Consider the following 72089-nt stretch of genomic DNA (forward strand, 5'->3'; position numbering starts at 1 on the left):
CTCTTTTGTTGGATGCCCATAGCTCTTTTTATGAGCTTTGATTTCACATGCCCCTGCTCTCCCACACGATTCAACTCCCTCTCATTCTTCTTTTTTTCTTCCTCCTCACACAATACTCTTAAAACAAGCCGCAACCCATACTCCATTCATTTTGCTACTTTGACTACTTTATTTCATTTCTAATTTCCTAGCCTCCTACTATGTGGGACATGACAAACCCCTTCTACAATTTTTCTCTATTTCCTACTTCAAGAATATTTTAAATAGGAGTTTTTTCAACAATTAAAATATCTTCCCACTTAAAGTATTTTCATTAACATGTTTTTTTTCAAACATTTAACAAATTATCTTTGCACCAAATATAAACTAGTTTAAAACACTGGAGTTAACTTAATTAAGATTTTCTCATGCTAATAATCCAATAAGGTAATACAACATAATTCATTTAACTTTGATATTTTTGTAGTGATCACATGAGATTGAAACAAATTAAATTAAATTTTCAATTATAGCAATTCTATTTTCCACAAATATTTTGATTTCTAAAGAATGAGTTAATACACGTTAATTTCTTTCATTGGAAATAAAATATCTAGCAAACATATTATCTTTCTACTGAAAACATTAAAAAATTAAAAAATTCATAAATATGATGAATATGTAACTGATATAACCTAAAAATGCAGGACAACAAAAAAATCAACCACACATAAAGGACTCACTCACTTTAAAAGTTCAAACAAAACATATATATTTTGGAATTATCATTGACATAGATCTAGATTTACCTAGGGATTCACAAGACTTATTCCACATTCAATTGAGTGGGATGGAGCTTATCAAGCATGTTTTCTCTAAATTGACCATTAACGGGGAAAGAAAGTATCATACTTGCACATTCAAGTGAAATATCACATTTACCAACACCATTAAAGAATAGCCAAGCAAATGCAACAAACACCCAACATAACATAATATCCAAATAAATCCTTAAATCATCACATTTTACTAGAAATCATTTATGATAAGCATGACTTGGACATAAAGGTGTAGAAATAACTAATAATCTAGAATGTTGCATCAATTATGATGAACACATATATATTATATATGTAATGGAAACAATAAAATGAAATTAATCCAATAATCTGAACATATTAAAGACACAACAAATACATCTATAATACATAGTCAACAATCCAGACACTAATACAAAACCTCATCAAAAAACACATTAATAATAATACAAAACATTATCACTACAAGGTAAAAACATAGCCGAATAAAACCAAAATAAAAACACTCTTGGGCATGAATGGAGTTGGCTCAAAGCAAATGGAATCTTCGAGGTTATTCCTCAAGACCTCAAGATTTTTCCTCAAGAGATCAGAGAACTCAGAGAAATCAGAACTTTCAGAAATCAGTGCGGTTCCAAAATCAATACTCTAACCAGGGCCCCTTTAGGCGACAGAACACCCAGACAGATTTCCAGAAACCCTCAAGCTACTAGAAGAATCATAAATTTCAACGGCTTCATAAGAACCAGAACTATCAAAGTCATTCCTGGTTGGGTCCTCAGGCAAGCCTCCCACTAGAGAGAACAATCTTTCCTCATCGGTCTGGCATTGCTCAGCGAGCAAGTAATTAAAAACATTGGTTTAACGATGCTGCGAAGCACCAAAGCTTAGACTCTTGGGCTAAGATAGTAGCAACAGGCCCAAATAGCATCCCTATTTCAGCTAGGGATCAAAGATTTGCTCCTCCAAAGCAAACCCTGTCATATAACCAACATCCTCATCACCAAAATTTGTAAGCTCGCCCTTTAGCCGCATCCACCTTGTCCTACAGGGGTTCGAGGGCCTCGGGTTTCAAAAAACCTTTTTCCCCGTGGCCAACTCCTAACTTTGAACGCAAGGATCAGAAATGGAATAGGAAGTCCATGGGAAGCAAACTGTTTGTTCTACCTTCAGACTCTTTGAATCCTATGATTGCTCGATTCACAGAAAATACTTTCTTTGCACAATGGTGCGGTAGTGGCGAGAATAGAAAAGATATAATCGCCTGGTGGAAGTCTTCCTTTCTAGGTCTGATTTCAGCCAGACAACTTCAAAATAATTTTTTCTTCTTAGAATGCATTGACTCATCTTTGAAGAAAGCAATCACGAAAGGCAGTCCATTGTTTTTTCAAGGCTCGACCTTTCATTTTCTAGATTGGAAACCAGGCTTCGACCCAGTGCATCATAGATTTGAGAAAACTGTAGTATGGCTTTCATTAGTAGGCCTCCCATATGAGTTTTGGTGTCTAGAGGCTCTGTTGAAGATCGACGACGCTTTAGGATCTTTAGTGGGGATTGAGGCGGATTTCCTGAATGGCCTCAAAGGGGATGTAGCTAACATTTATGTTGAGATTGACCTTAAGAAAGGCTTTTATAGTGATTTAGAAATTATTTTAGAAATGGGTAGATGGAATCAGAAAGTTATGAGAATGGGAAAGGAAATCCCTGGCAAATGTATTCTTTGTAACCAAATAGTTAAAAATAGCTCATTGGTAGCTTCTATGGGAGGTCCCAATCTACCTCATTCGCCTTCAGAGCTAACCACTACTGGTCAAGACTTTCAGAAGATGGTCAAGGGATTGGAAAACCTATCGGACCCACCTACTTTGGATGCAGCCCAGACAAGCAAGAATGCTTCTCGGTAGTCTCAAGATAGAGCTTTAACTACTCCACCTGTCTCTCCAGCTCCTTCAGACTCACAGTTCCTTCATACTCCTAGAATAAATCGGTTTTCAAGAGACAAGCCAGGTGAGCTGAATCAATCTAATCTAGGTTAGGTTCCTCAGATCTCTTTGCCTTCTCCTTTAAGTTGTCCTCCTCTCATTCTATCCTCGATTGTTAAGATCCAATCTCAAAAGGCTGTTAGGAGTTTGTTTGGTCAATAAAAAACTCCTTCCCTAAGTAGAGAAGCTTTCAATACATTCTCCCAACCTCCTGCTAAGGTTTCAAAAAGGAAGAATAGTTTAAGGTGAAAGAGACTAAGGGGAACCCATCAGCTAATAAAATCTAGTAAAAGTAAACCTATGCATCTTGCAAAAATCCTACAGGAAGATGATGTCATTGAAAAGGACCTTAAAGCTGATCTGGAGGAGGAATATGAACCACACCTATCTGAAGGAGGAATATGAACCACACCTATCTAAAGGAGAGATTTCTCCTTCTTCAAATCCACCCCCATCAAACCAACATATTAATCTCTCGGTGGAAATCCCTTACCCAGTTATGTTTTCTTCGCCTTTAGTGCCTCACGGTCTGGATTTGTCTATGGATCAAAATGCCTAGAAACTTCTTTAGGATTTTATTATAGAGAATGAAGACCCGGACTCAATCTTAGATACTCCTCTAGCAATATTGTACTCTCAGATTAAGGAAAAAAGGAAACTAGGGCTGCATCAGAATCAAGAGGGATTGGAGAAACCAGACTTTGGATCTTCCCCTCCTAAGAAGGGTCGCAAATCCCTCATTGGAGCTAGAACTCAAGATGGGGCTACGGAGAATCAATCAAAACTATTAGATCTCTAGAAAGTAGGGAAGGGAAATCCCCTTCTTGAACAACAATGAAAATCCTATCATGGAATGTTAGGGGTCTCAATGCCCCTAACAAACAGAGGGTGATCAAAAGAAGGATTCTTTTGGTCAGTGCAAACATCATCCTCTTGCAAGAAACTAAATTGGAGTGTAAGCAAGCAATCTCATTTGGAAGTGGAATTAGTCCCTTGTTTTAGGTATCTCTACAATTGATAGTGGCTTCAGAAGGGGCCTCTGGAGGCTTAATGATAATTTGGAAGCCTTCCCAAGTCAAAGCTGAGGGTATCGCTTCTAACAGAAATTGGCTTCTTGCCAAAATTACTCATCTTCAATCAAATACTTCCTTTTTGTTATAAACACTTATGGTCCAATGTCCCCACACAAAAAATGTCTCTTATGGTCCTCTTTAGATGGAGTCTTGTCTTTTTTGACTGAGGATCAACTTTTCATAGGCGTCTGACAAAAGGGGAGGAATCACCCGTTTAGGTGGATCCCAACAGGACTTCAACAATTGGATTGAAAGGAATGGTCTATTAGAAATAGATTCAGGGGACACCTTCACATGGACAAATAGAAGGAAAGGTTTCAGCAATATAGCAAAAAAAATAGATAGATTCTTCTGGAAAGGTGACTTCGGGCTCTTTCCCTTTACTTTCTCCTGCGTCGTTCTCTTTTGCTCAGGATCAGATCATTACCCCATTTTGCTTTCTCTGCTAGGCAATTAGGAAATTTCTAGAGCTCCATTTAGGTTTGAGAATATGTGGATGAAAGATCCAAACTTTCTAACTCTAATAGAGAATTGGTGGAATGAAGAATTATTTGAAGGATCAAAACTCTTTTGCTTTATTGCAAAGCTAAAATTAGTAAAGCAAAAATTGCTCCAATGGAATTCTCAGCACTACAAAAACATTTTTTCAACAAAAAGATCACTAGAAGAGAGATTGGAAGCTCTAAATGACAAGATCATTTTGGTGGGAATGGATCAAGAATCCTTTCATCAAGAAAAGAACCTCCTTTTGGAGTATGAGGATATTCTTTCAAAAGAAGAAATTTTCTAGAAACAAAAGTCTAGAGAGAACTGGCTTAGAATGGGGGATAAAAATACCAAGTTTTTCCATAATTTTACAAAGCTCAAAAGGAGCAAGAATTGGATATCAAAATTGGAGACAAAGCATAACCAAATCTCAGAGGACCCTGATGAGATAAAGAAAGAGATCACCACCTTTTATTTTAATCTCTTAAATAACACAGAATGATCTCAATTGCCTGAACAAAAAAAGTTTCTGGAAGTGATCCCTAAGATCATAACAGACGAGCAAAACTAGAAACTAAATGAGAGAATCAAGTTGGAGGAAGTATTTCAAGCCCTTAATCAACTTCCCTCTGGTAAGGCTCCTGGCCCGGATGGCTTCCCTGCGGATTTTTTCAAGAAGTGCTGACATATATTAGGTCAGGACCTTACAGAAGCTCTAGAATGCTCAAGGAGATCAGGGAGAATTCTCAAAGAAGTAAATAATACATTTATAGCACTCATTCCAAAGAAGGAGAAAGCAACAAATCTAGGTGATTTTAGACCCATTTCCCTATGCAATACAATCTACAAAATCCTCTCAAAAGTTACGACGAACAAAATGAAGCCCCTCATGGAAAGTATTATATCAGAAGAACAGACAGGGTTTGTCCCAGGCCACTCAATTCTTGATGGGGTAATACTAGCACAAGAAGTAATCCACACCCTTCAAAGTACAAATAGACCAGGTATGATAATAAAATTAGACATATCAAAAGCTTATGATAGTGTACATTGGCGTTTTCTCTGCAAAATCATGCAAGCTTTTGGCTTTGCCAAACAATGGATCAACTAGGTGTTTGAATGCATCTCAACACCTAAATTTTCAGTTCTGATAAATGGAAAGCCAACAAGCTTCTTTTCTTCCACAAGGGGCATCAGACAAGGAGATCCTATATCTCCTTTCCTCTATATTATAATGGGGGAGGCTTTGGGAAGAGAAATCAAAGCAAGTCACATTAATAACCTTTTAGAGGGAATCAAAGTAACCAAAAATTTTGCAGTTACCCACCAGTAGTTTGTAGATGATAATATCCTCTTGGGGGCAGCAAAAGCTAAGGAAGCAACCCACCTAAACCAGCTATTAGAATCTTATGGAAAGGCCTCAGGTCAAATAAGAAATAAGGATAAAACTAAAGTTTATTTTTTCTCCACCTCAAATCTACTACAGGCCAAGATCCTTAGAATTCTAGATTGCAGAGAAGGATCTCTCTCATGCATACATTTGGGCATCCCAATAGACCGAGGTCTAAGGAACACTAAATTTTGGGATCCCTTAAAGTTAAAAGTGGAACAAAATTCAAACTCTTCGAAGGGAAAGTGGCTCTCTTGGGTTGGAAGCCTAGCGATGATTCAAGCAGTGGTCTCGGCCCTACCTATTTATCTATTATCCATCTTATCCCTATCAGCTAGTGCTAACTCCTTTATAATTAAGAAGATGAGAAATTTCTTTTGGCAAAACACTAAGGAAAAGCGCAAAATTGCCTTAATTGCTTGGGATAAAATAATCAAGCCCAAGACAATGGGGGGCTTAGGCATCAAGGATCTTAAATTGCAAAACAAAGCCCTAGGGGCCAAACTAGTTTAAAAGTTCATAAATAATCCTAATATCACATGGGTCAGAATGTTGGCAACCAAGTATTTACCAGATCAGGATCCTCTCAACCTTCTTAGAACAGACAATTTGCTCAAGGGATATAGAACCTGGAACTTTATCATCTCTTGTAGAAAATTGGTTTCAGAATTGATCACATGGGATATTCATGATGGATCATCTAGTCTCTTCTGGGAGGACTCTTGGGGTGGTTATCCACCTGTTGCAAACTCCCTCAATATTCCTATAACAGAGCACTGGTTTAAACAACATTGGGGTGTTCGAGTTAGAGACTATTTGGTAGAGGATGGCACGTTGAATATTCAAAGTTGGCGGTGGAAATCAATGGAAGGATTGCCAATCCCAGGGGAAGATCTAGACCAACTCTTAGAACAACTAAAAGCAAGAAATATCAATCCTAGAAGAGGAGCAGACACTTTAATTTGGGCATCCTCCAAAACAGGGCAATATAACTCTAAAGATGGCTACAAAGTTCTAGTCAGTAATTCAAATCAGGACAAGTAGGATATTCTGATTAAGCTGTTTTGGAGTTCCAAGATCATTCCAAAAGCAGGGATTTTCGCGTGGCTAGCCTATAAAAAAAAATCCTAACTGCAGAAAAGTTTACAAAAATGGGATATGAAGGACCATCAAGGTGCATTATGTGTAAAGCCCAGACAGAGATAGTGGACCACCTCCTACTGAATTGCCCCTTTGCTTCCAAATGTTGGCATTGGCTTTGTGCTAAACTGAGGTGGATCACAGCCCTGCCGAATGACATAAAATCCCTATTTCAAAGCTGGCCCTTCCCAGTTAAGGAGAGCACCTTGAATCAAATCATGGAGGTGTCGCCATCATGCTTAGTCTGGGAAATTTGGAAAGAAAGGAGCCGCAGACTATTTGAAGACAAAGCCAAAAGGCCAGAATCAATCCTAAACTCAATTGAATCGACAATAGTGGACACAATAAATTGCAAAATGGCTTTCTCTTTGGAACCGCCCAAAGTTTTCTCTTCATGGGATGAAAGCATTAGGAAAAAATGGCAAGGAATCAGGATTCCTCCATCTTTTGGGCAAAAAACCAACTCCAAAAAAGGATGCTACCTAGACCCTTCCGAAGCTTGGCTGACTAAAATTAAATTTTGATGGTGTCAATTTTGATGGTGCCTCTAGAGGCAACCTAGGCCCCTCGAGCATAGGATATGTAATCAAAGATCACTCAGGATCAATCATAGGGAAAATGGCAAAGCCGATTCCACTTGACACTAACAATATAGCATAATTCAAAGCATTACAACTAGGATTGATGGATTGCATCAAGCATGGTTTAAGAAACGTTACAGTGGAGGGAGACTTAGAGATAATAATAAATGCAATTAAGAGGAAAAAAACCCCAAATTGGAGGCTACAGGCAATTCTAGATAATATAATAGAAAATTTGGCTAGAATAGAGCATTATGAAGCTAAGCATATCTATAGAGAAGCAGATTTAGTGGCAGATGCCCTCTCAAAATTAGCAGCTCAGGGAACCTTCATTCATTGGTGGGATCAGGGAGCCCAGTATCTTGGTCTAGCAGATCAGGTTAATCAGTAGGAATATGCCCCTTGAGTCTATTGAGTGTAAGAGACGAATTTCAGAGAGGTGAGGAAAAACCAGTAAAAATCGCCTCCAAATTCAAAGCAAATGTCTAATGTCTATCTTTGGCGGTCTAGTGGGAAACGACTATTTCTTTTTTGAATTCAAACTTCACTTTTCTTCGGGTAAACAGCAGGCCCGGACTTAGTGATGTCATCTAAAGGCATCCTCAAATTAAGCCTTTTCTTTTATCCGCTTCTCGAGATCCAGCTGGCAAGAGCCGTCATTTCGGACTCAAGGTATGCGTTGTCCATAGGATAGCCATCTTAACTGAGCCAGGGATATTTGGCTTGTCCGGGACAAATATACTCCGCCACCTTAGCTGGCGAATTTAATGCAAAGCTACTTCTCATAATTAGGCGTTAAAGAGCCCGCTCGACAATCTTTCCTTGGTGTATTCTGCAAGTCGTTATCATTCATATCCTGCCAAAATCATCCCAAAGTTCAATCTGCTTCATTCCTTTTCTTGTCTGAATTCACTGCAATTGCCAACCATGTTGACAGAGGCTCCGTATGGGTTTATTATGAGCATCTATCCAACGCCTACTTCCTGCTTTGGAGCAGACACCCCCATTTCCCTCTCGGCTTCAACGCATCAAGTATCCTTCAAAAGAATTACAGACTTGAGACTGAAGCACCTCCTTCTCCACTTGGAGTCTCCTGTTATCTTGGCAGTAAAAATGATTTTGGGAAGTGGGCATTTGAATAGGGAGGAGTATCCTGGAGACAATACTAGTATATCATCCAGGTTCATTGCTTCTCTGATGGACTTAAAATTAGCCAAGCAAGTTGTATGGAGCTTCATTAAGAAGCTATTTCCAGATGAAATCCTTCAAGAATTCCAATAAATTTTGAACAAGGCACTCCATGAATCAGGGGCTCCTCGGCCAAGCGGGAGGATTCTGTTCAATGCCCATGGCGAGCTCATTAAGTATTACCCCTTCTTGTTAGACCTGAAAGGGAAGGACCTGGACAGACATAGGGTTTTTGCTGGAGTAGGTCTCAGATATCTCAAGTGGCGATTCTTAGGGGAAAATCCGAAAGACCAGGGTAGAGAGGAAGACCTCTTTCAATTTGCAAGACTAAATGGAATCCTGCCTTTGAAAGCCGAAGATGAGAAGCTCCAAGCTGAACAGGATTGTCGGGGTGGTGCCAGAAGGGGTCGTTGTGGGTCTGGTCGTGGCCACGGCCGTCCTCCGGGTAGAGGTTGTGGGAGAGAGAGAAATTCTTCTTCTCAAACCGAACCCTTGAACGAAATTGCAAGCTAGGTTTCTTAATTTGGTTATGTTTAAAGACATTTTCGTTGCTTATCTCTAGACTCTCGTAATAGTTAATTTTTGGCTACATAATCATGGTTAAAATCTCTGTTATTTTGGCAGTTGAGAATTTGCTATTCAAACTTTCTATAGTTTATATGATCCTACTCTACATATCTTGTTAGATTTTGGAATGATAGATCATGATGCTTATGGTTTTCTGTTTGCCTGGAAACCCTCTTTCTCGAAAGTGCTGAGAATGGTTTCAGAAGCATTCAATAAGCTTTTTTGATCCTTCATCAATCAGCTATGTTAATACTGTAATTATGCATAATTAATATAAAACTCGGCTCTGCCTTTACTAATCAAAAAAATAAACCAAAATAAAAACCCCCGAGACATTACAAAAGACTTCTCAATGAAAATAATGATGCATAACAGCACATTCGAGAAGAAGATTACAATGGTCCTTGTGGAACATCGATCATAATTTGATCAGTTTTTCTTATCACCAATCTCCGACAATGAAGCCGCTCTTTCCAGCACTATTAAATAAATTAAGGAAATGTCTGATTTAATAATGGCATTGACTTTACAGCTAGAGTACCCTGACACATTTTAGAGCTGAAGGCAGCCAAAAATCAACTTTGTTCTTTAAGAGCTTGAAAATTGGTTACAAAGCTTATCAGCATCAAGGTTGATACTTTTTATCATCCTGTTTTTTTCATGACAATAAGTTATGCATCAATTGATTTTCCCAGTATTTAATCAGCTTAAAAACATCAAAGCATTTTTCTTTAGATACGTTTTCCCATGTCTTTTATCTCATAGTTTTTCATTCATAATTTAATAGGAATTTCACGAAATTCAGCCTTCTCTTAAAAACAGAATAAAAAGTTCATACCTTTATTATATCATCAGTAACTATGGGTAATGATGATGCATATACTCTGTCTCTTGCATTTCTTGCCTACCCATAAGACAACCAATGTTTATGTGAGTAAACAATATTACTACATTCATGGATATTATTCAGCTAGATTCGAAGCAAGCATTCATTTTCATGTCAAATTCAATAGACTGTAAAGAGGAAGATAGTAGATTTAGTATCTGAGAACAAATTTTTTTGTTGGTCTAGATGCTATGTGCATGTGGACATAAGTCTTCCATTAATGTATGTAATGTGCATCAAATGAAAATGTTCAAATCATGTAGATACATTTCAACCTCAAATGAAATTTGAAATCAGTCTGATATAAATAAGATTCATTATAGGCTGCTATGGGTCATCGATATTCATTCTTCTAGTTCTGCCTCATATAATTTACATTGCAGGAAAAATAAATGCATACAATCCATGTCTTCTTTTCTCATATAAAACAGTAATTGCTGCACTTTTCTCTTTAGAATACTAAAATTGGAGCTACTTACTTGTTCTTCCCAGCCTATACGTGTTGTTACTAGGAATAGTGAAAATGATTGTACAAAAAGGCCACAGATAATTCCGAGCCAGAGTCCCTGAAACATCCAAGAAAATTTGGTATAATTAACAAATCAAAATGTTAAAAAGTAGTATTGTGTTTTCTTATTTGTAAACACCACCATTTCCCCGCAGCCTACATTTACAGAGAGTTGTGTGCTTTCTCTACTATTACTAAGAGGAAAGGAACTAGGAAAATTCTGAACAAGTCTCTTCCACATTTATTACTTTGTCAATTGCTTTATGGTTTATGTTATAATACAACTAGTCAAGCTTGTGATGCAAAATAGTTTGCATTTACCTAGCAGTTAGGATTCAGATGAAGAAGGATTGGAAATGTAGCAAAGAAATATAGAGAATGAGATATAATATTAAGTTAGCTTCATGCCTACACAGTACACTCAGTTAATTTGTAGAAGTGTCTCAATAACAATTTCTAGTTTCTGGCATCCTATTCTGAATGAACAATTTTGAAATGAGCATATTGCCTGTCTCACCTTTACATATGGAGGCTTCATAGCATGCCTTATGACAGTGAAAATAATTTATATTCTCAGACTGCTGCTGGGAATGGTCTAGCCAGTTGAACATCAGAGTTATGATTTCCATAACAGTTCTATTTTGAGGATTATCATTTATCAGTCAAAAATCTAACAGGTAAGATAAACTTTAATTTTCTTTTCCAAAATTCTCTTCTAGCAATGAAAACATAAATTTCAGAGCTTTGTAAATCATATCAGTGGGGAAAGGGTAACTGACCCTGCCACCAATATGCAGCACAAAGGCCAAAAAGAAAGCTGCAGGAATGCCAACCATGCAGCATGCCCCAAGATTAACGTAAGCACCCACTTTTTGCCACCCACATCCTCTAGCAATGCCTGAAATATTATTTTCAAAAAAACCATTACTTAAACAGAAAGCGTTGTTATGCTAACATGACTTCATGATGAATTTGTTTATAGCTCCAAATATGACTATAAAAGGTATCTGAACCTGAAAGAATGCATTGAATTCCATCCAAAAATGATGAGGCTGTTAGCAATGGGATCATGCTTGCAATATAATCAATGACTTCCTTTTCATTGCTGTAAGCATAGCCCCAGACATTTCGTATAGAGAATAAAAGACATCCTATCATGACTGCCTCTGTTAGTGCTATAAAAAACACCGCATACACTGCTAAGCGGGCAGCATTTGGACGTCCAGCTCCCAGTTCATTTGAAACTCGTGTACTGCAACGTGAGGATTGTGAAATTTTTTGATTGAAAATGATTTTGATTAAATCCTTGATAGGTAAATGATTCTTTGTTGACTAGGATAAATTACTAACAGAAATAGTAGAAATTTACTAGTTAGCTGCAAAAATGAACTTACCTTACAGCAGCACTAAAACCAAAGGGAATCATATATGCTATAGAAGAAGTGTTAAGGCTGCAAAATATCAAAACTAGCTCAGACAAAAATGAAGCAGATGCAATTAAATACCCTAATCAAGATTCATTTATAATTAAACTTCTTATATCACATCTCATAACCAGAATTCTCACGTTAGACATACATACCAGATTGCAAGAACTGATGTCTCAAGTTTTGGATTGGGCAACAGACCTGAAAAGATGGTAAGTATTTCAAAGGACCACCACTCCAAGCTGTTGACACCCATAGAATAATGACCTAAAAAAATAAGTTATAAAAAACATTCTAAAATAATCTACTATTCATCATTAGCAACTTGTGGTATGATCTGAAGAACAAAAATGGATCTGATCTTTTTAAAAAAAAATTCATCAAGTACCATGAACATTGAATATTGGAAAGAGTTAAAATGAATGGATGGAAGATTTTAATGAAGTAGTATGTAGATAACTTGTACCAAATTTTGCATCTAAGAGATTGAAGTAGTATACCAGATCATGAATGAAGATGGAATGGCAAGCTGGAGAAAATGTTTAATATCATGCAAAGCCTCCCTTGTAAAGGATGTCCATGTCCTCTTGCATGCAGGCGAAATTTTAATATACAGTAAAAGAAGTGTCACATTGACCCAGCAGGAAATACTGTTTGCTAAGGCAACCCCTTTATTTCCTAATCCACTTCTAAATACCAGAACCCAGCACATTGGAACATGGAAACACAAAGTAATTGCAGAGCATAGCATCATGGGAAAGACAATGCTTTGTGACTGGAGAAATCTTACGATAGGTTGAAGGGCTGCATAACCAAACAGACCGGGAATCATCCATCTGGCATATTTCCCTCCTTCAAAGGATATTAGAGGGTCCTGCCCAAATGCAATTAGAATGTTGCCCATGTAAGCCCACATCACAGCAATCGGTATGCTTACACAAAAAAGAGCTATTAAAGCTCTCTGCACGTGAATCCCAAGCTGATGGTATTGCTTTGCCCCATAGGCCTGTCCACATAGTGTTTCCAATGTACTTCCCATTCCCATCTGTACAGATAGAAGAGAAAACAGTTGGCATTCCATGCAACATTGCATTCCTGGTTTTTCAATAGACTTAAATCTTCACTTCTGTGAATATACTTACTGCAGACTTCAAAACTCTCCGAAAAGAAGTGAACCATAAAAACTGCTAAAATTATTTTTAGGGTCAATTCGGTGTTGCAGGTATGCAGACCGAATCAAGTTACATTTTTTATTAGGTTTCCGCAAAAACATTTTAAAAAATTCATCATGTAAGGAAAAGGTAGACTGCTGTTCATTCATAGGATGATAGAGGAAAAATTAGTTTGGATTTATTCAATTTGCGTTATAGCATCATACTACATTCATCGAAGTAGATTATCAATCTCAAAATAACTTCTGTTCCGAGATCAAATTTAAAATTTTGTTTTGTAAAACTTGGAACTCAGGTTCAAAGGTCCAATACAGGATCAAAAATAGTAACGACATTTGTATCTGCTGAGCAACTCTAGTTGAATTGAAGGTTAACTTAATGAACCATAGACGAGGTATGGATAGATTTCTCAGTACCTGCTGCAAAAACTATTGAAAACATCAAAAGCCTGCCATATGGTTTGAGTCTGTACTTGGGATTTTATAAAAAAAATTTAAGCACGTAATGTTCCAACAGTGCATCATTATCAAAATAGTATTTCGGGGATCAAGTATAATAACTCCTGTTTCATAAGTAGTAATATATGGTTTTCACCCATCTAATTGGAACTCGAATGGCCCATTTACACTCGACTCAAACCATTAACCATATTCCCAAGCAATTCGGTCGCCCATTTTCCCAAGTCCACTTAATTTGCAACCCATTTCAAAACCTTTAAGCAAATATTGTGCCTGATTAACTGCTTATCATTAGAGCAATCTGCTTCTGCAGTGCATCGGTATGAAATATTTGAACCAAAAAAGTTATCAAATATAGGTTGCAGGGGATGCCTTTTCTATAAAACAGAGCAATTTGATGTCTTATGATGCTACCCTTTACAATGGCCATTTGTTAGCTCTAGATCTATGGAATCATATACATAGGTATAAGTGAACTAATCATTTAAGGACACCAGTCATCCTGGAATTGAAGGAGTCCAGATTCTGAGGTAATGTTTTAATTTTTCAACATTTCTAAAGCTTTTTCGTTTTGGGGAATTTAAGAAGGTAAAGAATATCAGGAAGTATTCAAACTATAAACTCTTACAACAAAAGGAAACAAAGCAAAGCAAAGTTTTTAAATTATACCAGCACACGGAAGCCAGAGAAACTTGCAAAGGAAGTAGCAATAGCTGCGCTAGAGAGCGCAAGTTCCCCTAAATGCCCTACCACCATAACAGACATCACCTGCATGCTGAACTGTACCAAGTTCACTAACACCATGGGCCCTGCTATCCAGCATTGTTTCTTTACTTCCTCCCATATTAGAGCTGCACTACACTTCATTTCATCCTCGAATACATCTTTGCCCTCCTTGGCGAGAAGTGGGTTTAACATATCATTCTGGTGTTCATGGCTCTGAATTGAATCACGTCTATCCATGGTTGATCGAATGGAGAAAGTAAATTCAACCAGCTAATAAGCCTGTTTGTATGTTTATAACATAAGAATACTGAATCGCCTCTGCAGAAGACCTGAAAAAAACATAACAAAAAACAATCTTTCACTTTATCATAGTTTTAAAATTCTGTATTGGTAAGAGAATCAAAATTATGTTGACGGCTCACCACAACCATTTGTCTGCATCTGTGCCTCATAATACAATTTCTAACAGGCCACCATGTAAGTTCTGATCATGAGACGACAGTTGGTGACTCTAAATATACGAGTCTGAGGTGACTTGTTTTGGTCTCTCCTAGAAGCACCTTTTTATTTTAGTACTAGTTCTGACCATGATAAAACACTAGCAATTGGACCCATATGTTAATAGTATGCCAATAGTTTTTTAATCTTCAATCAGTCGCATCTACAATATTCAATTCTTTATTAGTTCGAAATAATAAGCTCCATAGATTAATAATATGTCAGGTGTTTTTAATCTTTTGGTCGTTTATTTAATCATCAAATATATCACATTTCTTGACAATAAAGAGGGGTAAAAATTTATTCAAAATAAAAAGAGAGATACAACAAAAGAAGGCGCACCGCCCAGCCAAGAGAACTACAGAGAGTTATCCAAATCAACAAGTTGATCCAGCATATGAGACAACTCGGGAGATAATTGAGCCCTATTCTCAATAGACCAACCCTCCCTAAATTCAGAGGCCCATTTGGCAAGACAACCAGTCACCCCATTCCATTCTCTGCGAATATGAAGGAAAGTGACTGACTCAAAAGAATCACAAAACAAAAGAATATGTTGGATAACCAACTGCAACTGCTGACTAACATCATCAAAGTATTGCCAATTCAACAAAGACACCACTACTTGGGAGTCGGGTTCAACAACAATCTACTGCCAGGGAAGATAACAACTATGTTCCAACGCAACCAAAATAGAAAGGGCCTCCATATAGTTATTTGTATGGACACCTTTTTAGATAGAAAAAAGAAACTGAACCTACGCAAAAATATCACGCCCCACTCCACCAATACCAACATTCCAAGATTGCCCCTAGAAGACCCATCCATATTAATTTTCAAAACACCAAGAGGAGGAGGGTTCCAATGAACCGATCTAGAAATCCTTCGTAAAGGATGACGACATCTATTCCTCATAAGTTGTCGAGCCACCTACATACCAGGGTCAGGAGCATCCCCTTGAAGAGAAAAATTAAACCGATTACATATATCAATCTTTCTAGGAACCACATCCCCAGCAAGGTCACACTTAGCCGAAACAATCTCCCAAAGAGAATGCAAAATTTTTCGACCACGTGTATTGAACATCAAAACTGACATCTTGGAAAATCCAATGATTTTGTTCTAATCAAATGTGCCAAATAATAAAAGTGGGGTCCTAAAGACCAGGTAACTTGAAGAAAAGGAGTGTGCACAGAAGCCTAGCTCCAACGGTCTGAAAACTCAACAAGAGAAGAAACATGCCAACAAGTATGGTTCCAACAATCCCACCAGGAGTGCCAAATCTGCCTAGCAAAGGAGCACTGGAAGAAAATATGGGAAGTAGTCTCCTCACTATTACTGCACAAAACACACCTAGAAGGCCCATAGAAACCCCGCTTACACAAATTATCCCAAGTGAGATAGCGGTTCTGAACCATCAACCACATAAAAAATTTACATTTTGGCCAAGAAAATTTGTTCGAGACATATTTTCACCAAAGCACCTCTTCACCACCAAGAATTTGATGAACAAGCTTCATGTAGCCCGTAGCAATTGAATATTTCCCAGAAGAATCACTACCCCAAGCCAAAATATTTGGTCCCTCCAAGGAGTTACACTCCCTAGAAGCAAGAATATGAGGCAACTCTTGCCAAGAGTCCTCTGAACCCCCAAGTGGCCACTCACCAGGACCCTTCCATCTATAACCAACAACCAACCCCAAATTGTGAGTAATCTTGTAATGACCAACCATAGTCCAACCAACATCAACAAATATATCATAAAGAGGTTGTAAATGAGGATACATAGAAAAAATAAGAGGATTACCATCTCAAGAATCTAACTAGAAATGAGCCTTCAGGCCCTTATTACAAATCTAAAAGAGCTCATCCTTAATAAGTTGTGCTCCAATTTTCAAATTATACCAGATCCCCAAGCCCTTGCCCTCTAGTAGGCAACGAGGAAGATTCCAACCATTGATGGAACCCAAATATTTTTGAGTGAGAAGACAAGCCCATACCTGGTGCTAGTTGGTACACCGTCGCCAGTATAACTTAGCTACAAGAACCTGACTATTCAAGGTTGCAGATTGAAGGCCAAGGCCACCTTCAATTTTAGGCTGACAAACTAAGTCCCATTTAACCAAACTTCACTTAGAAGATCCAAAGGAATTGGCAAGACAAAACATCAAATTCCTCAAGGAAATACCTTGGAGCAGCCTGAACAAATCCCCTGTAAATAGGAAGAGCCTGAATCACAGATTGAAGAAGACTAACTCGAGCAGCAGTAGAAAGAGACCTATGAGTCTAATGGTTGACCTTTCTGACATAGTTTATCCAATAGATCCTACTAGAAAGGCCTAAGTTTCCAACTAACAACGAGAGGAATACCCAAATAGATGAAAGGGAGAGTACCTATTTGGAACCTCAAAATATTGGCAATTCTTCTCTAAATAGCTTAAGGGGAATTAAAGAAATAAATAGAGAACTTGTGCTCATTCACCCATTGTCATGACACTACTAAATAGACATCCAATGTATTCCTGAAGGATTCAGCCTCATGAAGGTGAGCTAACCCAATAAGAGCGTTATCATCCACAAATTGGAGATGTGAAAGCTTAGGTAATTTGGCACCCCAATTCCACTCGCAAATCACACCCTAAGAAACCTGGGACTTAATGAAGCAACACAGGCCCTCAGCCATAATAATAAACAAGGAGAAAGAGGGTCTCCTTGTCGTAGACCTCTGGAATCTCCAAATAACTGAGAAGGTTCGCCATTGGTAAGGACAAAGAAAGAAGTAGAGGTCACACAACTCATTACCCAACTGACCCACTCTAAGTTGAAGCCAAAGGCCAAGAAAATATTAGGCATAAAACCCCACTTAACCCTATCATAAGCTTTAGCCATGTCCAATTTGATAAACATAGATCTCTCCTTAGACATGACCATGGAATGAATAGCTTCAGAAGCAATAACAACCCCACTCAAAATTTGCCTGCTAGCCACAAAACTCCCTTGCTCATTAGAGATCAATGAAGCAAGCCAAATTTTAAGTCTTTCTACAATGAATTTAGTGATAATTTTATACACAACATTACACAAGGCAATGGGTCTAAAGAAATCTAGGGGTAAGTGCACCAAGATGGTGAACAAAAAGGGGGGTATAAGTGGCCACATTTTTTTTGAAAACAGATAAACCTGAACTTCAAAGAGCTATTTGAAGGTCATGCACTCAAAACTAGGAGTTGAGAAAAGAATAATAATTGTAGTACTCTGAATCTAGTTTCTAAACTACTAATTTTTTATAAAATTGGATAATAAGAGGGTCAAACCTTTCACACACGAAAAACTGTTCCTGATTTTTTCAGAAAAATATAACATAGCTATTTTCGTGCGCTGCACAAAATATATAGTTACATTTATTATTTTGCAAAAACCTTTGGTAGGATGATAGGTAAGAGTGATATCTAGAAGTTGTGTATTTTTTTGTAATTTTGCCGTTGAGTATTTTATTTTTTATGATTTTCGGAAGTGACCGCATCCTGAAAATTTGGTACTTGTTCGTGCGCTGGGCATAACTTGCATCAAAATAATAAAAAATGCAATTTTTTTAAAAAAAGTGTATAAAATCTAGTGTAGAACAATAATATATAGTTTATTTTGAATTTGGTCAAGTATATCAAAAGTTATTAAAAAAATGGTAGACATATGTCTGTGAGGACTGTCAAGGCACTGATAAAGAAAATTAAAGTTTACTATACTAATGTTGTCCAAAAATTAAAAAAATTATATGGTCAGAAAACTAAGAAGATGTGTGAGATTATGGTGGTAATTTTAGAGATACCCACTTGATCATTTGTAAACCTGATGACGATGAAGTCAAGAAATCATGGTGGAGGATGGAAAAATGTGTAAAGGAACAAAAAAGGGGGGAAAATGGGCTTGCAAGCCTTAGGGTCGTTTTCCAACCCTCTTACCAAGCCAAAACCCACACGGGTTTTGAAGAACCAAAAGTACTATTCGTAGTTCTAAATAACCCGTACGGGTTATGAAGAACTAGAAATATATTTTTTTGTTTCACAAAACCCATACGGGTTATGAAGAACTAAAAACATTTTTTTTGTTTCACAAAACCCATACGGGTTATGAAGACATAATAATGTATGCTTGTAAACTTAGCATTTACTACACATGTTTTAGACATACCTAGATAATATGTGTTTATGTATGTATATATGCATATCTATAGTTATATATACATATATTTATATAGATATATGTATATATGTTTGTGTGCATGCATGTATCTCTTCTTTTCCCCTCTCTCTCGTCTTACTTCCCCCATCATTGTCTTTGTCTATTCTAAGCCCTAATTATCTTCCTTGAGTTCTATCTCATCTCTCTCCCCCTCACACTTCTCTATTTTTCGATTCTCTCACCCTTTTCTCCTTCTTGTTCTCTCTACCTCATGTCTCTCACCCTCTCCTCCTCCTCCTACTCTCTCTCTCTCTCTCTCTCTCTCTCTCTCTCTCTCTCTCTCTCTCTCACTCAGACACACACACACACACACACACATTATCCTATCCTATTATCACCCTCTCCCCCTTCTCTCTCTTTCTCTCCCTCTCCCTCTCCCTCTCCCTCTCCCCCCTCTCCCTCCCCCTTTCGTTATCTTAAATCTCTCTTTCTCTCCCTCTCCCTCTCTTTATCCTATTCTCCCCATCTCCGCCCTCCCTCTCCCTTCCTCTCTCCCTCTCCCTCTCTCCTTTTCCAAATCTCCCTCTCTCTCCCTCTCCCCCTCTCCTTTCCCTAATCTCCCTCTCTCTCCCTCTCTCTCTCCCCCTCTCCTTTTCCCAATCTCGCTCTCTCTCCTTCTCTCTCTCTGCCCCTCTCCTTTTCCCAATCTCCCTCTCTCCCCCTCTCCCCCTCTCCTTTTCTGAATCTCCCTCTCTCTCCCTCTCCCCCTCTCCTTTCCCCAATCTCCCTCTCTCCCTCCCCCTCTCCTTCTCTCCCTCTCTCCCTCTCCATTTCCCAATCTCCCTCTCTCCCTCCCCCTCTCCTTCTCTCCCTCTCTCCCTCTCCATTTCCCAATCTCCCTCTCTCCCCCTCTCCCTCTCCCTTCCTCTCTCCCTCTCCCCCTCTCCTTTTCCCTCCCTCTCCCTCCCTCTCTCCATCTCCCCCTCTCCTTTTCCCAATCTCACATTCTCTCCCTCTCCCACTCTCCTTTCCCCAATCTCCCTCTCTCTCCCTCTCCCTCTCCCCCTCTCCTTTTCCCAATCTCGCTCTCTCCCTTTCTCCCTCTCCCTCCCTCTCTCCCTCTCCCCCTCTCCTTTTCCCGATCTCCCTCTCTCTCCCTCTCCCCCTCTCCTTTCCCCAATCTCCCTCTCTCCCTCCCCCTCTCCTTCTCTCCCTCTCTCCCTCTCCCCATCTCCTTTCCGCAATCTACCTCTCTCCCTCCCCCTCTCCTTCTCTCCCTCTCTCCCTCTCCTCCTCTCCTCCTCTCCTTTCCCCAATCTCTCCTTTTCCCAATCCCTCTCTCTCCCTCTGCCCCTCTCCTTTCCCCAATCTCCCTCTCTCCCTCCCCCTCTCCCTCTCCTTTCCCCAATCTCCCTCTCTCCCTCTCCCCCTCTCCTTTTCCCAATCTTCCTCTCTCTCCCTCTCCCCCTCTCCTTTCCCCAATCTCCCTCTCTCCCTTCCCCTCTCCTTCTCTCCCTCTCTCCCTCCCCCTCTCCTTCTCTCCCTCTCTCCCTCTCCTTTCCTCAATCTCCCTCTCTCCCTCCCCCTCACCTTCTCTCCCTCTCTCCCTCTCTCCCTCTCCTTTCCCCAATCTCCCTCTCTCCCTCCCCCTCTCCCTCTCTCCCTCTCCCCTCTCCTTTCCCCAATCTCCCTCTCTCCTCTCCCCCTCTCCTTTCCCCAATCTCCCTCTCTTTCCCCTCCCTCCCTCTCTCCCTCTCTCTCCCTCTCCCCCTCTCCTTTTCCCAATCTTCCTCTCTCAACCTCTCCTCCTCTCCTTTCCCCAATCTCCCTCTCTCCCTCCCCCTATCCTTCTCTCCCTCTCTCCCTCTCCTTTTTCCAATCTTCCTCTCTCTCCCTCTCCCTCTCCCTTCCTCTCTCCCTCTCCCCCTCTCCTTTTCCCTCCCTCTCCCTCCCTCTCTCTCTCCCTCTCCCCCTCTCCTTTTCCCTCTCTCCCTCTCCCTCTCCCCCTCTCCTTTCCCCAATCTCCCTCTCTCCCTCCCCCTCTCCTTCTCTCCCTCTCTCCCTCTCTCCCTCTCCCCCTCTCTTTTCCCCAATCTCTCCTTTTCCCAATCTCCCTCTCTCTGTTAGGCCCAATATGGAAAGCTAATGTATTGAGAGGAGAGGGGTGAATCAGTACTCCAAAACTTTTCTTTAATAATAACCTTACTGTTATGCATAAACAGAATAGTGCAGTAACATAAAATAAAGTTAAAACAAACAGATAATAATCATACATGATTCACTCCATAACACATATATTTTGGTTACGCAGAAACTCTTGGTTATAGAGAAAAACTGCGGTGGGGATGGCACCCACAACTTCACTACTGCAATAATAAAGATTGCTCGGTTAGAGCTACATTTAGCTATTTCTGATAGCTTACCCTGTTAGGAGTAACAAGATCTATTAGATCTACCTTGCTAAAGGATTTTACAACATTAATTTGAATGCTGCACCTGGTTAGAGGCTTTACAATTTATAGACTTGGTTAGAGTCTTTTACCCTGTTAAAGGTTTCTCTTTCAATCTCACAATATTACAATAAAATCATTACAAATATCTGCAACTTTACATCTGAAATGTTATAGTAGATTCTATGTGCTCAGAATAAGATTACCTTGCTTATAGCATACCTCGGTAACCCATATAGTAACTCGGTAAACCTTTTTGTTTACTTTGTTTTTTGACTGTTCTCTGATAATCTTCTTGGTGACCTCTATGTCTCTGTAACAGTCTTCCTTCATACATATATGCACACACCTTGTTCTTAATTCATGGTGTATAAATAGATCTCTTAAAAATGGTGATCTAATTCATTGCTTCGATCTTACAAACAAGATTCCTCGAATGAATAACTAAACAAAATATTTCATTGGTTAGATTGACCTCGTAATCATACACAATCTTCTAGTGCAATTTCCAATGTAATAACAGTTAGATGTGCTTCAATCTTGTAACACGTTTTCATATGCATGTCCAGGTTCAATGTATCTGGTAACACATTTCACTCGGTGAATATCAACTTGGTGTGTTAACTTTACTGCTCGGTAGCCATAAAAAGATACTTGGTAGATAGCTCGGTGAATACTGCATTGTGTGACTGCTTTCTTCTGTAACCGACTAGACTGTGCATACCGACTTCTCTGTTTATACCGACTGCATGATTCGGTAGTGCTAACCGACTAGAATAGATAGTATGACTTTGAATATAAAAACTAATGGCAACTTGATAAGTAGTAACAATCTCCCCTTTTGACATTAGTTGAGATGTTTGACAAAAACTACTTTCAAAGTCATAACTCAAAAATCTATATACTTTGCAAAATGACTATACTTGACAATATATACAATAGTCAATGAAATAGTATATGCAGATATACTCCCCTTATCATTATTCTGTCAGTTCTGTTATGTGCTTGTGTGCTCTGCTTGCTCTATATATTCTGCTCGGTATACTCCCCTTGTATACAATACTCAAAACTATATTACCAAAACTGTATCACTCTCCAAATATCGTATTACTCCCCCTTTGTCTGGTATTACTCCCCCTATATAGTATTATAGTATTACTCCCCCTTTTTGACAAACATCAAAAACTTAATTTCCATCCGGGGGCGGTAACTTCAAAAATAGATTTATACTTGTTCCGGGCGTCGGTGAGGCGACTGAGAGTGCATCCTTTACACTTTCCATTAATGAATTTTGAGCTTGAATATCAGCTAATAGTGATATTAGGCCATCAAGAGTGCTTCCCTCTTGTGTAGTTGATAGGCGTGTAGCTCTGTTGATTTGTTCCTGTACTAATGAGAGATGAGGAAGGAATAATGTCTGAAGGGTCATTATATCCATCCTGATCTTATGCTCTTCATTTCTAAGTTCTAACTGTTGAGCCATGAGCTGTTGAAGCTTGGTATAAAAATTCTGAACTGAATTAGGCTCGGTGGTCAACTTAGTTGAGAGATCGGTGATCTCTTTCTCAATTGCATCAATTTTGTTCTTGATATCTTTAATGAATAAGGAAAATGTACAAAGTTTCTGGAATAAATAAAGAATATGCTTGAGTTGAGGGGACAACTCAGCAATGAATTTGACAAGCTTTACTTTTCCTATAGCTAGAGCTTTTTGTACCTCTTCAATCATCTTTGTTGTAAGCTCTTTATCTTTTAGCTTGCTTAAGTACTCAGATGCATCAACTCCAGATGTTTCTATTTGAGTAAGGAATTCATCCAGTTGAATGTGGATGGCGGCATCGGTTGACACTGTTGCTTAAGGTAGCATATCTGTCAGCAGTGTCTTCACCTTCTGAAGTACTTTATTCTTCTTTTGAATAGCCAATTGTTTTTCTTGTTTGGCCTTGGCCTTGCATAGTTCACCAAAATCAATAAGTGCTTGCCCTTTTAATTTTGAGATATCCACATTGGGCAACACTATCGGTTTAGTTAAATCAACTTTGAAACTATGCTTTCTCACCTTTTTCTCTTTTCCTTTGATCAGTTGCACTAAGACAAGTGCTTGTGAGGCTTGTTGATTCTCGGTAGGTTGCTCGGTAGATGCAACACTTTGGTCGGTTCCTGTAGCCGTTGTAGTGTCCTTGGGTGTCTCGGTACTAGGGGTCTCAGCTGTAACATTTTCAGTGCTTGACGGTGCTTGAGACGTCTGATCTTTAGTTGAATCTTCTGTTGCTTCAGACTTGTGACCTTTAGTGCCTTGTTCTGTATCCTTAGGAGCTTCGGTAGAGACAGGTGGCTTGACTGGCGGATAAGGCTGAACTTGTTCTAAGATAGATTCACTAGATACAAGTTTTGCATAGGTAGTGCCTTCAATCATTTCCTGCTTCGGTGCTTCTTCATCCATGACATCTTCATCAATTTGAATAGTGTCAGCCGGGTCTTGCTTGGTAGCATCAGAACGTTGCTCGGTGACATCAGGATCTTGCTCAGTGACATCAACAATTTCAACTTGAGATTGTTCACCTACATCCTTTAGTTTGAAGATTTCCTGCTACTTGGCTTTTGTCTCATTTTCCACATCAATGTATAGCCCATTCATCAATTTTAAGGCTCTCTGTTTGACAAGAAATTTAGAATTGTATGTTGTCAAATGCTCCTTGATTTCTACTATAGACATATCAGGGAATAGATGGATTAAACTTCTTTCTCTTATTTGTCTCTCTGAGTCCATTGCATATTTCCATCTGTTATCAATATGTAAGTATAATTCACTCGGAAGTGACTTTACTAGTTCTAATGGAGCTAGCCGAAACTTTAGAAGTGTGCAGATGACAACTTCTTCAATTTGTCGCTTCTCATCATTATTCCTAGTCTCATACTTAACATATCTAAATCCTGCAAATCCACCATATTCTTTAAGATTGGCACAAAAATTTTCAACACTATGAGTGTTTACCTTCTTGCTTTTTACAATCTGAAATTTGTTTGCATCATCAGATTCTGTATCACTAGACTCTTTTGCCAAAATGAGTCTCTGTGTAGATTTCTTGTAGGTCTTGGTTACCTTGGGTGCAGTAACACTCTTTTGTTTCTTACTCAGTGATGCAGCTTATGCTCTAGTGTTAGGTCTCGTTGTTGGTGGAGTCGGTAGGGTCTTTGAAATGTCCTGTTTCTTTCTTTTCAAAACTTTACCCTTAGGCAACTCGGTACTTAATGTTATTGCTACCTCTTGAGCTTCAGATTCCTCTTCAGTAATGGCAAGAGTGCCTTTGACAGGTGTAGAGGAGGATTCTTCTATGAATTTCTCAGATAAAACCTTTATCAATTTTGTAGCTTTTCTTGTAGCCTTGGGTACTACAATGCTCATTTTTACTTTTTCTTTCACCTCTTCATATGTTCCATATCTTAGTTCGGTAGCATGCCTTGGCAATGATAGATAGGCATCAATTTGCTGTTGTGTTATATCATAGTCAATCTCATAACCCATTGGTGGCAAATATTGAGTCGTTGTTTCAACAACATTCATATAACAGTAATCGGTGTCTACCTCAAAACATATATCATCCTTATATTTCTCTACTAGCTGTGGTGGAAACTGGTACCTATTGTGCATCTTCTCTTGAAATTTGCTGAAATAGTCATCCATGATATCATTAAAGTTATCTCCCAATTTCTTGATAAAATCATTGATTTGATGGGTGATAGGTCGGTGTAGCTCCCAAACTACTTTACTGACTAAGGGAAAGAACTTCTCAAAGTAGAAAAACATGCATACAAGAAGTGAACCCAACTTCAATGTGTTTGCCGAGTTGTTCTTCTTCGGCTTCCTTATTGTGTTCAGGTTCTCAAACAAGTTCTTCAGTAGCACTTCACATAAATCTACTTTCATTCCCTTTTTCACTATTTTGTAGGCTAAGTCAACTGTTGCACATGGTACACTGTTTTCCCTTGCAGATTGGAAGAAACAGTAACCAATTACTCTAATTGCAAACTTAAGTTCTGCATCAGTGACATTGTTCAATTTCAGTCCTCGGTAATCAGTTTCTACTCCAGTTAGGCTGATTAGCTCCTTCTGTGATATCATTTTCTGTGCTTGTGCATGATCATAGATAGGATACCCGGTGATCACATGGATGATTTCCTTAGTGATTTTGAATGGTTGCTCCTCTAGCCACATAAAATCATCATGTACTCTGCTCAAGACAAACTTAACCCACTGGGGTTTGAACACACAGGGATAGGTTAGGGCTTCAGTTAATCCCTTGATTTTGATATGCTCAAATTTGCTATCCATTTTGCCATCGGTACAAAGTTCATCATATGTGTCACTAATCTCAACATGACCGAGTTCTTCATCACGGCATTTGGTGAAGAATCTAACATCTTCGACTAACAAGACTCGATCAGGAATGAGTGAAAATGCAATTTTGTCATCAGGTTCAGAGGCGACTTTGGGAGTCAAAGAGTACTTCAGCGAGGGCTTCTCCATGTTTTTGACAACTACGGGATCTTGGATCTTGGGCGCCATTGGAGGTTTCAGGTAAAAATTTGCAAACTATCCTTAGGGTTTACAAATGACTGATGCTTCACACTCGGTAGATAATCGCAATTTGACAAGATCGGAAACCAGCTTAACAATGTGAATAGATTTGATGTAAATACCTTGAAATTCGCTCTGAATGAAGTTTGATTGCCTTGATTCACTCTGCTCTATTCTCTTGAAAACTTGGTGAATGAAAATGACTGCGAAAATACCTTTAAGTACTCAAAAATACCTTATCGGGCTCTGTGCAAGTTAGGTCAAAACATTAAATGCACTCAGTTCACCTTTAACCGATTTACTCCCTTTTTTCGTTTTAACCGAGTAACCAAATTTCCTTCATTAACCGACTTGACAGGCTTCTTGTATACACCGACTTGACAGGTTTCTTGTAAAGTACTTTGATAGAATTTCAAACTTACTAATGCATCTTAACTATGCAGATTTTGAATTTTGTACATAATAGAATAGGAACTGTTATGATTTAACCTTTAGAGAATGCAGTCCCTTCATACCTTTTCTGATTAATTTGGAATAGGTGCACCTAACTCGATAGGTAAGGTGCTCTCTTCATCTGACATGATTTCCTTCTTTTTCCAAATCATCTTGAATTTTTCTTTTATCTCTTTAGTGTCTCTTCTAGGTTGATCTCTGTAATCTCCAGCTAAATGTCCAACTTTGTGACAATGAAAACATGCCATACCAGGATTTCTCCATGATCTTCAGTTGTTCATTCCAAACCTTATAAAATAGTTGGCACTAATATGTCCATATCTTCCACAAAATTCACACCATATCCTTGTAACGTAATCCCATGGTACTGCTGCATATTGTCGGTAAGGATCTGTGTGAGTTCGGTAACCTCTAGTGTTTGCTCGATGTGGATACCGCATGTAGTTATTTTGCTTAGACTAGCACTTCTCGGTACTATGTCCATATCTATTGCAATTTCTACAAAACCCTTTGAATTTTGCCTTATGATAGTTGTTAATAGACTTTGTCCTACATTGATTAGATGTGTGACCATATTTATTGCAATTGTAACAATATCCATTGGACTTAGTGATATTCGGTTGCTTACCTTTTCTAATCTGGCATATGTCGGTAGTATGACCTTAATTTCCACAGTAGTAGCAAATAGGCTTCTTCCTTTTGATGTTATTCCTGTTTCCAGCTTGCTTTGATGATTCTCCTCTCTCGGTAGTATGAATTCCGTTCTCGGTTGATCCTTTTCCTTTGTAACCGAGTCCTGCATCTTTGTTGGGTCTTCTTGTATTCAGTTGCTCATCCAACATTTTTGATGCTTCATAACTCTTCTTCAATGTTTCTTTGGATTTCTTCTCTGTTTCAAGTTCATCAGTCAACCTTGATACTTCAAGTTTCAATGCTTGATTTTCATCATTCTTTAGAATTGCTTCATGATGTGCATAACCTAGTTGATCTATCATATTTTGTTGAATCCCAGTTAACCTTATGATTTCATCATTCTTATCAGATACTAAGACTTCAAGTTGTTGTTTCTCTCTTTGTAGATCTCTTGCTTCATCCTCTGCTGTCCTCAATGCATCTAGATTTTCAGTCATCTGTGTACTGAAATGTTCATGTTCTCTTTTCATTGCTTTTAGTTGATCAACCAATGCTTTGTTCTTTTCTTTCAATACTCCAATCATTTCTTCGGTCTCTTCAGATATACTGTTCTCAGATGATGTCTCGATTTGTTCCACTAACTCTTGAGAATCTTGCAAGTCATCAGATAATCTTCTTCTTACTTTCAGAGATTTTTGCGTTTGCCTTTGCATGTCTGCAATCACTTGATTTGCATGATCCAGCTCTTCTTGCAGATACACAATCCTCCGAGATTGTTTATAGCCTTCCATTGATAAGATCTTTCTCTTTAGGTAGTTAAACCCTTTTCCAAGATTCAAGCTCTGATACCAATTGTTAGGCCCAATATGGAAAGCTAATATACTGAGAGAGGAGGGGTGAATTAGTACTCCAAAACTTTTCTTTAATAATAACCTTACTGTTATGCATAAACAGAATAGTGCAGTAACATAAAATAAAGTTAAAACAAACAGATAACAATCATACATGATTCACTCCATAACACATATATTTTGGTTACGCAGAAACTCTTGGTTATAGAGAAAAACTGCGGTGGGGATGGCACCCACAACTTCACTACTGCAATAATAAAGATTGCTCGGTTAGAGCTAGATTTATCTATTTCTGATAGCTTACCCTGTTAGGAGTAACAAGATCTATTAGATCTACCTTGCTAAAGGATTTTACAACATTAATCTGAATGCTGCACCTAGTTAGAGGCTTTACAATTTATAGACTTGGTTAGAGTCTTTTACCCTGTGTAAGGTTTCTCTTTCAATCTCACAATATTACAATAAAATCATTACAAATATCTGCAACTTTACATCTGAAATGTTATAGCAGATTCTATGTGCTCAGAATAAGATTACCTTGCTTATAGCATACCTCGGTAGCCCATATAGTAGCTCGGTAAACCTTTCTGTTTACTCTGTTCTTCGACTGTTCTCTAATAATCTTCTCAGTGACCTCTGTGTCTCTGTAACAGTCTTCCTTCATACATATATGCACACACCTTGTTCTTAATTCATAGTGTATAAATAGATCTCTTAAAAACGGTGATCTAATTCATTGCTTCGATCTTACAAACAAGATTGCTCGAATGAATAACTAAACAAAATATTTCATTGGTTAGATTGACCTCATAATCATACACAATCTTCTAGTGCAATTTCCAATGTAATAACGGTTAGATGTGCCTCGATCTTGTAACACATTTTCATATGCATGTCTAGGTTCAATGTATCTGGTAACACGTTTCATTAGGTGAATATCAACTCGGTGTGTTAACTTTACTGCTCGGTAGCCATAAAAAGATACTCGGTAGATAGCTCGGTGAATACTGCGTTGTGTGACTGCTTTCTTCTGTAACCGACTAGACTGTGCATACTGACTTCTCTGTTTATACCGACTACATGATTCGGTAGTGGTAACTGACTAGAATAGATAGTATGACTTTGAATATAAAAACTAATGGCAACTTGATAAGTAGTAGCACTCTCTCCCTTTACCCCTCTCCTTTCATCAATCTCCCTCTCTCCCTCCCCCTCTCCTTCTCTCCCTCTCCCTCTCTCCTTTCCCCAATCTCCCTCTCTCTCCCCTCCCTCCCTCCCCCTCCCTCCCTCCTTTTCCCAATCTCCCTCTCTCTCCCTCTCCACCTCTCCTTTCCCCAATATCCCTCTCTCCCTCCCCCTATCCTTCTCTCCCTCTCTCCCTCTCCTTTTCCCAATCTCCCTCTCTCTCCCTCTCCCTCTCTCTTCCTCTCTCCCTCTCCCTCTCTCTCCCTCTCTCCCTCTCCCCCTCTCCTTTTCCCTCCCTCTCCCTCCCCCTCTCCTTTTCCCTCTCCCTCTCCCCCTCTCCTTTTCCCAATCTCTCTCTCCCTCTCCCTCTCCCTCCCCCCTCCCTCTTTCCCTCTCCCCTCCCTCTTTCCCTCTCCCCCTCTCCTTTTCCTAGTTCAACATAGCCTGTATGGGTTATGTAGAACTACGGCCACAAATTCTAGTTCTACATAACGTGTATAGGTTATGAGAAATTGTGAACGTTGACATATAAGGTTTCCATAACCCGTACGAGTTATGGGAAAATCTTTATATATTTTAGTCCCAACGGCCTAAAAACCAGCATTGCAAGTTGTTTGAAGGCCCCACTGCTTTTGTACATGATTTTCTGGGATAGTAACGGTCAGGTTTTCATATTCTTTTGTCACTTTTGCTTTGGAATGATTGATTTTGAAGTTATTTTATAATTGTTACTTTAGGTAATAACAAAATCATGATCATTTGTTATTTTTTTGCTTTGATTATGATTTATTTGTCTTGTATTTTGGTTTTTTTTGAAGTTATTTTAGTATTGTTACTTTAGATTATAACAAAACGATGATCATTTGTTGTTTTTTTTCTATTTGATTGTGGATTGTCATCATGATGTTATGTGTAGGACAATGGGAAAGAATAAGAGAGGAACAAATGAACAAAGAGAGGCAACAAAGGAAAGACAAAGGGAGAGTATGAAGAGATTACATGAAGGTACGCCATCTAATGCACCTAATGAAAGTGATGAACATTCAACAATTGAAATTGATATGATTAATGCACCAAATCAAAATGATCAACATACACCAATTCAAATACATATGATGAATGCACCTAATGAATGCAATGAACATACACCATTTGAAAATGATTCGGTGAATGCACATGTTAATGAAATTGAATAAGATATACCATTTGAATTTGATGTGATCAATGCACATAATGCACCTAATGAAAATGAAGAACATGCACCAATCTTAACACCTCTTAGAATAATTCATAGAAAACCAAAGTTCCTAATAGATATTGATGAAAATATTGTGAAGCCAATGCATGATAAAATTTCTGAAAGAACTTGTAGAAGAACGGTTAGAAGAATTTGGAATAACTATTTTGAAAACTTAAATCAAAGTGGAAGATGCCAATTAGTTGTTGAAATGATTAAAAATCTGAAATTTAGAGAGACAATGAAAATTTTGGGGTTAAGAACATTCGAAAATAATAGTGAAAGAACCATTGTGAGAAATATTTTTTATGCATACCAAGCCATTGGTTCGAAATCATGCACTAAAGATGCTAATGTTACTCGTTGTGTCCTCACATCAACCATAATGGGAAAGGAAATGAAAAAATATCATTTAATAAGAAAACAAGCAAGTCATTAAGGATAAGTAGAACCACATTACACTATGCCTTAGAGAGGCGAGAGAAAATCGAGGATCCTAACAATAATTCTCTTTGGGCATTCTCGGGTAGACTCCCACGCAAGGACAAGGTTGTTGTTGATGCACTAAGAATGTTAATTGAGAGATATTGGCATGAAAACACAAGGGTTTCACCCAACCAAAGAGATGTTGTTAGAAGGCGAATTGGAATTAGTAATCGTGAGCCACATCCAAAACACTATTTAGATACAACTCAAACACAATTTTATGAAAGGTTTCTTCAAAGCTTTCCTTAGATCAAAATTAGTCAAAGATTTTTTGAGATGACAAAACCATTTTATGTTAAGATTAATCATGCACGTACTACATGTTGTTGTAGGGTCCATGTTGAATTTTCCATGCATTATGATATTTATCGCTATATCTGTTGTACTTTGCACACTAATGATGTTTTGCAGGAATGTGGTCTACAAACACCTCCTAAGTCACTGAGAGAATTTATTTCAAGTGTACTATGTAGACAAGATGATGTGTTTGAGAGGTTTTTGTCCTACATGTGGTGGTTTGCAACAGTTGCATAGATGCCTACATCTAGATAGCACACATGAAATTGGTAAGGAACTAGTTTCTATTGGAAAATATAAGTCAGTCACATATGGTGTTAAAGATGGAAAAGAATTAAAGAGGTGTGAGTTAGTGAAAAGGGATATATGCGTAGCTGATTTTATGAAGATGTGTCAAGAGAAACTAGTATATGAGTACATAGGTCACACACATAGAGCTAGGTGGTTAGATGAGCAATTCAAGTTGTGTAAGGACACTTCCCCCCTCGGCACTATTATCTCTGTCATTGATTTTGCTGAGAATTATACACTAAAGCCACAAAATGAAGTACAATCTATGTATTACCACTCTACACAAGTTACAATTTTTGTACACATAGCATTCATGCATGCACATGATAGCACCGAGGAGGACAGAAAGGATAAAAGAGAATATCACTTCTATATCAACGATGATCGTACTCATTCTTCAGAGTTTGTGCAAGGATGCTTTACAATCTTCTATAATAGTTTAAGGGAAAGAGATATAAGATACAATCAACACTTAATATGGTCGGACAATTGCACCACACAATTCAAGAATGCAAGGATGTTCTACTAGCTGACTAGGATGCATGTGACAAGTGGTGTGCAAAATTTTTGGAATTTCATTGAGGCAGGGCATGGAAAGGGAGAGCATGATGGTGCAGGAGCATGTGTGAAAAGAGCTCTTACCAGAGAGGAATTGAAGTATGAAGGTGGTGCAATGTTAATAGATGCAATAACAATTATGCAATGGTGTAGCTCTACGATGGGACTAGGTAATGCAGATAAGTTTATGGTTTCTAGATATTTTTGGTTAATAAGTGAATTTAACACTGAATACTATCTAGATTGTTGTACACTTACTGGATCAAGTGACATGCATTCATTTAGAAGTTCAAATGCAACATCACTAGTTATTTATACTAGACATATTGCATGCTTTTGCTCTTCGTGTATGCATTTTTTGTGGGATGAATGTGAATCAAAAGAGTGGGTTGACCAATGGTCTTCTAGACCTTTGCAAACCCTAGATACATATCAACTTCCTAGAGCACTACAAATGAACTGGATTGAAGCATCAATGGATTTTGACCATGTATCATACATAGTTGAACCAGGTAAAGGGTTGCAATTTGCTATAATTTTTAGCTTAATTTATTAGTATTAACTTATGCTGATTTTGGTATTAACTTATATCCTTCTATTAAATGCAGGTCATGTATATGCAGTTATTGCGGATGAGAACAATGAAGAATGAACATATTACTTTTTGTGTCGTTGTATTGAGGCCAAAAAGAAATTGACTTCTACAGTGGTTGATGGAGAGGGTATTGAGTACCCAATAGGATCCGTTGTTGTGACAGGGACGTGGCTTAGAAGGTACCGTTGTTGTGTCGAGTTGTATTGAGAGCTCTTAAACTCATTTATTTAACAGTCATTCTATTGTTTTGGCATTATCCTTCTATAAAATGCAGGTACCCTATCAAAAATTCTAATGCTTGGTTGTTTGGGGACTTTGAGACACATAGACATATTCTTCATTACTCAAACCTTCTTGTTGGAACAAATATTCATTTGATTAAATATCGTGGTAGACCTCTTAACAAGGATTTGTGGAATGTTCATGAATCAGACCACGAGGCAATACTTGAAACACTAAGGGTTAGAGTTGATCCAAAAGGTTCACTTGATTGATTTTGGGCCATCTAGAAGAATAATTCTACAATATGGTAGAATAATTTTGACAATTTTGTATATATCTTTTGCGAAACATTGTAACTTCGCTCTTTTGGATGTGCTCTACATGCATATGAGTTGTAGTATGCATATGAGCTATAATGTGCATATGTAGATGCCAAATTTTGTATATAAAAACATCAATGAGTTGTAATGTGCATATCTAGATGCTAAATTTTGTATAAAAAACAACAATGAGTTGTAATGTGCATATCTAGATGCCAAGTTTTGTATAAAAAAACAACAACGAGTTGTAATTTGCATATTTAGATGCAAAATTTTGTAAATATAAACAATAATGAGCTTGATCGTTTATATAAGATGCCAAATTTTATATATGAAAGTGTCCATGGGGCTGATTTGCAAATTTTGAGAGCCCAAATTTGTACCATTTGATTATAAATACATTTGTAATAAACTTGTACCATTTGATTATAAATAACTGAGTCTGATTCTGACATATGTTAAATAACTTGCAAATGGGTATTTGAATATGCAATTTTTTTTCCAAGTGTTTTGGGAAAGTTTTGAGTTATTATTGAATTACCCGATTTGAAGGGCTAGTAGGAATAGTCCAAATCCGAGATAGGATTTTTGCAGGCAGCAACAACACGACCCCATAGGTTCAAACGGATTGTCCATAAGTGCCACGGTCTCCGAGTTACGCTATGTCAAAGTTTGACCCTTTTTTCCACTTTGAGCGCTCAAGGGAAAACGTCGCTACAAGGTGGCTCGTAATGATCAGACGTCTTGGGGAGCGAGACAAGGGCACAACTAGCGTAAACCCGACCACCTAGACGTGCTTGTGCTGACGGTTCGTTCCCATGACAAGCAGAACGAAAGATGCACTATTTTGCCACCTCTCACTGACGGTTTTTTATGCGACAGAAAAAATCTCACCACAAGAAAACGGAATCGAGTTGCCCAAAACCGAGATAGGATTTTGTAGGAAGTGACAACACGACCCCATAGGTTCAAACAAATCATCCATAAGTGCCATGGTCTCTGAGTTACGCTATGTCAAAGTTTGACCTTTTTTCCACTTTGAGCGCTCAAGGGAAAACGTCGCTATGAGGTGGCTCGTAATGATTAGATGTCTTGGGGAGTGAGACAAGGGAACACATAGCATAAAAATGACCACCCAGATGTGCTCGTGCTGACGGTTTATTCCCACGACAAGAAGAACGAAAGATGCACTATTTTGCCACCTCTCATTGACGGTTTTTGACAGTTTTTGATGTGACAGAAAAAATCTCACCACAAGAAAATGGAATCGAGTTGCCCAAAATTGAGAGAGAGTTTTTTAGGCAGCAATAACATGACCCCATAGGTTCAAATGGATCATCCATAAGTGCCACGGTCTCCGAGTTACGCTACGTCAAAGTTTGACCGTTTTTCTGCTTCAAGAGCTCAAGGGAAAACGTCACTACGAGGTGGCTCGTAACGATCAGACATATTGGCGAGCAATACAAGGGCACACCTAGCATAAACTCGACCACCCAGACATGCTCACGCTGACGGTTTGTTCCCACGTCAAGCAGAACGAAAGATGCACTATTTTGCCACCTCTCATTGACGGTTTTTTACAGTTTTTGATGTGACAGAAAAAATATCACCACAAGAAAATGGAATTGAGTTTCCCAAAACTGAGATAGGATTTTTTAGGCAGTGACAACATGACCCCATAGGTTCAAACAGATTGTCCATAAGTGCCACGGTCTCCGAGTTATGAGATTTCAAAGTTTGACCATTTTTTTCGCTTTGAGCGCTCAAGGGAAAACGTCGCTACGAGGCGGCTCGTAACGATCAGACGCCTTGGGGAGTGAGACAATGACACACCTAGCATAAAACTGGCCACATGGATGCGCTCGCGCTGACGGTTTGTTCCCACGACAAGAAGAACAAAAGATGCACTAGTTTGCCACCTCTCATTGACAGTTTTTGATGGTTTTTGATGCAACAGAAAAAATATTACCACAAGAAAACAGAATCGAGTTGCCTGAAACTGAGATAGGATTTTGTAGGCAGTGAAAAAATTACCCGACAGGTTCAAATGGATCGTCCATAAGTGCCATGGTCTCCAAGTTACGGGACATCAAAGTTTGACCCTTTTTTTCGATTTGAGTGCTCAAGGGAAAACATCGCTATGAGGTGGCTCGTAACGATCAAACATCTTGGGGAGTGAGACAAGAGAACACCTAGCGTAAACCTGACCACCTAGATGTGCTCACACTGATAGTTCATTCCCACGACAAGGAGAATGAAAGAGGCACTATTTTGCCACCTCTCATTGATGGTTTTTGACAGTTTTTGATGCGACAAAAAAAATCTCACCACAAGAAAACGAAATCGAGTTGCCCAAAATTGAGAGAGGATTTTTTAGGAAGAAACAACACAACCCCATAGGTTTAAACGGATCATCCATAAGTGCCACGGTCTCCGAGTTAGGGGACGTCAAAGTTTGACCATTTTTTCCACTTTGAGTGCTCAAGGGAAAACGTCGCTACGAGGTGGCTTGTAACGATTGGATGCCTTGGGGAGTGAGACAAGGGAACACCTAGCATAAAACTAACCACCTAGACACACTCCCGCTGATGGTTCATTCCCACAACAAGCAAAATGAAATATGCACTATTTTGCCACCTCTCACTGACAGTTTTTGACGGTTTTTGATGCGACAGAAAAAATCTAACCACTAGAAAATGGAATCAAGTTGCTCGAAACTGAAGAGGATTTTTTAGGCAGTGACAACATGACCCCATTGGTTCACACGGATTGTCCATAAGTGCTTCAACTCTTCTTTTATAGGTGATTTGGATGAATAGGTGTGTCTCTTACCCTAAGGTCGACTTGTTATGGAATAAAATTTAAATGAAAACCTTACCTAAGCCGACTCAACCTTAGATAAATTTCAAATCTACTTTGTGTGCTCAAATCTTGTCTTAATTGGTTCTTGAAATGATGAACTTCACTCCATAAGCACGAGTTTATGAAATAATAACTTCACTCCAATCTCTTCATGAACGAAGGACTCAAAGCAAATTCACTCAATCAAAATACACAATATCAACATTACCGGTATCAGTACTTGGGTATACACAATATGAGCAATAGATAGTTTAAAAGTATACGCCATATGAGTTACAAGTAATGAACAAATTGGATCACATTTCAAGACATATACACAACTAACAAATTTGATCACATTTCAATAGCAAATAACTAAGTTTCAGGAATATAATGTTTCATATATATCAATGAACAAATTGGATCGAATATCAAGTTTCATATATATCAAAATGAACAATAATCATGTACATATATCAAAAAATGGCATAAATGCCAAATCAATAATAGTTACAAAAATGTGGCATGTGGCATGTGTGTCAAAGTTAATATATACATATACAAATGTCGAATATATAAAAAATTGGTCCTTCAAATACCACAACTATAACTATATGTCTCTATCAGTATCTATGACTATGGCAGATCATCAAAATCGAGCCTCTTCGAAGCAGTACTTGGCTCTGCAGGTGGCTGCACAAGGACAATTCAAATGTCGAATCAGATATATTTTCTCAATATAACATCAAAATAACTAAATACTGAACTCTAAATTGTTTGAAGTTGAAATGTTGATTACCTCATCTCTGTCTTCTGCAATTCGGTGAGGCTGAGTATCTGTGGGATGTCCTGAAGGAGGTTGTAACTGGTAAAACAACATTAATACATGTTAATGACATATATGTCAAATAACACATAATAACTAAAAATGAATAGACTAAAAAACTAAAGCATATCGGAGCCTCAGATGGATGTGCTGTGGTCGTAGGAGGCAAAGTCACAGATGAATCAGTTACAACCATTTCCTATATCCATGGTAAGTGATCCAAAAGGAGTTAACTAGACGGTTTCAAATCCGTTGTGCACTTAGTGAAAAGGAGTTGATCTAAGACAAACATACCTTTTGCCTTGGTCGTGTTGGATCCAATAATATCCGTGTAGGACTTCTACTGAAATGGAATGGTAGAATAACAGTAGGAAGTTTGGAAGGGGCATGTAATAGTTTAAAGACAATCATTCAAGTTAATAACCCAAAGTTGTTGACAAACTAGATAAGACAAATATTTTTAACATATGTAGAAAAAATGCACACTGAAGCCTCGCATAGTTCTCCTGTAACCTTAGGAGGCCTAGTTGAATCTGATGCAGCTATTACCATTTCCTGTATGAAAAATGATAACATATGATATAGACATAAAAGGATTTAGTTATTTCGAACAAGCAAGAATGCAATCCAAAGTGAATATGAAGATATCACCTCTTCCCTCTACTGAATCTCATCGACATCGGGTGCATTCATTAATTCTGTAAACCCCATATGTTTCTGTATATAGAACAAATAGATTAAGTGCATTTATCAATATCTACATATACATGTTTAATCATAATACATTTCAACAATTGAATTTAAATTGTAGTGAATTACCTTCTGTCGTTTGGGTGTCCGAGAGGATATCTTTTTCTGCCTCGGAGTGCTAGAGGATGGCTTTCTCACACGAGATGTCCTCGAGGCAGGTGGGGTAAACTAATGGAAAAAAACTAACATAAGGGAAAAGAGCATGTATTTAATATATCACTTAAGTCAAAAATATATAAATCTAAATGGTACCGCATAGCTATCTTGGCCAAGTCAATGGCTGAAAGCGTGATATCATCAAGTTGGGACATCTCAGCCACTGATAAGCCCTACAAAATATCAAGTAATGATACATATAATTAACAAAATATATTTTGAATCCAATGTATTATTATATTTTTAACAAATTTACAAATCTTTACCTCTGGTGGCGAAACTACTCGTGACCGTGGAGTTGACTGAATAGTATGTGGTGTACTCCCACCACTTGTTGCACCCTGCAATGCATTTTATTTATATGTCACTTTAAATTGTTCTAAAAATACAAATTCATTTCTTTTTATAAGATTTAGTCACTTAATTGATAACATGTCATAAAAAAAATTAAACGCACCTGTGTCTGATAGAGAGGGTACAACATATTGAGCAGTTCGTCGGTGAGGGCCACATCCTCTATAGTGGAAACATGGCATATACTCCCACAACATGTACACGAATGAGATGTCCCACCATCCTCATCCGCGTCAGTGTCTACCCCAGAACATACACCCTGGCAGGTGGGGCACATATGCTGAATGGGCTGGCTTGTGCCAAATGATGCATGAGGTGGTGCTGATGAAGGAGGTGCCATTGAGGAAGGATGTGCTGCTGATGAAGGAGGTTTCGCTAATGAAGGAGGTGCTGCAGGTGCTGGTAAATCCTCTGCTCCGACCAGTTGTGTGCCATGCTGAACAATGACATCAATCAATGATGCAACTGCCTGAAGAGTCTGTAATTCCATAGACTCCTTCAAGGATATAGGGACAGTGACATGAACCATGGCTTTAGTAGCTCTACACCTCCTATGTTGTGTATCTACCACCCTATGGGTCCCAGGTCTATCCTGTGCAGAGCCTCTCCCTCACCCTAAAATTATTGGATGTCAAAGTAATTCAGCTTCTCGCCGAGGATAAACTCACAATACAACTTTCTCAAAAAATATAGAGGCACCTCCCAATTATTACAAGGTGGTTGGTCAAAGACCATATACCACCTATCCCAAAAAGCTTCTTTCAACCTAGCATGAACACACCAATGTATAGGAAATCGAGTTGTATTTAGTTCTAGGTTGTTACTGGTAACAAGATCGGTGAAAAGAGCACATATGTCAGCTTTAATTATGCCCTTTTTCTTCACTTGATCATATGACAACCCATCCACATAAAATGTTCGACATCTATCCCTCCATGAACCCCATTTCGTAACCTCCCTAGATACCTCATTTGCACTATTAGCCATTGTTTCTAGTGTTCTGGCAAGGGTTGAGTGGTGCTCAAGCCTAGAGGTCCTCAACCTATTCACCAATATAGAAATTTGGGCACTATTTTGTGTAAGGCGATTGATGAGATCCTCTTGTGTGGCATCTACATGATCTAATGGAGGACGTGGAGAGTTTCAGGGTGGTGGTGGTTGTTGAGGAGCACATTTTCAGGATTTTGAGGGTTTTCTTGTTGCTCTTGTGCAATGTTAACAGGGTTTTCTTGTGTTGCTTGTGCGGGAGGAGGTCTTTGTTGTCTATTTCATTTTTGGGGATTGCTTGAAGAATCTGACATCAAATTAATAAAAACAAAACTTAAATCAATTAAAAAACCCTAATTAAATTAAAATGCAAAGAAAAATAATCAAACAAATCAAATCTTACTTGTTCGATGGGGTACCATTTTTGAAAATTGCTCTCGATGTTGGGAAAATAAAAAATAGTTGCAAACCCGTGCGGGTTTGATGCTTTTTTGGCTTCTCCTTGCTGCTGTTCCACGGGTTTTGGAGTTGAAAATGGCCAAAACCCGTGGCCTACACAAAAGAAATATGTTTCTCAAAACCTGTAATTTAAATTTTTTTATTTAAAAAAAATGTTCCTCAAAACCCATACGGGTTTTGAGGAACTTTTGGTTTTTTTTATTGTTTTTTGTCTAGGCTTGGTGTTACCAAGCCTAACACATTTTTGAAAATTTAGAACCCGCACGGGTTATCAATTTTTATTTTATTTTTTGGCATGTGGCCACTTTTCTGTTCACCATCTTGGTGCACTTACCCCCAGTTGAGTTGCACCCTCCTTTTTGGGTATAAGAACTTGGAAGGTAGCATTCAAGACCCGAAGCATTTTCTTGCTATTATGAGATTCCTAAACAACTGTAAGCAAATCCAACTTGATAGTATCCCAAAATTCTTGAAAAAATTTAGTTGGAAAACCATCAGGTCCAAGAGCTTTTCCTTTGGCCATTATGAAAACTACCTCTTCAAGTTCAGACAAAGTCACTAGACGAAGGAGAGATTCATTCATCATATTAGTGACTAAAGGAGGGATGCATGCCAAAATCTGGTTCTCTTGCATAGGAGCAGGGGGTACATCATCAGAGAAAAGGGTGGAATAAAACTGAATCGCCTCATATGTCATCGCCTGAAAAGAGGTCAGCTGAATGCCTTACAATTAACCAAAGAAGAAATAAATATATCACATTTCTATTAAATAGTCATATACATAATAATTTTTTTTAAAAAATGAATATAATCAATTTTAAATAGAATGAATTAGGTGCCACTGTTTATAATTGACATAATAATTGAGTAGGCTAATTAAACATCTAATAAGCATTGTAATATGGACTCGAAAACAAGTACACTAATATAAAAGAAAAATCACATAATAAAAAGTGAATGTCACATCTTTTTTCTAGTCGTGATGAATTTTTTAGCAAAACATGTTAAGTATATGAAAGCTTTGTAGAAATGGATAGAACTTTTAACAAAACAAAACATGTATTAGATAAAGTCAACAAAAACATGAATAGATAAAATCAAGCTTAAAATTCAATAAGTGATTCAAACTATTTAAACAATAATTTTATACATTGTAACGTTATTAAACCCACATATTTTTCCTAATACAACATAAATAATACAAAGTGTCAAGATCAAAAACATCACAAAACCTAATATCATTAAGTGTCTCCAAAGTGTCCCAACACCTAGTTGGTCTATGAAGAACCTCATTCTTGACTCCTCACCCTCATTTCTCATCTTGCACATGTGGAGATACAACACCTACATAAATAATGTAATAGTTTGGTAGACCTCTTTGTAAACAAAAGTGTAATTATTGAAAGGTAAATGATCTCACATTGATTTATTTCCTTATGAGGTGGTAGTGATTACACAACTTGTCAATGTTGATCCCTTATGACAATAGGACATACCCCACTTTTACAATAATGATGAGCCTAATTACTATTAGGCATGGTCAAAACCAAGAATATTTTGAGAGGATTATGTATCAGAGTTAGGGATTTTATTCTTTCTTCATTCTCTTTTGGTGGAGAGTTATCGAATTTCATTACAATATTGAAGAGTAGTTGCAAGTGAGAGAGACAAATCAAAAGAGGGTAATCATGGGAGGAGATTGTAACAATATTGAATCTTTATCTTACAAATTAGTGAAGAAGAAACATATATAGAGAAATATTCAAAGGCTAGCCTTACTCCCTTTATGGAGTATTTGAATGACCTTAATAACACTTTTGTTATCACATAGGTTTGCACCCTTGTTGAGCTCTCAACTCAGCAACCTAGTAAAACATGGGATAGCCTCACAAATTGTGGGCTCTAATAGTTGAAACCAATCTCTAGAGAGGATTGGTTCCCTTGCTACATTCCTCGTAATTAAACTAAACTACTAGCATATTAGGAAAATGATAGAAATGATTGTTACAAATGAAACTAAGTGTGGAGGGGAAAAAGCGAGACCGGGTGAATAGGACCTAATCCCACTTCTGCCAACACATTGGGAATATGAAAGAGCCTAGGGAGATAGCTCACTTTGGATACTTCTTGTGAGAAAGAGAGAGCCAAGGATTATCTCTTAGGGTCTCTATTCCTCTTGTTGTATATGAAGAGAAGATGTGAAAAATAGGGTGTGATTGATCAACTAGACTAGGCGATGAACAATGAAGCATACATGAACTGAAATTGTAGAAACTTGTAGGACTAAAACTGAGATACTAAAAGAAGAGAAGGGGGAGGAATTTGAATGTGTACCTGGCACCAAAAATTGAGTCAAAATACTCAGGATAGGGGTGCCACGTCCTTGTCCTGATTCGGCACACAGGAAGCTGCAACTGAGAGACTGCAATCTTGATGTTCTGAGCCCTCAACCTGCCAAATTTCACTTGAAAGTGGGGGGACAAGGGTGCCATGCCCCTATCCCTGATTATTTTGGGATAGATCTGAGGCCTCAAGACAATCCTTGTGCCTTTTAATAGTCTTGAAAGTCTTTTGGGTACCTGTACATGCACCTGCAACTGAAAAAGGGGGTTTGGGTGGCTATATAGGGCTTTGCCTTGGTCGAAACCTTTGTTTTGGTGATTTCCACCTCCACAAATAGCCGATAATGTATTGAAAATGTGTGTGCTAGAACCTTGTGTCTATGCAAGATCCTAAATGAGAAAGATAAGAAACTAGAGCCACCCTACGCTTTGGAGAGTAAACCCTAAATTCATGTAAATGCAAATGAGAATTCTCTAAGTAAAATGTGCTAAATGATCTAAAGCATGAATGTTAATGTGTAAAGAAGCTCATACAAAGACATGAAAATAAACATGATACCATACCAATCCCCAAGGGAGAGATATAAGCCACTTGATCTCCTATTATTCATCAATGTCTTCAAGGCTCCTAATTGATGATGAATGCTTGATGAGTACTTGATGAATGTTGTTGAAGACTCTACATAAGCTTCTCTTTCACTACATAGAAGGCTCCTTCAAAATTTCTCCAGCTTGATTGATTCAACTCATGATCTTCCTTATTTTTCACTTGCCTTCAAATGAAGAAAGAGAAGTTCTCATATATGGAACCCTAGACCTTAATTTTGACTTTAGGCCGACTTAGAGATTGAATTTTCCACCAATTTCTTGGGGTTAAGCATTATAATATCATAGAACTATGCTCCCGAAATTTTGAGAAAAATGTCGGGAACCGTGCATAACTTATGCACAATCCAACCAACTTTTCACCAAGTTTTCAGGGCTATTAGATATGATGATATTAGAGTGAATCCCAAAGTTACAACTAATTTCGAGATGTTTTGATATGCGAAATCGGGCCTTAAAGGTTGAAATAAGACATAATTAAGGTTTATGAGTTAGTGATTTATTGGAGGAATAAAATAAAAAAAGGGCACACTTAGGGTAAAGGGCCCAATTTTATGATGTGGGGAGTGATGAAATATGACTTTAGATTTAATTAAATTCTTAAAAGGGAAATTACAATGTAAGATGCAAACACACTAAGGCGGGTGCTAAACTAAGCGTAGAATTGTATGACCCTAGCAAGGGTGTACAATTTACGACGCTTCAATAAGACTAAAGAGATGATGCACCAAACTGATTTCAAACCTATACCATTGTTTGAGGTACACAATATGATCAATAACTTGAAGCCAGTGATTTTTTTTGTGTCTAATATTCGCTAATTGGCTATTTTTTAAAATTTGGAAATCAAAATTTGGCTAATAGTTCAAGTTTTAAGGTGACCTAGATCGCTACATTTTTACAAAAAAAATATTTCAGTCCTATTTAAATCGCCGGAGAATTTATTTTATTAAATTCGTGAACTCAAAGATTTGCCAAAATTCTATAATTTAGTGTAAAAAATTGAATTAATTCACCAATAACACATCATAATTATTAGTTGCTTTAGGGTTTTATCAACAATCTTTAGTTGCCACCATCGATTCAAAATATAATTTAATGACCATGGAAATCAATGGTATAAAAACAATTTTGGGCCCCTTGAGTATTACAAATTTTAAGTACATTTTATCTGACAAAATACAAAGAGGGCTATTAGATTAATTTAAATTAATGGTAGTAACTAAATAAAGTAGTGTTTACCCTTTAAACTCATTAATGATTTCCACCTTAAGCCTCTACTTTTCTATAAGAATTTATATTTTTAAATGAAATTATCTATAATAGTAATTAATGCATACTTGTATTATTTTCCAAGCCTCACCAAGATTTTCTACCAAAAAAAATTGACGTAAAAAACTTCGCCAATAAAATCAATATTTTTCTTGTAAAAAATGAAAGATTCGCTAATAAAAATTATTATTTTTATCCAAATTAAAAAAAAAATCGCCTAGATTTTATATCTTTTTTTGAGGGGGACTTTCTTAAAGTTATATTCAATGCTTGAAGCATGGCATACACAACTCTACATTTCATACATCTTTGCAACAATGTTTCACAACTAGGTTCAATATGTCTAGGACAACATTCAGAAGGAAGTAGAAATTTTATTGCAACTTAAACCCTCTCCTTAACTAGTTAAACACAAGTTATGACCTGCAATAGTACATATTTTCTACAAAAAGGCAAAGAGAAATAGGATAGGAATCAAAGAGAAATAACTTCACCATAAGATTTGCATCAACTATCTTAAGTGATTGGCATAATATACAACGATGAGAAGTTAAAATAGCTTATTTTTATTGATCAAAAGATACAAAATAGTGAGTACAAGTCTACTTTACAATGTTAATTTATAAATGAGTTACAAAAACTTAGTTGTAAATAGAAAAGTACTCATTTTTCGCGTTACAATGAATAATGAAAATTAGAAAGAATTGCTGCTCTAGTTACAACACCTAGTATAATATTTCCAAAACTAATTTTGAGTTATAATCTCCTTCCAAATATTAGCCAAAAACTAATTGAAAAAATGGCTCCTAGGTGTTGATTTTAAGCCTTGACTAACTACTTCATAGAATTTAGGATTATTCTTTGAAGGTAAAGTGACAAGTGTTTGTCTTGGTTGTTGGGTCAAACCTTCCTTCTTGTGCACTAGAAAAAGTCTTTGTCTTCACTTGATTTCTAAATATCCTCTTATGTTGTATGGAAAAGATAAATATTGACCTTTTCTACCTCCTTCCCTCCATCACACACCTACAAAGTCTCCAACTATTTCTACAAGTGGCATTGATTGGTCATATTGTTGATTACTTTTCTCAACTACCTCTTTGACATCTTAAATTGCCTTGAAGTTGTTGTAACCTCCCTTTGTGCGAGTTATAGGACATGTGTGAATGGAAGGAAATCATATGAGTTCTTCTAGGGGAAATACTTGGCCATGTGTCACTTCATCAAAGTCTTTTTCTGTCATGTTTTCGCCATTTATTGAACTATGGTCTATATGCCTATCATATCTTGGCTCCATAATTAGATCCATGTCATGTTTCCAAATAATTGTTACATACCATAAATTGGACTCAAAAGATTTGATGAAGTTTCAACAAGGCTCTACACAAATAGATTTAAAGCTACCTCTTACAATCAATGTGGTCCTAGATCCATTTTATAGTTGATTGTGTTTGGGTATTGTCTTACCCATTTTTCTTCATGTACACTGCCAGTACTCTTCAATGTCAATATGTATTCATTAGACTATCATACATCAATGAAATTTATCAAAACACTTCATTGAATATTCCTTTGTCATTTTCTTAGTACATTGGGTCTACTACCTTTTCAAAACTTGTCCTCTCTTTTTCCCATGATTGTCACCTTGAAGCTTATGACTAGACTATCACCCCTTTCCTTGTTCCTCATGACAACCGCTCTTCTTCATGCTCTGATTTTGTTGTCTTCTTTTGTTATCATTTCATGGTTTCTTCTTGCTCCTTTATTAAGTTTATTGCTATTATCACACTTTTGACCTATCAATCAAGAGTAGCCACCACGGTGATGTTCCCTTGTGCAAGGAGTCTCCTTTTATTCTTATCATTATTGAAGATTGCTAATGTCTATTCTCTATAGTATCATTTGTACTTATTCATTTGGAAATTGTTTTAGGGTCTAAAATCAATGGCATGGAGCTCTAACAAAGAAGCACTAACAAGTGATCACGTTGGATTTGTCTTTAATCACGTCTATGCTCCTAACAAAATCTTGTGTCCATTCTACTTAGCAATGTAAGATTGAAGCTCAACCACACAAAATTCATAGTCTATAACTAATATATGCATCTTCATCATATGACATTTGAAGAGTGACAAGCCTCCCAATCAACATGAATGATAATTAAGTAAAAAATAAATTAAATGACTTGATAAGTCCTTGCCAATTCAAAAGAGAATTTTCATTCCTAAGCATGATTAAGTTGAGCAAAAGATGTAAGCTCTTATCTTTTTACAAGGATGAGATGCATTAAAACAAGAGAAATTTAGAGAAAGAAAACCTCAAACTATAAAGCATATCGCATTATTCTCTATTCAACTTTCTCAAAGTCTCTACCTTATGTGTGCATACCATAATCAAATTCCTCTTTTGTTGGATGTCCATAGCTCTTTTATAAGCTCTGATTTCACATGCCCCCTCACCCTCTCCAATTTAATACGCTCACAACAAATTGCGGCCCATACTCCATTCATTTGGCTACTTTGACTATTTTATTTCATTTCTAATTTCCTAGTCTCCTACTCTGTGGACATGACTAACCCCTTCTACAATTTTCCTCTATTTCCTACTTCAAGAATATTTTAAATAAGAGCTTTTTCAACAATTAAAATATCTTCCCACTTTAAGCATTTTCATTGATATGTTTTTTTTCAAACATTTAACAAATTATCTTTGCACCAAATATAAACTAGTTTAATACATTGGAGTTAACTTATCATTAATATTTTTTAATGCTAATAATCTAATAAGGCAATACAACATAATTCATTTAAATTTGATAGTTTTCTAGTGATCACATGAGATTGAAACAAATTAAAATCAAATTAAATTTTCAATTATAGCAAATTCTATTTTCCACAAATATTTTGATCTCTAAAGAATGAGTTAATACACATTAATTTCTTTCACTAGAAATAAAATATCTAGCAAACATATTATCTTTCTATGAAAACATAAAAAAACTCATAAATATGACGAATATGTAATTGATATAACCTAAAAATAAAAGACGACAAAAAAAACAACCAAACATAAAAGACTCACTCACTTTAAAAGTTCGAACAAAACATATATATTTTGGAATCAGCATTGACTTAGATCTAGATTTACCTAGGGATTCACAATACTCATTTCACACTCAATTGAGTGAGATGGAGGTCATCAAACATGTTTTCTCTAAATTGACCATTAGTGGGGAAAGAAAGTATCCTACTTGCACATTCAGTGAAATATCAGATTTACCTGCACAATTAAAGAATAGCCAAGCAAGTGCAACCAATGCCCAACATAACATAATATCCAAATGAATCCTTAAATCATCACATTTAACTAAAAATCATCTATTATCAGCATGACTTGGACAAAAAGATACACAAATCACTAGTAATCTAGAATGCTGCATCAACTATGATGAACACATCTATATCATATATAATGAAACAGTAAAATGGATCTAATCCAATAATCCAAACATATTAAAGACACAACAAATACATCTATAATACATAGTCAACAATCAGATGCTAATACAAAACCTCATTAAAAAAACACATAAATAATAATACAAAACATTGTCACTAAAAACATAGCCGACTAAAACCAAAATAAAAACCCCTGAGACATTACAAAAGACTTCTCAATGAAAATAATGACGCATAACAGCACATTAGAGAAGATTATAATGGTCCTTGTGAACATTGTTTTGAATTTGACCATAATTTGATCAGTTTTTCTTATCACCAATCTCCGACAATGAAGCCACTCTTTCCAGCACTATTAATTAAATTAAGGAAACTGTCTCATTTAATAATGGCATTGCCTTTACAGCTGGAGTACCCTGTCACATTTTAGAGCTGAAGGCAGCCAAAAATCAACTTTGTTCTTCGGAGCTTGAAAATTGGTTACAAAACTTATCACCATCAAGGTTCATACTTTTTATCATCCTGTTTTTTTCATGACAATAAAAGGATATTCCATGACAATGCATCAATTGATTTTCCCAGTATTCAATCAGCTTAGAAACATCAAAGCATTTTTCTTTAGATACTTTTTTCCATGTCTTTTATCTCATATTTTTTCATTCTTAATTTAATAGGAATTTCACCAAATTCAGCCTTCTCTGAAAAACAGAATAAAAAGTTCATACCTTTATCATATCACCAGTAACTATGGGTAATGATGATGCATATACTCTCTCTCTTGCATTTCTTGCCTACCCATAAGACAACCAATGTTTATGTGAGTAAACAATATTACTAGATCCATGGATAATATTCAGCTAGATTCGAAGCAAGCATTCATTTTCATGTTTAATATTCAGCTAGATAGTAGATTTAGTATCTGAGAACAAACAAATTCAAACAAATTTGTTGGTCTAGATGCTATGTGCATGTGGACATAAACCTTCCATTAATGTATGTAATGTGCATCAAATCAAAATGGTCAGATCATGTAGATTCATTACAGGCTGCTATGGGTCATCGATATTCATTCTTCTAGTTCTGCCTCATATAATTTACATTGCAGGAAAAATAAATGCATACAATCCATGTCTTCTTTTTTCATATAAAACAATAATTGCTGCACTTTTCTCTTTAGAATACTAAAATTGGAGCTACTTACTTGTTCTTCCCAGCCTATACGTGTTGTTACTAGGAATAGTGAAAATGATTGTACAAAAAGGCCACAGATAATTCCGAGCCAAAGTCCCTGAAACATCCATGAAAATTTGGTATAATTAACAAATCAAAATGTTAAAAAGTAGTATTGTGTTTTTTTATTTGTATAGACCACCATTTTCCCTGCAGCCTACATTTACAGAGAGTTGTGTGCTTTCTCTACTATTACTAAGAGGAAAGGAACTAGGAAAATTCCGAACAAGTCTCTTCCACGTTTATTACTTTGTCAATTGCTTTATGGTTTATGTTAAAATACAATTAGTCAAGCTTGTGATGGAAAATAGTTTGCATTTACCTAGTAGTTAGGATTCAGATGAAGAACAGTTAGAAATGTAGCAAAGTAATGTAGACAATGAGATATAATATTAAGTTAGCTTCATGCCTACACAGTACACTCAGTTAATTTGTAGAAGTGTATCAATAACAATTTCTAGTTTCTGGCATCCTATTCTGAGTCAACAATTTTGAAATTAGCATATTACCTGTCTCACCTTTACATATGGATGCTTCATAGCATGCCTTATGACAGTGAAAATAACTTATATTCTCAGACTGCTGCTGGGAATGGTCTAGCCAGTTGAACATCAAAATTATGATTTCAATAATAGTTCTATTTTGAGGATTATCATTCAAAAGTCTACTCTAACAGGTAAGATAAACTTTAACTTTTTTTTCCAAAGTTCTCTTCTAGCATTGAAAACATAAATTGCAGTGTTTTCTAAATCAAATCAGTGGAGAAAGGGTAACTGACCCTGCCACCAATATGCAGTACAAAGGCCAAAAAGAAAGCTACAGGAATTCCAACCATGTAGTATGCCCCAAGATTAACGTAAGCACCCACATTTTGCCACCCACATCCTCTGGCAACGCCTGAAATATTATTTGCAAAAAAAACATTACTTAAACAGAAAGCGTTGTTATGCTAACATGACTTCATGATGAATTTGTTTGTAGCTCCAAATATGATAATAAAAATTAATCTGAACCTGAAAGAACGGATTGGAATGCATCCAAAAATGATGAGGCTGTTAGCAATGGGATCATGCTTGCAATATAATCAATGACTTCCTTTTCATTGCTGTAAGCATAGCCCCAAACATTTCGTATAGAGAATAAAAGACATCCCATCATGACTGCCTCTATTATTGCTATAAAGAACACCGCATACACAGCTAAGCGGGCAGCATTTGGGCGTCCAGCTCCCAGTTCATTTGAAACTCGTGTACTGCAATGTGAGCATTATGAAAAATTTTGATTGAAAATGATTTTGATTAAATCCTTGATAGGTTAAATGATTCTTAGTTGATTAGGATAAATGACTCAGAAATTGTAGAAATTTACTAGTTAGCTGCGAAATGTACTAACCTTACAGCAGCACTAAAACCAAAGGGAACCATATATGCTACAGAAGAAGTGTTAAGGCTGCAAAATATCAAAACTAGCTCAGACAAAAATGAAGCAGGCGCAATTAAATACCCTAAGAGTCATTTATAATTAAAGTTCTAATATCACATTTCCTAATTAGAATTCTCACGTTACACATACATACCAGATTGAAAGAACTGATGTCTCGAGTTTTGGATTGGGCAATAGACCTGACAAGATGATAAGTATTTCAAAGGACCACCACTGCAAGCTGTTGACACCCATAGAATAATGAACTAACAAAATAAGTCTAAAAAAACATTCTAAAATAATCTGCCATACGTCATTAGCAACTTGTGATATGGTCTGATGAACAAAAATGGATCTGAACTTTTTGACAAAATATTCATCACGTGTCATGAACTTCGAATATTGGAAGGGTGAACTTCGAATATTGGTGAGACTAAACAATCTATGGGTTAAAAGGAAGTATTTTGACCACAAAAATGCTAGATAATTTGTACCAGATTTTGCATCTAAGAGATTGAAGTAGTATACCAGATCATGAATGAAGATGGAATGGCAAGCTTGAGAAAATGTTTAATATCACGCAAAGCCTCCGTTGTAAAGGATGTCCATGTCCTCTTGCATGCAGGTGAAATTTTAATATATAGAAAAAGAAGTGTCACATTGAGCCAGCACGAAATGCCGTTTGCCAAGGCAGCCCCTTTATTTCCTAATCCACTTCTAAATACCAGAACCCAGCACATTGGAACATGCAAACACAAAGTAAATGCAGAGCATAGCATCGTGGGAAAGACAATGCTTTGTGACAGCAGAAATCTTAGAAGGGGTTGAAGGGCTGCATAAGCAAACAGACTGGGAATCATCCATCTGGCATATTTCCCTCCTTCAAAGGATATTAGAGGGTCCTGCCCAAATGCAATTAGAATGTTGCCCATGTAAGCCCACATCACAGCAATTGGTATGCTCACACAAAAAAGAGCAAAAAAAGCCCTCTGCACGTGAATCCCAAGCTGATGGTATTGCTTTGCCCCATAGGCCTGTCCACATAGTGTTTCCAATGTACTTCCCATTCCCACCTGTACAGATAGAAGAGAAAACAGTTGGTATTCCATGCAACATTGCATTCCTGGTTTTAAACAGACTTAAATCTTCACTTCTGTGATTAAACTTACAGTAGACTTCAAAACTCTCGAAAAAATAGTGAACCATAATAACTGCTAAAATTATTTTTAGGGTCAATTCAGTGTTACAGGTATGCAGACCGAATCAAGTTACATTTTTTATTAGGTTTCCGCTAAAACATTTAAAAAAATTCATCATGTAAGGAAGAGGAAGAGGTAGACTGCTGTTCATTTCACAGGATGATAGATAAAAAAATAATTTGGATTTATTCAATTTGCTTTATAGCATCATATTACATTGATGAAAGTAGATTACCAACCTAAAAATAACTTCTGTTCCGAGATCAAATTTAAAATTTTGTTTTGTTAAACTTGGTACTGAGGTTCAAAGGTCCAATACAGGATAAAAGAAAGTAACGACATTTGTATCTGCTGAGCAACTTTAGTTGAATTGAAAGTTAACTTAATGAGCCATAGACGAGGTATTGATAGTTTTCTCAGTACCTGCTGCAAAAACTATTGAAAACATCAAAAGCCTGCCATATGGTTTGAGTCTGTACTCGGGATCTTATAAAAAAAAATCAATCACATAATGTTTCAACAGTGCATCATTATCAAAATAATATTTCGGGGATCAAGTATAATAACTCATGTTTCATAAGTAAAATATGTTTTTCACCTGATTCATTTACACTCAGACTCAAACCATTAACCATATTCCCAAACAATTCAGTCGCCCATTTTCCCAAATCCACTTAATTTGCAACCCCATTTCAAAACCTTTAAGCAAATATTGTGCGTGATTAATTGCTTATCATTAGAGCTATCTACTTCAGCAGTGCATCATTATGAAATATTTGGACCAAAGAAGTTATCAAATATAGGTTGCAGGGGATGTCTGTTCTATAAAACAGAGCAATTTGATGTCTTAAGATGCTACCCTTTACAATGGCCATTTGCTAGATCAAGGTCTATGGAATTATATACATTAGGAATAAGTGAACTAATCATTTAAGGACACCAGTCATCCTGGAATTGAAAGAGTCCAGATTCTAAGACAATGCTTTAATTTTTCAACATTTCTAAAGCTTTATCCTTTTGGGAATTTAAGAAGGTAAAGAATATCAGGAAAGTATTCAAACTATAAACTCTTACAAAAGCAAACAAAGCAAAGCAAAGTTTTTAAATTATACCAGCACGCTGAAGCCGGAGAAATTTGCAAAGGAAGTAGCAATAGCTGCACTAGAGAGCGCAAGTTCCCCTAAATGCCCTACCACCATAACTGACATCATCTGCATGCTGAACTGTAACAAGTTCACTAACACCATGGGCCCTGCTATCCAGCATTGTTTCTTTACTTCCTCCCACATTAGAGCTGCACTGCACTTTACTTCATCCACAAATACATCTCTGTCCTCCTTGGCGAGAAGTGGGTCAAATATATCATTCTCATGTTCATGGCTCTGAATTGAATCACGTCTCTCCATGGTTGATCGAATGGAAGAACAGAATTCAATCAACTAATAAGCCTGTTTGTATGTTTATAACATAAGAAAATTGAATCTCCTCTGTAGAAGAGATGAAAAAAACAAACAAAAAAACAATCTTTCACTTTATCACAGTTTTTAAATTCTGTACTGTTAAGAGAATCAAAACTAAGTTGACGGGTCACCACAGCCATTTGTCTGCTTGTGTGCCGCATAATACAATTTCCAACAGGTCACCATGTAAGTTCTGATCACCAGACGACAGTTTCTGACTCTAAAATATACCAGTCTGAGGTGGCTTGTTTTGCTCTCTCCTAGCAGCACCTTTTTATTTAGTACCACTTCTGACCATAATAAAACACTAGCAATTGGACCCATATAATAGCATGCCAATAGTTTTTCATCTTCATCAATCGCATCTACAATATTTTTTAATTCTTTATTAAATTGATTAAAAGAGACCCAATGAGTCAAGTAAGTTTTAATAGGGTGGAAGGGAAAGATAAAGTAAGTTTTAATAGGGTGGAAGGGAAGGAGAGGAAGATAAAGATAGATATAAAGATATAGCGGAAGAAAAAGAGTCTTTTCATAGAATGGGGAGAGAGAAAGATAAGGATAGATATAAATATAGAATGGGTTAGGAAAAGGAAAAGCAAGATAAATAAATGGAGATGTAGAGATTGAGAGATAGATAGGGAGGAGAGGAGACAAAAACAAAGAGATATGGTTTGCTGTCCTAATTTAGAGTAAAATATAAGTTTATATTTAATTGTGAAAAATATAAGTTTATATTTAATTATGAAAAATATTTATATAATTGTAATGGTGAGATTTATATATTTTTATTATGTTAATTATTATTTAGTTTTAAGTTTATTTTAATAGATTTTTCTAATGTAGTCACATCATTTATATTTTATCAATTAAAAGAGTACATTGAAGCATGTGCATCAAAGCATCTATTATTGATAGTCTTCGGTACTATCATTATTGTTTTTTGATGTGATTTATGAAAATTGATTTTTTTTCTTTTGTCTATTTTATTCGTAAAAATATAAATGTTTAGTTTTATAAATAATGGGTTATGAAAAAGGCCCTTTCATTATGACATAAGCCTACGATGGTTCTATGTTAGCTTATATAAAAATCTTAAACACATTTATTTAAAAAATGCTAGAGTTATCAATATAGAATTATTTTATTTTAGTTTGAAATTATTTAAAAACTATGCGATTTTATTAAGTAAAATAAAATAATTCTCAAGTAAGTTATTAAATTATTAAATATTTTTAGCTAGAAAAAATTGATTTTTTCACTAAATAAATAAATTGATATTTGCAATGTTTTTTTTTTTTTTTTTTGATAAAAGTGGATGAACCATTGAAATTATATTAAATCTTTATATTTTTTACATGGTGTCTGGTTCAATGAGCACTGAAGGGAAAGAACCAGTAAAAAAACTCTTCAGTATTTCTCAAGAAAACAAAAGCCTATCTACCCATTACAAAAGCCCATAGGCAACCTAGATACAACCCCTGATTACATCATCAATCGCATTAGATATAAAGGAAGCTTGAAAAAAGCTTGTAGGAAACAATGAAGAAGATAGCATCCCAAAATGAAGCCACCATGTCCTAAACAAAATCAGTGCCATCACCCCAAAGAAACCAATATGTCTATGCACCACATGAATCCAAGGCCCTGCGGAGAACAAAACACACAGCCAGAAGGGAACCAAGTAAAAGCAGTCCTGACAACACAAAAATGGTTAGCAAACATATGCCCATCCATATAATAAGCAGAGAAGAATGGAGAAAACCCTCAGCAATCAGGGTGAGGCCAATCCATAAAATAGTCCAAAGCAAAAGCCATAACAACAACATCAAGATAAGGAGCCATCTACACCACCAAATAAACTGCACTTTCCAGTTCCTCAAAAAAAGCCACCAACCACCAATTTTGCCAAGAAATCTCCAAAACATGCAAAGCATTATGTAATAGGAAGAAAAAACAAAAAAAGAATGAATGCCATACCTGCACACCATCCTGAATATAACAAAGAAAAGGATAATTGTTGTATGATTATCTTATCATAATAAGAGAAAATGCCGAGCAAGAGACCTCATACCAAAAGATAAAAATTCCCTCATATCTTTACAACAGACCCAATCATTAAAGCAACTGCCTAAACATCAGGGTACCCACAGAGCGAAATGATTCAACATAAGGACCAACTCTACTTAATGTGAAACGAAAGCTCATGGCAAAGTTACCCACATCTAACCGCAAAGAGAAATGATTACCAAAAAAGAAGAATATCAAACTTAATGTATTTTAACAAATTCCAACCACGAAAATTAATGAGTAACATAGAAGATCTGATACCAAAGAAGTCTCCAAGATGTCCAAAGGAAACCAAGGTATCCATCTACCGTGATGATAATCTTGTAAGCCCAACATGAAGCTTCATGGGACAAGTCAATGCCAAGCAAGAAGTCCAATAAATACCAAAATTGCCAGCCGATCATAAGGTATCCCACTTCTGACCATATAGGAAAATAATTACACAAGAACCCATACGATCTCACTCTTATAAGTTGCCAAACAATTGGCACAAAGCTGAAAAATAAAGAAAGACCAAAGACAATCTCCGAACTAACAAAAGAAGAACGAAGATATCCATCAATAGAGGTATCCATAATATTCAAAAAAGCAGCGATTGAATAAAACATGATAATCAACCCAAATCCCATTCACTGTCAAAAAAGTGTCCGCCAGGCAAAAATTGCCCCTCCAACCTCCATACTGAATAAGGAGCTACTACCAGAGATAGCTATAACAGAAATCTTGTCATAAGGCAAGACAACATCCCCCTATAACCATACAAGGAGGTAAAATACCCCACAAAGCAATGAGAAGGGAGAGGCCAATCGAACAAAAGGCAAATCCAAAAAATAGAAACCACAACAAACTCTCTCCTTAATGAGGAGATTCTCCCAATAAATGTCAATAGCAAAGATATTGCCCCGAAGGCCACACCCTCATTATAGGCACTTACGAAAGAATAACCACACCAAGAATAGGGAATGAAGGAAGTTTCTGAATGGAAGGTCTATTAAGAGAGAAGTTTCATGCAAGAGATAGGAAAGTCCGAAGGGGCAAGTTCTATATAATCAATACCCTCAACAACAGCCTTGTTTGCAAGAAAATCTACGAAAACATTAATTTCTCTAAAACAGTGAGAAATAGAGAAAGTGGAAAAACCATTTAGTTGAAGGAGAATGTGCTCTAAAATATATTGCAAGTGCCAAGAGAGACACTTTTGTCTAGCAACCGCCTAAAAGACCAGCATTGAATCACTTTCAATAATAATATCCTTAATGTTTAAAGAAAGAGCAAGATCAAGTCCAAAGGATAAAGCCCGAAACTCAACCACATTATTAGTGCCATGACCAATATATTTACCCACTGCTTTGATGATCTTTGAAGAGTGATAAAAAATAATTACCCCAATCCCAGACCTCTCCGGATTGCCCTTAGAGGCCCCATCAAACTGAAGTTTGAATGAAGGGAAAGGAGGAGGACTCCATTTAGCCATCTTGCACTTAAGAAGCGAAGAAAATCCATCTGATATAACCCCATGAGAAGGCATCAAATGAAGTGAAGACCATCGCCAAGTAACCCAATTATCCCAATGAGAAAAGGACCTAAGATGATCTAAATTTCTATGAATGAAAGAAAGCACCACTTCACTAATGGAGGCTTGAATTTTACCAATTATGTCTGCCAAAGTCACATATATATGTTTGAAGATTCTTGAATTCCTTTCAAGCCAAAGATTCCAAATCAGCAGAGATGGAGTGACAACCCAAAGAGATGAGTAGAACGAAGAGGGAAACAACAAGGGCCAGGACATAAATTGTGAAAGTAGATTTGAACAGAGAACAGAAGACCATCCTAACATATCAAACAACCAATACCAACACTCAGAGGAAAAAGGACATAGCAGGAAAAGGTGATCCACCGATTCCATACAATAACCACAAAAAACACAAGGGAAAACTGCTGTAATCTCAAGCCTATCCAATCGCATTCCAGTAAGGACTTTATCTTGGACTACCAACCAAGCACAAGCCTCTGCCTTTGGAAGACAAGAATGATGCCAGAAAAGCTTAGTAGGCCAACAAGAGGGCAAAGGGGCTTGAACCAAAGAATTGTACCCCTCTTTTACCGAATAGGAGCCTGCAACATTTTTAACCCAAACCAAAGAGTCCTCCTTGATTTGGAAAACTAAAGGTCTTTTACGAAGTTCTTCTACAAAAGCTAAAATAATATCGTTATTAATAGATAGGAGAGGGATATCCTTCCATTTAGCCACTAAACAGGGACCTGAGGTGACAATGTTAAAATAATCCGCAACAAAAGGCCCCCAAAGATCCGATAGAATATCCAGCAAAGGGGACCAGTCACGAATAGCTGAGAGAGTAGGATGCCCATTCCAAACTTCATCCCAAAAATGGGCCTTTTTCCCATTATGGACAACCCAAGATAAATGTAGTAAAACCACCTCCCTACAAGAAATCAAAAAATTCTAGAACGCAGAACCCTTCAGAAGGGATGTTGCAGTAAAAATCCTTTCTTTGGATGCTCCCCTTAAATACTTGGCGAGCATGACGGAAGCCAATTTACTCCGGGGGTCTTCATATAACTTCCAAATCAATTTCGCCCCCAATGCTTTATTCTAAATAACTAGGTCACGGATACCCGCACCCCCCAACTCCTTGGGACGACAAATTTTATCCCAAGCAAGAAGAGGGATCTTCTTTTTCACTCCTAAGTTGTCACTCCAAAGGAAGGTACTAAGGGAAACCTTAATCTTTTTAATTTGACTTGAGAAGGAGCCTGTAGGATAGACATCAAATATGTAGGAATGACACTCAAAACTGATTTGATTAGAAGGATCTTACCAACCATTGTTAGCTACTTATGATTCCAAGAGGAAATTCTGGAGGTTATAGAATGGACTACTTTATCCCCAAAGGAGGTCTTATCCGGTCCCAAAAAGAAAGGATTGCCCAAGTACATATAGGGAAAGGTCCCAACTTGAAAGCTCCAAAAGCAGGCAAGATTGTCCCGAACTAAAGTGGGGACATTCACAAAAAAGACTTTGGACTTCTGATTATTAGCCTTTTGACTAGAAAAGGCAGCATAATCAGAAATAATTTTATTAATAACTTGAGCTTCCCTCATAGAGGCCACACCAAACAGAAGCGTATCATCAACAAATAAGCAATGAGATTGTGAAGAAGGGAGGCCATCCACTCTGATACCTGATCATAGACCCGATGCCGTAGCATTAGATATAGCCCTACTTAATGCTTCCGCCAAAAGAGTAAACAAAAAAGGGGATAGAGGATCTCCTTGCCTAATTCCCCGGGAGGAAGCAAAAAATCCCAAGGGAGAACCATTAATCAAAACTGAAAAGCGGGTAGAGGATATACATGAAAAGACCCACTTAACCCAACTACTTGAAAACCCTAAACGATACAAGACCACCACCAGGGACTGCCAATTAACACGATCATAGGCTTTAAGCATGTCTAGTTTAAGAATCATTGATGGAACCTTTTGTTGAGATATGGAGTGTAGGATTTCGTGAGCTACAATGGAACCTTCAGGAGTTTCCTGTCCAGGCACAAACCCACCCTGCTCCAAAGAAATTATCCAAGGAAGGAGTTTAGACAGCCTAACCAAAATTGCCTTAGTAAAGATTTTATATAAGGTGGTACACAAGGCAATTGGACGAAAGTCCGAGAAAGAGGTAGGCTTATCTACTTTCGGAATAATAGCAATAAGAGGTATTAATTTCTCTTAGGATCGCCCTATTCCTTCTAGACTCTTCCAAGGCTAGCAACACATCTTTTCCTATAAAGTCCCAACATTTCTGAAAGAATATGGCCATAAATCCATCCGGACTCGATGCCTTTTCCAGATGCATGGAAAAGACTATCTCTTTCAATTCAACCAACGAAAAGGGGGCCATAAGCAACCTATTGTCCTCTTGAGAAACTAAAGGGGGGATCGAATTTACAAACTCATCATCTACCACCACTGGCTCTACTGAAAGAAGAGACTTAAAGAACCTAATAGCTTCGGCGGCTATATCATCCTTATCTATCAGAGTATTATTGTTAGAGTCAATAATATAAGAGATTTGATTGCAAAGTCTCTTGAGCTTAGAAGAGGAGTGAAAGAATTTAGTATTTCGATCGCCTTCAGAAAGCCAAAGATCCCTAGACTTTTGTCTCCAATAAGATTCTTCCCTAGCCAAGATCTCACTCAACTGCATGTTCAACAACTTTAGCTTATCATACATTGCAGAAGACATTCCTGAAGCAACAATGCTTTCATTAAGCTACTCAATTTCCTCCTGAATCCTGGCCTTTTCACCAAAAATATTCTTAAAATGCATCACATTCCAATCCTTTATCCTTGACTTTAAAAAGCCCAATTTCTTAACAAGTTGAAACATCTGAGACCCAGGAAAAAATGGAGTTGAATACCACCAATGTTTTAAGGAAGGCAAAAACAATTGGTCCCTAAACCACATTGGCTCAAACTTGAAAGGTAACTTTCTAGGAGCCCTATCCTCGAAAATAGAAAACTGAATAGGGAAATGATCAGAGCTAGTAAAGGGGAGAATTGAGGACACAAAATCCTGTCCCGAATTGAACCAATTATCCAAAACCATAAAACGATCCAGCCTTTCCGAAATTTGACAAAAGTCCCTTCGCATGTTAGTCCATGTAAATGACCCATTAAGAGGTTTACAATTAACAAAATTCAAGGAGTGAATGAAGTTGCAAAAGTCTGACATAGCATGTTTATTAGGGATGATTCCCCCAGCCTTTTCATCCATACTAGTAATTGCATTAAAATCTCTCCCAAAAATCAGAAAAACATTCCGCAGAGGAGTAGCAAGAGAAACCAAGAAATTTCAAAGTGTTCTTTTTTCTAGAACCCCAGATGGACCATAAACATTAAATAACCAGAATTTTAAATTTGACAGCTTGCTCTTAACTAGCCCAAGCATCCAATTGGATGAGGAAGCAATTAATGAGAAATGTACAGTAGAATCTTTCCAAAGAACTGCCAGCCCACCCGAAGCACCAGAAGAGGGAGATGAGCAAAAATTCCAAACTTTCCAAGAAGAAAATAACCTATCAGCCGAAGACAGATTTAGCTTAGTTTCTTGTAACAACACCAAATCACACTTCATTAAGTCCAATTGTGACTTAATCAAGCGTCGTTTGTTAGGGGCATTTAAGCCCCTAACATTCGAGGATATAATCCTCATTGGGCCTGAGCGGAAGCATCAGCTCCCCTCGAAACATTCAAAGATACTGGAGAAACCAATCCATTCAAAGATATTTGCAATGTTATGATGCACCATACATTGTCACATGTACTCATAGTAACATATCATCATTATGTGTAAACAAATAAATTGTATGGGTAATGACATTCTATGTGGTTCCTATTGTAGTTTATTTCTTTAGCATTCTAACAATATAAAGAAAATTAACAATATTAATATATTTTTAATTTTTTTTTAATAATATTATCATATTTTTGTTTGTCATTATTTTTATTTAACATAATATTAATAAAATTAAAATCACTACAATAATTTAATATGTTTATTATTATTAAAGTAGACTTTTTAATCACATTTGTTATTTCATTTTCTCTTTTATTACTTTGAAGGTTTTAACCACTTCATTTTTCTTTTTTAAAAGGAGCATGGCTCATATCTTAATTTAGGTTTTTTTTCTCAACTTGACAATAGATCATATGATGTGATAGAAAATTCCATAATAAAACTTTACACAACATTTTATTCAAACACACTCTAAGCTTCTGCTAATAAATTATGAAAAAAACTTATTTAAAATAATGATATATATATAATAACGAAACATTTTTTACACATGTTATTATTTTCAATTTTAAAATTAATTTTTTAAAAATAATTTAAACTCTTAATAAATAAAAAATATCTACAATATTAAGAATTATTATGTTTTTAATGTTAACATTTTTATTTTCAATTATCTTTTGATTATGAAGATTACTAAGATACATATTTTTTTTTATGAATAGACATTTGGGTAAGTGCACAAAGATGGTGGTCAAAAAGGGGGTATAAGTGGACACTTTTTTTTTTTGAAATTAGGTGAACCTGAACTTGGAGGCAAAATTTGAAAGTCATCCACTCAAGATATGAAGATAATCAAAGAACACATATTGTAGTAATTTGAATCTAGTTTCCAAACTACTTAACTTTTTAAAAATTGGATAAGATTAAGGGGGTCAAATCCTTTGTGCACGAAAAACAGACCCTGATTTTTTTAAAAAACATAACATAGTGTCTGACGTGCACATCAAAAAAGTCATAGTTAGATTTAGTAATTTGACAAATCCTTTGGTAAAAAGATAGTTAAGAGTGAGCACTAGAAGATGTGTATTTTTTTGTAATTTTTTATTAAGCTTTTTTTTAAATTTTTTTTTTTTTTTTTTTAATGATTTTTCCAATCGAGCACATCCTAAAAATTAGGTACCTGTTCATGTGCGGAGCATAACTTGCACTAAAAAAATTGAAAATACAATTATTATTTTTTAAATTGTAAAGAATTAAGTGCACTACAATAATATATACAGTTTTTAAAATTTGGATAAGTATATCAAAAGTTATTTAAAAAATGGTGCACGTATGTCTGTGAGAACTATGGAGACACTGGTAAAAGAAATTCTATAATAATATGTTATTGTTGTTCAATTTTTTTTTTTTAAAAATGGTTAGAAAACTCAAAAGATGGGTGAAAATATGGTGGCAATTTTAGAAATACCCACTTGATGAGTGTAAACCCGCTGATGACAAAGTAGAGAAACCAAGTTGATAAAATAAAACACGTCAAAAAGGAGGGAAATGGAGGGAAATCAAACTTCCAAACCGTAGCTTTGTAATCCAGGCCTATTTCCAAGCCTAAACAGTAAAAAATGCATACGGGGGTACCTCTCAAGCGCGTATAAGGTGCGCCTCTCTCTCTCTCTCTCTCTCTCTCTCTCTCTCCCTCCCTCCCTCTCTCACCTTCTCCCTTCCTCCATACCCCATCCCTCTCTCTCTTCTTCTCTCCCTCCCTCCCTCCATACCCCACTACAACTGTGTCTACACTTCTATAGAAGTAAGTGAATTTATTTCTTGTCTGCAACTTCGTCTTTGATTTTTATCATGTATGCTCTCCTAAGAAAATTGACTAATGGATTTGTGTGTGTATATTGAATAGGAGGAAGAAGGGTCTGAAATTGAACCACAGGTGCATTACCGTGACAAACAAGGAAACCTACAGCAATATTCTTCTCAAATGCCTAGACAAATCATTGGAGATCTTGCCCAGATGAAAGGAAAATTGGTTGTCCCCATTGATACCTAGTTTAGTGTAGATCTTGAGAAAATGAAATACATGGATAAGCAATATGGTGAAAGTATGGATATATTTGTGGAGGTTCCAATGCCTTGGGCTCCTTTTCCTCCAAATTCTTTTCATCATAAGCAAGTCAATAGCCTTTTGCTAACTTTATTCTTATAAATTGGTTGAGAATATAAAATAAATTGATAGTTATCCTTGATCTCTGTTTTCTTCTTATGCCTTATGAATCATGGTATGTCACCTAGACATATGCTTAGACCGTTGAGAGTTCAAAAGAAATAAGGACTGTGTATGTGCAACGTGGGCACCACGATGGCTATCCCACGTAACAACCAACTTGCATGCAAAAATCGACGAGTAGAGCGATATATTGGGAAGCCACCGAGACTTAGGAAATGTAGATCTATTGCAAGTAGAAACCACAATGGGAAATATTTTCCCTAATCACTTACCATGTTGAAAATCCTTCATGGTAGTAGGCAGGTTTAAAGGTAGTTGTTTGAATTAAGGTATGCATTGTTTAAGGGAAACACCACCGATTACCACTACTCCTATTAAAACATAAACCACGTGCAAAATACATAACCCACCGATATATTGATCGACATGTGTAGTAAGGAGTTAATTTGATTTAAACTTTGCATATTTTAAGGAAGTCATTTTTAGTAAAGTCGACTTAGTCATGGATCATCACTAATTATGAACTTAACAACTTTAGTGGTTGGTGTCACAAAGTAGGTAATGGTTAACATTGCATGGTGAACGTATAAGAATTCAAAACCATTTAGGACTATTATGTTGCAATAAAATCATGAGTGGTGTCATTTAGAATCAATCGACCACTAGGAGAGATAGCCCAAAAATAGGAAAGAAGGTACATGACAACCCTATATATAGACCATTGAGTTGGAAGAGAAGAGGAGGTGAGATGCAACAAAGGATTAGAGAATGGAATGAAGAAGAGAATAATAGAGGAAAAAAGATAGAAGATAGCAAGTGGAGCACAGAGAAAGATAGTAAGTTAGAAGAGAGATTAGAGAGAGAGCATTTTAGAGAAGAGATAGAAGGAGAATAGAAGATTTGTGAGAGAACTCTTGAGCCATCAAGGAAGAAGTAGGTCAATTTAGAGGAGGCACAGAAGAGTTCATTCCAAGCCAGTTTCAAGCATAAAGAGGTAGGTTCTTTATTTAATTTTGGTTATTATTTAAGGAAGTATGAGATTGGAGGTTTTAGATATAGGTTACGATTATTTAAATGATTTTGCTTGTATCATTGTTTATTGAAAATTTATTATTAATCATTTGAAATAGATGAATGGAAATCATAGAGAAATAGATGTTAATTAATTTAATTTCTATAGTAGTGAATAGGGGTATTTAATCTCTTAGTTATAATATAAGGTTAGTTGTTAGGAAGCATGATAGAAGTTACATTGCAAATATGTTTCTTTTTCTCTAAGAGTTATCGACATTTCTTATGGTTTAAAATTCTAAGTTTAGATCACCTAGCTCTCTATATTCCCATGTTTCCTAGTTCATTTACCACTTTTCTCAACAAATGACAACATTGGTTTATTTGTATTAATATAGTTGTAATTCTTATTTTCTGGAAGTCTTAATTTGAAAGCTATTTATGCATTTTGTTGTTTTAAGAAAAGATTGCCAATATTAGGATCTTGTGTAAATGGTGTTTTCAGTCAAGTTTAAGTTCTGTTGCAATATTAGTTGAGTTGTCATTGTGTCCTATGTTATTATATTTCCTTGGTTAGGTGTTGTTGTATAACCTTATTGATGTGAGCCATTGTGTGTTTTGTCCAAATGTTCAATCTTGGGTTCGTGATTGTGTATCCTTCACCTGTGGTTTGTAAGGAGTAGGTATGGCTGTCTGTTTCACCATAGAGTTCTCGTAGAGAGAGCTTTCCTGTAGTGTCCTATGAGAGAGAGTGGCTTTTGAGCGGGGGCCGTGCCTGAAGTGGATGACAGGATAACCCGTCGAAAGTCAGTTAAAAAGTGATAACCTAATAATTGATTTGGGATGGGTGGGATAAATATTAATTAAGATAATGTGCCTCGTGCATAGGTGAGTGCTAGTACAAGGATCATAATGTTAGGAGAAGGCTTGGAATGGCAAGCTTACCACCTTGTCGTCATGAAAGGATTGGTAGGGTCCGCATGAGACTTAGGTGGAACCGGAGGTTCGGGAGAGGTTACCAGTATAACCCATGATGGGGGCCGAGACCTATGGAGACTGTACCATGGTATCCATCTTAAGCTATGTGATGACACTCTCTCCTTAGAGTCACTAGTGTTTGTGAGTTGAGTCACATGGATGTTTGTGGAGTCTTGTAGTTCTTTCGTACTTGTCTTACTTTTCTTCCTTGAGGGTTTTCTACTATCTCCTAGCACGGTGGGGTGGTTCTATTTCGGAATCACATGGTCGGGTGGTAGTGCCACTTCCCATCAGATGTTCTGGAATGTATCTTCAGGCGAGGAAGGGCTTCGCTGATGTTTCTGGGTTCGTGGTTCATGTACCAGCTCATGTTCATGATCATTGTTCAGTTGAGACCTTGTGGTCATTGTATCAAACTTTTATGGAACCTTGATATTGTAACTTTGTAATCCGTGGCATTTTTGGTAACCATGTATTTATGGATGTTGTAAAAGGGAGTCATTGGAATGTATGTTAATTCAGTTGCTTTAAACTTTTGTATATATGATCTATGGGAAATGAATGCACTGGAGTACTTTGATTCTTTCATTATGGAATTTAGATGTATGTGTAGATTTTATCTTAGGCATTTAATTTTCCTAATTAGCTGAACAACTAGATTAACCGTAGTGTTAATATAATCTATGAATTAATCTTCATTGGTAACCCTTAGGAAATCATGTGTTAGTCTTTTGCTGTGTCATTAAACATGCTATTGATATGATTATGCACTCAATCTTTAGAAAGAAAAATTATTACACCCTTTTAGTTGCCTAGTTGTATTGTTTTCCTTTAGGGTTTTTGGTGGGGCATTACATTTTACATATGTATAGAGAATCTAATAAAACTACAAAGTATTTGATTGGGCTCTTGGCTTTAACAAATGGAGAAATATACAATTCTCTAATTGCTTTTCTAAGGTGAAGAAACTTATGACTAATGATAGAGGGAACTTTAGTAGTGACGCTCATTGCAAAATTAACTATTCCTTTTGCATTTATGGATAATTATTACCTTATTTTAATGTTGTGGTTATTTGCACTACTCAGATGTCTTTTTGACACAAGTAACCTTGCCACATTGATTATGAAGATGGAAGGATTTCATTCCCAAGACAAACTTCCTCTTAATTCTTAAATATTAGCAAGTGTAGTGATGGTGAGATATGTCAAGGTATGGAAGCTTGGAGGAAGGAAAGGGTGATTAAAATATATTTTGTCTATGTGACAACAAATATTTTATGTGATTGTATATCTCCCAAAAATTATTACAAAATCCAACCTCTGGATTCTATGAATTCAATTTGAATTTGCATCCACTCAAAACCAGTTGTATTGCTAGGGTTTATTCAAGCTGTGACAAAAATATTACAATTAGGAGTTCATTGAAGTGTTCAGAGCCTTGACATTATGATGAATTGAAAAAGAATGAGCAGTCATAGGATATATTTTTTAGAGGCTGGCTTGACTCCTTTTATTGAAGCCATGAGGGGGTATAATCGGATCCTTAGTACCAAATTCTATAACTCCTGGAAGAAGGGGAAAGTTTCAATTAGTAGCATCAAATTTCAAGTCTTCTTAGAGCTAATTGCTAAAGCGACAAGTTTGAAGTGCAATGAATTATGTGTTGTCAAGAGAAGTTGTGGCAATTACAAGCTCTTCATGAGTAAATTTTTTGAAGGAGAGAATGAAGTTGTGCTATAGAATGGGTTTAACAAGTCATTTTTTCCTCCCCCTTATGCCCTTGTCAGCTATCATGTTATGCACTATTTTACCTAAGAATCTCATTACACTACCTTACATGGGTGCCATTTTCCTATTTTGAACCATATCAAACACAAGGAGTTTATTAATATTCCTTTCTTCCTTTACACTTCCCTATGTGCTAATAATGGAGTTAAAGGTGTCAATCCTCTAATACACCAAGGCCTTATCTTTGCCTTGTATAGCTATGTGTCCAGTCTTATTCCCAAGAGTAGTAGGCTCCTTACTCAAGTTGAAAGCCCTAATAAGCCTCCTAGGTTTGTCACTATCGAGTTGATTGAAAGTAAGGTGCACTCCCCTGAGAAGCCTGGTTCGTTAGGGAAGAAAAAAGGTAAGAACGTGAATAATCCTAGTGCGGTTCAAGAGGATGATGAGCTTCTTAAGCTAACCCCTGAGAACAAAAATTTAATTGGCCCTAAACTTAGGGGTTCCAAAACTAGGAAGACAAATGAGGCTGCTAAATCAAAAATATCACAATTGACCTAAATGACATGAACACTAAACCTATTGCAAAAGAGGTTCACAAACATGATATTGTTAAACTGGAAATTAGCTAGCGAGGTAGAAGGTCTGTCATACTTAAAGGGAAGGACATAAAGATCAAAGAAATCCAAAGGTGGAAGAGGATTTAGATTCCTTGTCTAAAGAAGAAATTCTCCTAGAGAATGATGATAATAGTGAGGAGTCGGAGGGCAACATCTATGAAATTGAAATGGAGGAATTTAAATAAGACATAGTTGTCTAGAAGGATGAAGATGAGAAGAAGGTTGATTTTGGGATGTAGGATATGAAAATAATGGAGGAGTAGGGGACAAATGAGAACACTCAATCCATGGAAAATACCTCTATCACTAACAATGAAATTTTATCTAACCTTAAAGCTCAGGTTTCTGACTTGTAGGTTAGAATGAAGGACCTTGAATCTAGAGCAAGGAGCCTTAGAGAAGACAAAAAGTTCCTGATGCATGCGATTAATTCCCTTACTCTGATCACATATGGGATCATGAGGAAGGCAACTATGGGGGTAGTCTCTTGCCAGAGAAAATTGAAGAAGCAACACAAAAAGAATGCAAGCTTGAGTGCTCAAAAAGGGGATGATCCCAAAGATTGTAGTCCTAATGATGCATAATGGAAGACTAACCTATAGATCATGGAAAAGAATTGGGCTCTCATTAAAAAATCCAAAAAAAGTAGTTTGTGGATTTGGGTTATCTTCATTTTTTTGGGAGGGTTTTTTTTAGGTATTTATCTATGTTATGGTTTTAGTCAAACTCTTTGTTATGAACTTTAATGGCCTGTGTGTCTTCTATATGATTAGTCGGTTAGCTATTATCTTTATTAGTTTACTTTGGATGTTGTTTACTTGCTAGACTTTTTGTTTATGTTTTTGATTATGTATGGTTGATGGTTGGTCTTTGAGTGCTTCTAGTTGTTTTGTGCTAGTGGTTGTTTTATGATAGATTAGTTGTGTTGTTAACTATATGGGTCAGGGCCCTTCCCTTGTTACTTAACCAAAAGCAATTAAACTATTTTTCGACTTAAAGAATTTTCATTAATATGTTTCTTTCAAACATTTAACAAATTATCTTTGCACCAAATATAAACAATTTTAATATATTGGAGTTAACTTATAATTAAGATTTTCTCATACTAATAATCCATTAAGGCAATATGACATAATTCATTTAAACTTGATATTTTTCTAGTGATAGCATAAGATTGAAACAGATTACATTAAATTAAATTCTCAATTATAGCAATTCTATTTTTCACAAATATTTTGATTTCTAAAGAATGAGTTAGAACACATTAATTTTCCTTCACTATAAATAAAATCTCTAGCAAACATATTATCTTTCTATTGAAAACATTAAAAAATTCATAAATATGACGAATATGTAATTGATATAACCTAAAAATGTAGGACGACAAAAAAATCAACCACACATAAAGGACTAAGTCACTTTACAAGTTAAACAAAACATATTAATTTTTGAATCACTATTGACTTAGGTCTAGATTTACTTAGGGATTCACAAGACTCATTTCACACTCAATTGAGCGAGAAAGACTTTATCAAACCTGTTTTTTCTAAATTGATTATTAGTGGGGAAAGAAAGTATCGTACTTTGCACACTCAAGCGAAATAGTAGCACCATTAAAGAATAGCCAAGCAAGTGCAACAAACACCCAAAATAACATAATATCCAAATGAATCCTTAAATCATCACATTTAACTAGAAATCATCTATGTTAAGCATGAAATGGACATAAAGATGTAGAAATTACTAATAATCTAGAATCCTGAATCAATTATGATGAACACATCTATATCATATATATAATTAAAATAGTAAAATAGAACTAATACAATAATCCAAACATATTAAAGACACAACAAATACATCTATAATACATAGTCAACAATCCAGATACTAATACAAAGCCTCGTCAAAAAACATATTGATAATAATACAAAACATTATCACACTGAATAAAACTAAAATAAAAATCCCTAAGACATTACAAAAGACTTCTCAATGAAAATAAATGAAAATAATGACGCATAACAGCACATTAGAGAAGAAGATTACAATGGTCCTTGTGAACATTGATTTGAATTTTATCATAATTTGATCAGTTTTTCTTATCACCAATCTCCGACAATGAAGCCACTCTTTCCAGCACTATTAAATAAATTAAGGAAACTGTCTCATTTAATAATGGCATTGCCTTTACAGCTGGAGTACCCTGTCGCATTTTATAGCTGAAGGCAGCCAAAAATCGACTTTGTTCTTCAAGAGCTTGAAAACTGGTTACAAAACTTATCAGCATCAAGGTTCATACTTTTTATCGTCCTGTTTTTTTTCATGACAATAAGTTAAGGATTCCATGACAATGAATCAATTGATTTTCCCAGTATTTAATCAGCTTAGAAACATGAAAGCATTTTGCTTTCGATGCTTTTTTCCATGTCTTTTATCTCACAGAGTTTTCCATTCTTAATTTCTCCAAAATCAGGCTTCTCTTGAAAGCAGAAAAGAGTTCATACCTTTATTATATCATCACTGAGTATGGGTAATGATGACGCATACACTCTGTCTCTTGCATTTCTTGCCTACCAGTAAGAATCAATGTTTATATGAGTAAACAATATTACTAGATTCATGGATAATATTCAGCTAGATTTAAAGCAAGCATTCATTTTCATGTCAAATTCATAGACTGTAAAGAGGAAGATAGACAAATTTGTTGGTCTAGATGCTATGTGCATGTGGACATAAACCTTCCATTAATATATGTAATGTGCATTTAATCAAACTGGTCAAATCATGTAGATACATTTCAACCTCAAATGAAATTTGAAATCAGTCTGATATAAATAAGATTCATTATAGGCTGTGCTATGGGTCATCGATATTCATTCTTCTAGTTCTGCCTCATATAATTTACATTGCAGGAAAAATAAATGGATACAATCCATGTCTTATTTTCTCATATAAAACAACAATTGCTGCACTTTTCTCTTTAGAATACTAAAATTGGAGCTACTTACTTGTTCTTCCCAGCCTATACATGTTGTTACTAGGAATAGTAAAAATGATTGTACAAAAAGGCCACAGATAATTCCGAGCCAGAGTCCCTGAAACATCCATGAAAATTTGGTATAATTAACAAATCAAAATGTTAAAAAATAGTATTGTGTTTTCTTCTTTGTAAAACACCACCATTTTCCCTGCTTTCTCTACTATTACGAAGAGGAAAGGAACTAGGAAAATTCTGAACAAGTCTCTTCCACGTTTATTACTTTGTCAATTTCTTTATGGTTTATGTTAAAATACAACTAGTCAAGGTTGTGATGGAAAATAGTTTGCATTTACCTAGCAGTTACGATTCAGATGAAGAACAATTAGAAATGTAGCAAAGAAATCTAGACAATGAGATATAATATGAAGTTAGATTCATGCCTACACTCAGTTCAGTTAATTTGTAGAAGTTTATCAATAGCAATATCTAGATTCTGGCATCCTATTCTAAATCAACAGTTTTGAAATGAGCATGTTACCTGTCTCACCTTTATATATGGTTGCTTCATAGCATGCCTTATGACAGTGAAAAATAACTTATATTCTCAAAGTGCTGCCGGGAATGGTCTAGCCAGTTGAACATCAGACTATGATTTCAATAACAGTTCTATTTTGAGGATTATCATTTATCAGTAAAAAATCTACTCTAACAGGTAAGATAAACTTTGATGTTTTTTCCAAAGTTCTCTTCTAGCTTTTAAAACATAAATTTCAGAGCTTTGAAAATCAAATCAGTGGAGAAAGGGTAACTGACCCTGCCACCAATATGTAGTACAAAGGCCAAAAAGAAAGCTACAGGAATGCCAACCATGTAGTATGCCCCAAGATTAACGTAAGCACCCACTTTTTGCCACCCACATCCTCTGGCAACGCCTGAAATATTATTTGCAAAAAAAGCATTACTTAAACAGAAAGCGTTGTTATGCTAACATGACTTCATGATGAATTTGTTTGTAGCTCCAAATATGATAATAAAAAGTAATATGAACCTGAAAGAATGCATTGGATTACATCCAAAAATGATGAGACTGTTAGCAATGGGATCATGCTTGCAATATAATCAACGACTTCTTTTTCATTGCTGTAAGCATAGCCCCAAACATTTCGTATAGAGAATAAAAGACATCCTATCATGACTGCCTCTGTGATTGCTATAAAGAACACCGCATACACTGCTAAGCGGGCAGCATTAGGGCGTCCAGCTCCCAGTTCATTTGAAACTCGTGTACTGCAGCGTGAACATTGTTAAATTTTTTGATTGAAAATGATTTTGATTAAATCCATGATAGGTTAAATGATTCTTAGTTGACTAGGATAAATGAGTAACAGAAATAGTAGAAATTTACTAGTTAGCTGCAAAATGTACTTACCTTACAGCAGCACTAAAACCAAATGGAATCATATATGCTATAGAAGAAGTGTTAAGGCTGCAAAGTTTCAAAGCTAGCTCAGACAAAAATGAAGCAGATGCAATTAAATACCCTAATTGAAATTTGAGATTCATTTATAATTAAACTTCTTATATCACATTTCCTAATTAGAATTCTCACGTTACACATACATACCAGATTGAAAGAACTGATGTCTCGAGTTTTGGATTGGGCAACAGACCTGACAAGATGATAAGTATTTCAAAGGACCACCACTGCAAGCTGTTGACACCCATAGAATAATGAACTAACAAAATAAGTTTAAAAAAACATTCTAAAATAATCTGCCATACATCATTAGCAACTTGTGGTATCGTCTGATGAACAAAAATGGATCTTAACTGTTTGACAAAATATTCATCACGTGTCATGAACTTCGAATATTGGGAAGGGTTAAAAAGATGAAAGATTTTAATGACGTTAATGAGACTAAACAATCTATGGGTTAAAAGGAAGTATATTGACCACAAAAATGCTATGTAGTACGTAGATAATTTGCATCAAATTTTGCATCTAAGAGATTGAAGTAGTATACCAGATCATGAATGAAGATGGAATGGCAAGCTTGAGAAAATGTTTAATATCATGCAAAGCCTCCGTTGTAAAGGATGTCCATGTCCTCTTGCATGCAGGTGAAATTTTAATATATAGAAAAAGAAGTGTCACATTGAGCCAGCTCGAAATGCCGTTTGCCAAGGCCGCCCCTTTATTTCCTAATCCACTTCTAAATACCAGAACCCAGCACATTGGAACATGCAAACACAAAGTAAATGCAGAGCATAGCATCGTGGGAAAGACAATGCTTTGTGACTGCAGAAATCTTAGAAGGGGTTGAAGGGCTGCATAAGCAAACAGACTGGGAATCATCCATCTGGCATATTTCCCTCCTTCAAAGGATATTAGAGGGTCCTGCCCAAATGCAATTAGAATGTTGCCCATGTAAGCCCACATCACAGCAATCGGTATGCTCACACAAAAAAGAGCAAAAAATGCTCTCTGCACGTGAATCCCAAGCTGATGGTATTGCTTTGCTCCATAGGCCTGTCCACATAGTGTTTCCAATGTACTTCCCATTCCCATCTGTACAGAT

General features: G+C 36.5%; 2 protein-coding genes across 3 annotated transcripts in view; both read right to left on the bottom strand.

Moving 5' to 3' along the window:
* Positions 1-9610: 9610 nt before the first annotated feature.
* LOC131075388 (protein DETOXIFICATION 16-like) lies at positions 9611-52771 on the bottom strand. 2 transcript variants are annotated; one of them, XM_058012223.2, is made up of 10 exons: positions 52227-52771; positions 50444-50988; positions 50070-50156; positions 49886-49942; positions 49507-49745; positions 49272-49390; positions 48465-48551; positions 47989-48054; positions 10043-10108; positions 9611-9853 (listed from the first exon to the last, which is right to left on the bottom strand). In XM_058012223.2, the coding sequence occupies exons 1-10, from the start codon at positions 52518-52520 to the stop codon at positions 9830-9832; spliced, it is 1584 nt and encodes a 527-aa protein (XP_057868206.1). In that variant the 5' UTR covers positions 52521-52771; the 3' UTR covers positions 9611-9829. The 2 variants fall into 2 exon arrangements, with proteins under 2 accessions (XP_057868206.1, XP_057868207.1); XM_058012224.2 differs by lacking the exons at positions 9611-9853; positions 10043-10108 and adding an exon at positions 47428-47785 and having other exon boundaries at positions 52227-52770.
* A 15732-nt stretch (positions 52772-68503) lies between these two features.
* The window catches only part of LOC131075340 (protein DETOXIFICATION 16-like), a 5136-nt gene continuing 1550 nt past the window's right edge, over positions 68504-72089 (bottom strand). The window contains exons 2-9 of the mRNA XM_058012156.2: positions 71535-72079; positions 71135-71221; positions 70940-70996; positions 70559-70797; positions 70324-70442; positions 69539-69625; positions 69035-69100; positions 68504-68840 (exon numbers count right to left, since the gene is read on the bottom strand). Coding sequence (XP_057868139.2) covers positions 68817-68840; positions 69035-69100; positions 69539-69625; positions 70324-70442; positions 70559-70797; positions 70940-70996; positions 71135-71221; positions 71535-72079 — 1224 coding nt within the window. The 3' untranslated portion in view covers positions 68504-68816. The remainder of the gene's footprint in view (positions 68841-69034; positions 69101-69538; positions 69626-70323; positions 70443-70558; positions 70798-70939; positions 70997-71134; positions 71222-71534; positions 72080-72089) is intronic.

This window comes from Cryptomeria japonica, chromosome 2, assembly GCF_030272615.1.
Source record: "Cryptomeria japonica chromosome 2, Sugi_1.0, whole genome shotgun sequence".
In the NCBI taxonomy this organism is placed as follows: domain Eukaryota; kingdom Viridiplantae; phylum Streptophyta; class Pinopsida; order Cupressales; family Cupressaceae; genus Cryptomeria; species Cryptomeria japonica.

Excerpts from the sequence above, each read along its gene's own strand:
- LOC131075388 (XM_058012223.2), bottom strand. The coding sequence starts at position 52,520 with ATGGAGAGACGTGATTCAATTCAGAGCCATGAACATGAGAATGATATA. Across the intron at positions 48,055-48,464 it reads GTATAGGCTGGGAAGAACAA|GCAAGAAATGCAAGAGAGAG; the intron begins GTAAGTAGCTCC and ends TCTTATGGGTAG. Across the intron at positions 10,109-47,988 it reads TTACTGGTGATATGATAAAG|GCAAGAAATGCAAGAGACAG; the intron begins GTATGAACTTTT and ends TCTTATGGGTAG.